This window comes from Patiria miniata, unplaced genomic scaffold, assembly GCF_015706575.1.
Source record: "Patiria miniata isolate m_02_andy unplaced genomic scaffold, ASM1570657v1 HiC_scaffold_3, whole genome shotgun sequence".
NCBI lineage: Eukaryota > Metazoa > Echinodermata > Asteroidea > Valvatida > Asterinidae > Patiria > Patiria miniata.
The window spans coordinates 7,696,974-7,769,062 of record NW_024037069.1 but is presented as its reverse complement, the minus strand read 5'-3'; the positions used below and the strand labels follow the sequence as shown (position 1 = coordinate 7,769,062).

The following is a 72,089-nucleotide window of genomic DNA, read 5'->3' as shown; positions in this document are numbered from 1 at the left end:
TGGAGTTCATTGAATATTAATAAAATAAATACTATTATTTATTACATCTTTTTTCTTTCACATTTAGATCACCCTGACTGTGCAGCAGTTACCTGACCTAGGAACAGGCCAGAGTTATGAATGTCATTTTGGGTCATTCGAATCTCCAGCTACGAAGAATGGTGAAGTACTAGAGTGTACGTCACCTCCTAGTGATGGGATACCCGCCATTCCACAAGGAGGCAAGTGCAATAAGACACATCCATAGGACGTTATTTATGGCAAAATATACAGAACAAGCATTCAAAAGTCGACTTGTAGTTTCCTTCTTATCCATTCTAGAATGAAAATGATGCTTGTAAATCAATCGCATTATAACAACAGAGGAACGTGATCAGAGGCAGTAAAATATGGTACACTGACGTACTTACTGTTAGCATTAAAATGATGTCTACATTTGGTACCCACAAAAATCGATTTGAACTCGTAGTAATTTAAAAATACACGCTCATTTTCGAATTGTCTATTGCAACTCATAAACGAGGTGGTTTTGTTCTTATCTGTTGCTAAGATGATGCAGTACACGTAGATTTGAGTGTTGAGTCATCTGAAACTTCAGTTCAATTCATAGACACCGACTTCTACTTCTATGAGTGTTCAACGCACACCTCGTGAGTATTAATCAGTTGTATTTGAAATTCAATTTGTGTTCCTTTAGGTTGCTTAAATGCATATTTTTTCCCAGTACGTTTGCCTGATGATTTTGTTTAATCTCTAAATAATTCAGTTCTCTTTGGTTGTTTACGTAGCTGTGTATCCTGCGTTGGTAGTCGTTGGGCCTGCGATTGGTGCGTGTTTGACAACAGATGTACTCATGAAAACTCCACATGCACACGTGCTAATGAAATCATCATTACTGGAGATAACGTGAGAACAAAATACAAGAGCTAAGCCGATATTTTTTTTAAGAAAAAAAATATTATTTTGCTTAAATCTCTTGATTGTATAATCCTATATGTCGACTATTCGGTAAATATGTATTTTGTGCATTACTAGTTATTGAAAACGAAACTATATAATTGTCATGTACTCCTATATTTTTATTTTAGAATTTAGCTAATCTTCATCAGATGTCTGTTGATCATGAGTTAAAAATTGAAGCCGATGTATATTTTGGGGAGGCAATGACATATACTTTGTTGTTTGTTGGCGTTTACCTACAGAATCCGACTGCTTCTGCAGTCACAGGACCTGAGTTTTGCCCTCAGCTGCTGAACCAGACTGCTGAAGTTCTGCTTCCTAATGACATTATGAGGAGCATAACTGTCATGACTACAAACCTGCCAGACGAAGCTGAGGTTTGTTTATTAACACAACTAACACAAACAACGACAATCCGTAACTGATGTCAACGTTAACCCCCGTCTATATTCCCCTATCAGTGCCTGATAGTGACATTTTCAAGATTTCGCTGAGTCCAGTTAACACCTTGCTTAATTCATCCCCTGGTAGGAGAAAATACAATTTTTAATACTCTTTCCCTTTCTTTCTGCATGTGCAGATTTCTAGCTATCAGTGCAGCTTAGATGTTGAGGGATCATCTCAGGCTGTTAATGCAGATCGCAATGGAGATAGGATCACATGCCAAGATAAGGCTGTAAGTTACCCTGAAACTTGTATTTTAGCCTTGGATTGCTAATTTCTTTAATAAAAATGAAAGCTATCACTTATTTTGCATACTGGCCTTACAAAATGTTGATTTTGTAGCTTCAGGTATTAAAAGGTAACGTTGCTTGCTTGCTTCAACAGTACACCTACCTATCTAATGTTGAACCAGAGATGGAAGTGGCACTGTCTGTTTCATGGACTGACACAAGCGGTGCTGCACACATCCTAGATGACATACATGGATTTGATGGTAAGGAATAAAGACTGATTAATAATAAGTTGAGGAGATTACTCTTTCGTCAGTCTAACATTTTTATATAAAAGAGATTATTTCCAAAACGTGATAAACGTCAATTTGTTACCTATAAGAGTCATACCCACTCCTGACTGCCCAAAGTCAGTATCGAATTTAAGAATACAACAAAACGAAAATGATGTTTGTTCAATATTCTTTAAAGTTCAGAACCGTGCAAATTACTTTTTTTTAAATGGGTATATCGCGTTTTTAAAATAAACTCTTCATATGCTTTCTTCGTTTGTTATCAACAGTTTTGCATTGGAAGTTGGTCTTTAAAATATTGAGTTGAAAGACATGAGATTATCTAGTATTCTGCTCATATCAAACAGTAACGTTGTACAAGTGTGAGGTCCATAAGCCAGACTGCAGCCGTTGTGTTACAGCCCGCCCAGCGCTCGAATGTGTTTGGTGTGGTGCCATGCCAAGCGAGTCTGGTGTTTGCAAACTGAATGAAGTTTGCAGTGAGAATGAGGGGACTTTGGATAATGGATTGAACTGCCCTGATCCAGTTCTGAGTGAGGTAAGCTATAAACTCTCCAGCTGAATATTATTCGCTTGAATATTCTTTATTAATATTCCAGGCGAGGCTACTTGTCAACGTGTTTGTAATTATCCATATTTATCACGAAGTATGGAAGACTACTGCCTCCAAATGAAGCACACCTTGTATCCATTTGACTTGCCTTTGTGACAAGGTAAAAAAGGGAAATTTAGTCATGTGCGAGATGAAAAACCCCAATTCGTATGACTGCATAAGCAAAGGTGTATGGTCTATAAAGTAGGCTTATATTATGGATGACTGCATATGAGCCACCAAGCTGAACAAGTTGTCTTTCAAGAGCATTTACCAATGCATCTTTACTAATAATGTGTTGTATTGAAATGCTTGTTTCATGTTACATGCACTTGTTTTTTGTGTTATGTTATTATGTTTCCAAAATCACGCATTAGGTATTTCCCTTGACTGGGCCGATTGAAGGCAACACAGTTATAGATGTGATGGGAACTGATATCGGTAGGAGATTTGAGGATGTCGTGTCAGTGATGGTTGGCAATCAGCCCTGTGATCTGGCTGGATTAAGCTCAGCCTACCAAATTGGAGCAAGGTAGGGTCAAATCATACTTTATGCAAGGACATTACCTTGTACTTTTGTTGCCATGTTGTGGAACATTGTAAAAAAGTGTACAGAGTGGATAAGGTTTTGCTCAACCTCTTTGTCTTAATGTCACATTATCACTTTATATTTCAGTGTCAGCTGCAGAACGAGACCAGAAAGTGAAGAAGCTGAGTTGGTTACTTTAACAGTCACGGGTGCAGATGGCACTACACTGCAGCACAGCTCAGGAACAGTCAACTTCAAATTCAAAGTAAGTCACGTCCTACACGCACTCGTTTACACTTACTCAGCCACTGAGGTCCAGCTTGGAAAATGAACAAGCGTCCAAGAAAATGTTTTTACACTGAAATAGCAATCACGGAATGAATGATCAAGAATGAGGTCCAGATCTGTTCACGAATGTTCATTTCCTAGCAGTTCGGCACCACATTATGTCAGCTGGAGCAATGATAAGATATATTTTAGCAGCAGTAGTTGATAATCTCATACCAAAACATTTATGTTTGAGTTGAGGATATTTGGGAAAATCCCAGGCAATTGAGTGAATTTCCTAAAACGTAGGTCAGATTTACGTTTGAAACGTCAAAATATTTAAAATCAACAATACTCCAGGATTCTATGCACGATTAACTAGCAAATACCTATTCCAACAATAATATGATATAACAATAATATAATTGTTGTGGAAATTGTGTGAGAGACTAACAAAGTTCTAGAAATGTTTTCATAAGATGTATTTTGTTACCAGGACCCAGCGATTACCCATTTCCAACCCCGCCTCGGCCCAGCAGCCGGTGGGACGGCAGTTAGTGTGAATGGTACAGCTCTCCACACAGGACGCGATATTGAAGCGTTCATCGGCGACAATCCTTGCATCATAACAAGGTATTGTGTCTCTGTCGTAATACACATCATTATTCAAATTGTTGCGCATACGACAAAAATCGAAGCATTTTCTATTTTTCCCCTCTGGAATGACATTTATTGAAGCATTCATTGGAAACAAATAACAGTGTTTTTTACGATAATTATTATTAATAATATTAATTCAGGGAAAAGAGGGATCTCCCCAACATTGGTACAACCTCTAGTTTCAAAAAATCATTCTATCAAGCTTCAGTTACAAGGATTTCCCTTTGGCGATCGTGAAGTGAAGGGCCCCTGTTTTGTTTTGATCAAATTAGAGTCAAAAATATTTTTTATTGCTCAAAATTCACCTTTACAATCAAACACCCGTTTAGCAATTTTGAACAGATTCTTGGGGTAGAAATCACGATTTTCCTGCGCGGTTTGTGCCTTGCGATTCGGCGCGCCGTGCGTGCTCACGGTACATCGCGCGGTGATCGCCATCTTTATTTTCGGGTCGCGTGTTGTCGCTGCACTGTCATCGTCATTTTACCCCCAAATTTCCCTCAAAAAATCAAAACCCTGCCCTCTGTCTACGACATACCTGTTTATTGAGAATGTCGTAAACTAGTTTGGTAGGTCCAATAGTTTTAAAGAGGATTTTGTTCCCTATAAAGGAACCAGGCCCTTCACTTATAAGGGATTTTGTTAGTTATAAATTCTTTTATAAAAATCTACTTTATCTTATTCTGTAGAATTGCTCTAAATTTGTCCAATTTCGAATTACCTTGAGACATTGCTATACATCCATTCAGTATTAAGGAGCATCATACACAAAGATGAATTCAAGTTTACGCCAGGCGCGGTTCTAGAGCCTATATTTGTTGGGGGCTAGCATGTGTGGATTCTGAAATTTTTGCCTTGAGGCGTGCTGAAATTTAGACCGGTTTTTATCAGGCCTCCGAGGGGGGGGGGGGGGGAGTGGGCCTCGTACCATATTTTCTATGAGGAGCGCTGATAAAGTCTTACAATCGTGCCCACTGTATTACCGGTGGACAAATGCCCCCTTCAATTTTATTTTTTTTAGGGGGGGGGGGAGACAAGTCGCATGTGACGTCAAATTCCTAAATTGGCTACTGGCATTTTTTTCAATAGAATTTTTTTTGGGAGGTGGAGGGGGGGGGGGCATGTGACGTCAAATTCCTAAATTGGCTACTGGCATTTTTTTCAATAGAATTTTTTTTGGGAGGTGGAGGGGGGGGGGCCTAGACAACATTTGGGGGCCTAAAGACATCCCAGCCTCCTGTAGAACCGCGCCTGGTAAAAATCTCTGCAGAAAACTTAACTGTGATTTTTATTTCTTTCCAAAATTATCCAGCCAACCAGTTGAATCCATGCTAGAATGCACAACCACTGTTGGCCAAGTTGGATATCAAGGTGTTGTGAAAGTCTCCTTTGATGGGGCCATGAGAACCTCATCAGATATGTACACGTACACTGAGAATCCCACCATTACTAAGGTGTCTCCTCTGAAAAGCATCAATTCGTGAGTCTACATGATTTTTTGTCTTCATCTGTTTTACCATGGGGTATATACTTCAATTGGCATCATCCACATTATTAGTAAATCATTACAGACTGTATTGTCCAAAGAGAATTTCGGTGTTTTAAAACTTTTTAAATGTAAACAAAAAATGGAGTAAAAATAAATGTTTGTCTATGTATTAATTTTGTGAAATGTTATGTTTCTAATGTAAGGCACGCTTTCAAGACAGCAAGCTTACAGCCAAATTTATGCTTGATTGTTTTAAGAAGCAGGTTACTACAAATCATCTTATCACCGAAGATACTGATACCTGAGTGAACAGTGAAATATTATGCTTTATTCTAAACTTCAAAATGTCATTATTATTATATCAAAAGTGAACATGTGCGTATACATTTTTAAATTATTTAAATTGATTCTATACATCAACCAGAATCTTTCAGTGTAGAACTTATTTTCAGTATTTGCTATCGATGTTTCTGATTGTCAGGGGTGGTCGAATTTTGAACGTTACTGGCACTTTTCTAAACACAAGTGGAAACCGTCAAATCGTTGTCACTAATGGAAACGGTGATCGTAAAGTGGAGGTGAGAAATGTGTTTTGATCTCTGAATAAATGATTTTATATCTGCCCTATCCTTGCTCAACCTACCCTTAACCACCGATCTCTATCTACTTGCTCCACTATTGCAACATATATAATTAGGAAGCTTTTTAAATCCTTTATATTTAAAATTTTGTTCAGTTACCGCGAACGACCACTTTGAATGTGAAAATGGCAATACGTGTGCTATGTAAAGTGTGACAGCCATTACATCATGAAACACATTTCTGTTTTGAAGTAGAAACAAAGAGAGGTGCCATATTGTCAACCAGAGCTAATGCTGACCAGAATTGTCAACTGATGACGTCTTTATTTTGCAGGAATGTGAAGTTAAATCTGCAACAAAGATGTTATGCTTGTCTCCTAACATAACAGACCTTGTCAGAGATCAATGAAACATTTGGCTTCATCATGGATGGGGTCACTCAACTGTTGGCATGGTCTGAGGATAACGATGTCCACCTGGAGTTCTTTGAGGATCCAGTGATCCTAAAAAGGAAATATTTTAAAACTTCTATATTGCTGAGTTACCGCGGACGACCACTTTAAATGTGAAAATGGCAAAAAGGGTACTATGTTAAGTGTGGCAGCCATTAAATCATCAAAAACCATTTCTGTTTTAAAGTAGAAACAAAGAGAGGTGCCATTGTCAACCGGAGTTAATGCTGACCAGAATTGTCAACTGACTGATGTGGGTCTTTATTTTGCAGGAATGTCAAGTTAAATCTGCAACAGAGATGCGGTGCCCGTCTCCTAACGTAACAGACCTCGACATGAGCAATGCAAACTTGACCTTTGGCTTCATCATGGATGGGGTCACTCAACTGTTGACATGGTCTCAGGATAACGATGTCGACTTGAAGTACTTTGATGATCCAGTGTATTATGAATTTAGAGGTGGTACGAAGAACAAAGAAGGAGAAACCCTGACAATCATGGTTGGTATACGTGTTTTATTCTATGTGTTTATCCTTTTCATTGTTGTGTTTTTTTCTATGAGTAGATATGGGGTCTGTCGGTCAAAGTGCACGAAGCACACTTACACAGTGCTTTGTGAAGTGACATCACCTCTCATATGTGATTAGGGATAAATTCAAGTTTGATATCTCTTCCTCCTGAATTAAGTGGATCTTCCCAAAAAACAGTAGGCCTAACTTGGTAACTCTTGCTGAGTTACAAAACTTCATTAGCTCAGATCAGTTATTGCAAAGCAAATCTAGATGTGATGTGAAATAACAATTAAGGTTCTTTCTTTTTTACCTCAGTCCTCACACGGTGTGTATAGGAATAAATACATGAAAAACGACAGAAAGTCTTACGTGTGATACGGCTATATGACCTTTTTATTTAGAAATAAAACAAGTGTTGCACATTTTGTCACAACCGAAAAGACTAAATTCTTCCGAAATATACCAATGCAGATACCAATAAATTTCCTTTAAAACTATTTAACTTAAATTACTTGTGGATGCTTTAACAGGGCAAGCGGATTAAAAGCGCCATCACAGCTGTAGAAATCAAGGTGACGATCGGCGAAGAGAGCTGTGACGTCAACTTGATCAGTGAGAAATCACTGGTATGTGAATTGCCCGATGAGGCACCAGCAGCCGGGGACTTCATGGGAAAAGATACCGGGAAAGGTCTGCCTGTGGTATGGGTAAGTTAGAGCCGGATCCATGTTTGAATCAGAGGGTGGGGGTTGGGGAGGTTAGGTGTCAAGTGTTCTTTTTGTTGTTAGATTTTTTCCTTCTTTTGCGGCCCCAAGGGGGAAGTTTATCCTTTTCTTTTTCGGTTGAACATCTGTTATACTCAATCCGAAAGGTTCAAAAACGCCCAAAATTCGGCCAGTTCTCCCCAAAACGTAATTACACTACTTTTTCATTGTTGATTAACGAATTGGTTAAGTCTAATCAGTTGTTGAATTGTTTATCATTTCATTTGTTTTATTACATAGGTGCGCCACAATAACTTACAATTTAGGTCGGGCTACTTGGTCTATCCCAGTACGGTGCCACATGTCGCTATACTTGTACCGAGTTTGGTCATTCCACTCTCCATGGCGATACTGCTCGCTGCTACCTTCGTGTATTGCAAACAATTGCAAAGGAAGCGCACCCACGACCGAAGACTATTGGGCAGGATAGTGGCGATTCATCTCGGTAAGTGCTGGTTGCAAGAGATGACCTCAGTTTACTCGAATATTTAATTCCTGAGTGCTAGAAACAGGTGCACAAAACTGCGGTGAAGAGAGAGTATCATCTCAGTCTATATGAGTATGCTCTTGTAAGTTAAAATCACTTGACCGCAAGACGGCGAAATGGTAAACAACACGAAACCCTTTCAAATTTCAAAGCCAATTATCCTTCATCACTTGTATTTACCGGCTACTTATCAATTCCTAATTTTCAAGCATAATTATAATAGTTTAGAAAAAAATTAAACAGTACGTAGCTGCACGTCTCCGTATTAAATTATGTTCTACTTCTAAAAGAACTCTCAAGATGGCTGCTAATGGGCAGCCGGTTTTGATGGTAAAATACATGGCAAAAGAATTCAAATGGCGTGCTCCTCATTTGACTGTAAGTTGTCAAGTTGTAGACAGGATGAAACAAATTTTTCTACAAAAACAAAAATAAATATCGAACTCTTTTGTCAAGATTGTGTTTACCATTTTAGACAACTTGTGAATCTTGTGTAGCATGCAAAGGTTGTTTTGTCTGTTGATTTGTAAGCCTGAACGTGCTCGTAAACCTACCACTATATTACGTTATTTACTGTTAATGCGACATTGTATCACTTTTCTTCAGAAATTGACTCCCACGTCAAAAGACGCAGGTGGTATAGATCCCAGAAACAGTCGGAATCTGCTCAGCCAAAACAAAAGCGCATTGTCCTGAACAACAAGGTCAGCTTCGTTCCCGACGACATTCATATCGACTTCAGCCAACTGGAATTGGGAGAGACTCTCGGACAAGGTAGAGACTTTGTACGAGGAAACACTGAACATTTCATGAGTTCAAAGTGTAAGCTTTTATTTTACGTGAGAAGGAGAGGCCTACATAAAGGGGCTGTGTGTGCAAACCGTAATTGACGTGATTGAAACACATTTTCACGTTTCGACCTTTAGGAAATTATTTAGACTCGGCCAGTCGCCGGGTCTGTTAGTAAGTCGGTAGGTCGGTTGGTCTGCCAGCTGGCTAGTCTTCGGGACCAGCAAAAGATTATCAGTACAGATGAGTATAATACATTTGACCAAATTTTACAGGTGCATTTGGGCGTGTACTGAAAGCTGTTCTACACGATACGTCCGGAGAAGATCAAATTGTGGCTGTGAAGACAGTGCAAGGTTGGTGACGAGTATGTCAGCCATTTGAGAGAGATGTTTGCTATGACAGTATAGATTCGAAACAAAGCATTGAAATGTTGTTCCTCGGTTGAAAAAGGCCCATTTCAAAATGCTATGAATTTTGGTCTCGAGTATATGGATGACCTTATACCGAGAAAGAGGAACTAAACAACATTAATCGTTGTGCGTCTTGAATGAAAGAGCTGAAAGAGTCTTTTTTTTCATTCAGAATTGCGAATTGTTGGTTGTAAAATGTTCTTGAACTGAATTGAATGTTCTCCGGTGTCACTGGGTTATTGCATTTCTGTGGTGATGAAAATAAGTTGAAATACAAGTTCCTGTTTTTGTGTTGTATCTTGGCCAAATGTGAGCAGGGCGTGCCAGTTATCACATATAAATGCATTACTTTTGCATGTATAGACACCTCGGACCCGAAAAATGTGGTGAAGTTCCTGGAGGAAGGCCTGATCATGAAAACCTTCGACCATGTCAACGTGCTGGGGCTTCTGGGGTTGACCTTTGACGCGGACAAAAACCCCTTGGTGGTGATTCCCTTCATGGCAAACGGTGACCTCAAGACATATCTGGTCAAGAAGAAACAGGTATTATTCAGGAGCGATCAATGTCGATAATAAGTAGATGAAGGTTTGATAAAAGAATTGTTGATGAGTGGCATGAGTTTGGAACTGACTTAATGGTGATTTTGGTAGATGTTGTTACGTTTGATAATTAATATTAAGATTTATTAAACAAAATGCAGTCCCATTTCGTAAACAGTATGTCATGTGTTTTGTTCTGAGTGTGGTATTTATTTATTCATTGGAGGTTTTTACTTTTAATTTAGACCTTGGCGACATCTCTGCTGATGAGGTTTGCCTCACATGATGCACTCGGTATGAGCTACTTGGCTCAGCACAAGTTTGTACACAGAGATCTTGCGGCCAGAAATTGCATGTAAGTGTATCCTCTCTTCTATATCATCTGGGGCTTTTACAAATTTTCTTATATGTGTGTTTGAGTAAAAGCAAAATTAGACCTCGGATGTTTCCGAGAGAAATCGGTCAGCTGTTTCATCGAAAATAATTTTAATGCACCAGAGATACCGGGGACATGCATTCATTGAATTAACTCAAGACTTCGAACTAATGGCATTGCAATTCTTAAATGATTTGATCCCAAAGTAAAATCAACGTTTAACAACCTCTTTAGGGTGAACAGTGATCTTGTGGTGAAGATAGCTGATTTTGGACTGTCCCGTGACATGCACGAATCGGATTACTACACAAGCGGCGATGTCCAGGCCAAGCTGCCTATCAAATGGATGGCTCCCGAGTCTATGGAACGTCGAGTGTACAACGCCAGGACTGACGTGGTATGCAATTAAATCCATCTTTGATTGGAATGTTAGGTGATGTTTAGATAAAGATCTGAAGGGAAAGAAAGTTGCGCACATCTCTTTGCGTTCTGTGGACTATCCATCAAAGAGAAACTACATGAACTTCGATGTCCAGTCACAAAAAGTCGATTTATTGATAATTTTCATCGGATATGTTTTCAAGGCGCCTGACCCTCGTCTGGAGTATTTCGTCTTAAGACTCCCACCTCTATAACTAATTTCTAAGTTAACTTACTAAGGCCAAAAAAGTCTCCGGTTGCTGGTATAGAGCTTGCCCAAAAAGTGGTGCGGCGACGCGGCTTTTATTTTTCCTGGTTTTTTTTGTTTTGCTTCAAATGTCGGCTGATGACTGCAAATGGTTCCTGACTAAACTTAGTGCAAATATATTGGAGTCCAGAGAGGCCATATGAAGCTTACTCTCGATCATAACCCCATCCAAAAACACGTTAAAATTGTGCAGCAGCAGGATTCCAGTCAAACCAGTGAGTTTGGCGGTTTTGAGACATCATCTTTTATTGAAACAAAAATAATTTAATTTTGCCGACGCGCATGGCTACGGCGACGCGCGCGCATACCAGAAACTGGAGACATTTTTTGGCCTAATGAACGTTGTTTTTTTCCCATTTGACACAAGATCTCATTAAACAGTTCAATAAAGCCTCAAATACAATATGTGATTTGATCAATCTTCGTTAATCTTGGCTACCCTTTCCAGCTTGCGCATGTCAACTGTTCGGTAGCTCAATTGAATAGGCATCATTAGAATGGTATCTTACATTGAAAAATATTTATCTTCTTTGGTTTTCTACAGTGGTCATACGGTGTGCTCCTGTGGGAGATTTTCGGTAAGGGTTCCAAACCGTATCCAGGAATACCCAACCAAGATGTGTATGATTTCTTGAAGAGTGGTCAACGCATGGCTGCTCCCAAGAACTGCCCGCCAGAAATGTATGTTCAAACAGCGGTCACCATTACCTTTAACAATACATGAAACACATTTAATGTCGTTTTAACTGCTGTAAAAGTATGCATGGTTCTTAGATATTTTACTCAATTCTTTCTATAGGTGAAGGGATCTTAATCCATCTATTTTACTCTCAGGGGTTTAACACAATTGAAAGTAGGTATAACACTCTCTAGTTGGTTGTGAGAAACAGTGAAGAGTGTTTTGTTTGGGGTTTCAAATAAAAAAAGGGAAACTCAATTCTCGAACATTTCTCTCAAGAATGTAGGGTTAATGTGCTCGAGTAATCAGTAATAATGGAAAGTGTATTGTCGGGGGTTTCAAATAAAAAGTGCAAACACAATTTGATATACGATCAAGCATGCAGCATCTAATGATTCTTGTTACATTTGCTGACTGATTCAGCTACGGCATAATGGTACGTTGCTGGCAGGACAACCCCAAGTCACGTTGCACCTTCGTCCAAGTTGCCAACGAGCTGGAAGAACTGTTGGAGGAAGACCGCGACTACGTAGCAACTCCTAGTGCGGGTGTGGTTGGTATGCGACCCATCGAACATCGCGAAGAACCTGGTGTCAAAGACGACAGCTATCTGGTCCCGATGCAGCAGGAGACCGCCTTTGGTGCTGACGGCCCGTGTAGTGACGGAGAAACCAGCGGGAGCCATGCGACTGCCGCCCATGATCCCTCGGATTATGTCAATAAAATTGTCATTAGATAAGTGACGTGCAAATTCCCAGATAAGAAATATCCGAAAAGAAAATGGTTTGAAGAAAAAAGTCTGTTTCAAGTGGCCAATATATTAAAATCATTATTGATCAAGATGGATCTATAGGACACACTCCTTGCTCACTTTCATTCCTTAGAAAAAGGATTTGACCTTTCTAGTTTTTTCTCTCCGTGTATTGGAATGAAATTGTTTACAATATATAGAAGGTGGCAGGCTAAACTAATAGCTAAAGCATGGCTTTTTAAGCGTCTTAAACCAGTGCCAAATGCCTTTTTTTTCTGCGATTGACATTTTTGTTTATTGACAGTGGTATATTAATCTTAGGTATTACTGTTGTTCACCATCATTGAATGAAACGCTCACAGATAAATATTTTGTTGAACTTCATAATATTCGGATTTCCCACAAATGAGTGCATGATTGTTTTTAAAGATACAAATTTTTCACATTTTATAATAATACTTGAACCGTTTATTCTAAAATACACAGTGATTTTCCAGTATTGTATTACATAACTATTAGCTTCGTACAGTACATTCCTGTACAAACAGTGAAACAATAATAAGCCATACAATGTTTATTTGCAATTGATAACTTGCCGACTGGGAAATTTCCTTACAGATTCCTGCAAGTTGCACAAAACATTTATATAAAAATGGGTGAAGTTATCAATAAATTATCGACTGTCGGTATCGCTATAAAACTAAAAATTGGAGCAAACACTAATAGCAATGTTATTTTATTTAACGTATTGTACACAGTTGTTTTCAGCATTTAATTATTAAGTTAAATAGTGTATTACATAATTGACATAATTTGTATATTTGGAACACCAGTAAAGACCTATATACTTAGACAGATGACACGTGCATATGCATGCTTCTGCGAAGTAAATATGAAATGTAGCTCATTTCATTGAGATGATATTTTGTTTACCTTTAAAAGTGTTTTAAAAAATGGTGAAAGGAGAGTGTTCTGTCGAAGGTGCAAAAAATAGCAATTTTGAAAAGAAGTTCTTAAAGCAAGGTGACGGAAGCTGCTCAATGGTTGCCAGTTAATGTAGAAAAACAACCTGACTTAACAGGTTAACAAAATACCAGAATAAGTTGGTTGATACCTTCGAAAGATTTATTTTAAAAAGTTGCAGAGTTGGAGATCTAACAATGATTGTAGTTAGCACCGAGTGCTGTATAAATGCTCATATATGTATTCGATTTTCATTTGATTTGATTTAATCTTGCTTTTGGATCATGATTCATTCGATACAGATACATATTTAATCACCTTTTTTATTCAGATTATTAGCATTGCAATGGTATATTGCTAACTTATAGCCAACATTGAATTTCTGTTTAAAATGTTAAGACAAATTTTAGTTCAGATATGCTGAATCACATACATTTCACAGACAGATCGATTTATCCGATGACTTTCTTCTTATTGTTATAGTTTTGGGGAGCAGGGTTGTTTGATTTGAATTATTTTATTTTAATCATTAATCTAAATCCTGGTTTAAATCAATACAAAAACGACTAAAATCGGCATTTTTAATTTGAATGCTCCATCTGCATATATTCTATTACATAATTGACATTACTTGTTATATTTTCAATACATGTACATGCAGGCCTGCTAGCTGACTAAATATCTGTTCTAACGCAATCGCGTGTGCACAGGTTTTCGCTTTAGTAGAGACTTTGATTGAGGGATATTCCATTGTCAACACAACTGTACAATTAGACTCTCATGAAAAAAAATGGAATCCCTTTGAATTGGTATTTAGTGGAGATTCATATATTCCTACAAACTAGTCTGTGAAGACAGACGCCACGTGCATATATGCATTATTTTGCCAAATTAATATGCATTCTACCTTATGTAAATTGCTGCATTTACATAAATTGCATCGTGTTTTTCATATGTGAAAGGAGAGGCATCTATTAAAGCTGTTTCAAAAAATAAACACACCTTTGTAAAAAAGTTCTTAATGTAAGGTAAGAAAAGCCGCTCACATATGTTGCCTCGATAATGCAGAAACACAACATGTTTGAATTGCAACTTTTATATGCGATATATTCGATATAATTCTATACGCTTAGTTGACTACGTTTATCTGAATATAATATCATATTGCGCAATTTAGCATATTCAAGCTTGTAAGTTGTATTCGTAGGCCCTACATGATTTTTGGTATTATGGTTACAGACATGAAAGTGATTTGAAAGCATGTCCTCACCATATTTGGGCAGGAGTGATACTATCCGGTTCGTAAGTGACTGCGTCATATACACGCGCGCGCACCACTGATCACTAGCGCCCATTGGCTAAGCACTCCAGATGCACTTACTTTCGGTTCCATTGGTTCCAATGCCACACCATGTGCAGAAGCATGGTTAAGTTGAAATGACGTCACACTTACACACCGGATAAAGAGAAATGAAATACACTGCAGTGTTTTGACTCAGTATTACAGAACTGTGAGTAAAGCATAGAATACAACTCACATCTTTGGAAAAGGCCAGCGCCAGTTTGATTTTTCATGCAGTGTTAATTGGTTTGTACGACTAAGTTCATCCCACCGTTAACACCTGAAAATGCATCAAGTAATAGCAAACTACCCTATTATTGACTTTTGTATAATGAGATCGGGGAAAATCCGGGAGACTCAAATAAAATAGGTTGTAGTCACAACATTGATACTAAAGACAGCAAATGCAGGTGAAAACGAATCTAAACAATGCAACAACCAGATAAAACCGTCCAGGGGATATTGACCTGTAAACACCGCCGGTTGGCTCAGGATTATACACGAATACTTCCCAATGTATTTCAAGTATTACATTAGAAGTGTCGCTTGTATGATACTTCTAACGATGCAGGGGAACTGTAGCTAAGGTACTTTAAGGTTTGCAAGATGTACCTCATGCTCGCCTTCCTTCTCATCAGTGTTGAGACTGCATGGCAATGAAAGCGTTCCTCCTAGCAGCGGTGGATTGGAGTTTTTAACAAAGTGGGCGGGGCACTCAGAAAAGACGCCTCAGATTCCCTGTGGGATAAATTTGAAAACGGAGGATGACAAATATATTCGTTTGTATGCACGTTGACGTCTAGAATTGTTCATCAGTTTAAAAAATTGATTTGATGAGGATCCAATGTTTCTCGTTCTCTCTCCTGTCGCATATACAATGTTCGTTCAAATTCGATTCGATTCATTATCGAACAATATTTCAGATAAATCGTCAGAGTTTGACGAACTGACGAATCTGTCCAGAACCGATTTTACAAACAATTTAGTATTGTTAAATATTCTAACATATTTATGATTGTTTCATGATAATCTGCCAAAAATTAAGACAAATAAATTCGCCGTTTGTTAAAGAGGTTGTGGAATGCTCGAAGACATTTCCGTCATTTTTCGTGTATATGTAGCCTAAAGTGTCATGAAATAAAAACGACTATTGTTTCTGTCATAAAATGAGTACAAAAGGTACTTTTGAGAGCTGTTTTTCAAGTCAACCTCTTTAACTACGCTATAGTTACACAAAATGGCGAGTATGTGGATACTCGTTTTTGTGTGCTTTTGATTAAGTGACGTATCCCGATTCCTTATCAGTTCTAGAACACAATATTTTAAAAAGACTTAACCAAAATCCAAAGTTATATCTGAAAAAGGAGGATGTCTTTCCAGCCTGCGCTTTCTGCTAGTCATGCGCACAATAATAACGCCATACACCGTGTCGCACCGTCTGCTAATTACAAGCTGGAGTATTTTGCAGTCAGACCTAACTAGACTAACTACACGTTTAAATAAGTGTGAGACGGAAATTTATCAGGACACAAAAGTGAGTAAAATCCATGAAAATGACATGTGAAACAAAACAATCTATCATTGCCAATTTGACCAGTATTACCTGTGTATTAGTGATCAATTTCTAACGTATGCACCAGGAAACTAAAGTCGGTTCCCATCGTGTAAAAGTACCTCTCAAGGAAGTAGTTCAACCAAACCTTTGTTAAACTTGACACCGTCTTTGTAGTGCTTCTATAATACAGTATATCAGTGATTACTTCATCGAAACCAATGTAGATTAGTATTTGTCCAGCACTCCAGCAGTTGAATACACGTATTGTTAATATCGCCAGTTTGCTCCCGGAAGCGATATTTATTTGCCCTGCAGTTGAATATGCGTAATGTTAATAGCGTGAGTTTACTTACGGAAACAACTTGCGGAAATTCGTAGCTGGAGTCGCTCCCATAATGATGACATACCTTAGCAATTATATTTGCTTCGAGCTTAACAACTGTGACTTCACCTGTACATAATAAGTCATGTTTTGTAGAATTGTACACTCCGAGAGACTTCTCTTTCTACTGCATGTGGAGTTGAACATTTTGGGTTTTGCGAGTGTAGGCTCAGCCGTTCATCACGGACACTCCTCTGTTGGTTGTCTCCAGTTATTCCTACACACCTATTGTCAGTCGGGTAGACAACTCGATCCTTAGCTTCGTGATTTATCCAGACATGCCGGGTTTATTGCCAGAAAACGTTTTTGCTATCTCGTAATACTGGCATTATAAAAACAACAGAACCGGAGCATAGCTGAAAACTAGACAGAGAGGTTATTGCGTGTCATGATGCAATACTGAATTTCTATGGTTCCATAATTGTTTTACGGAAATTTAACGGTGAAAAAGATTAGGACTACACTCTCTTTATAAAGGAATTGTATTCGGATATGAATGGAAAACAGTACAAGTTTACCTGACATTTAAATTTATCAAAGTAAAATAGAACATTCTTTGAAATAATAGTCAACAGTAAAAGGGAAAATTCACTGTGAATTGGATTTGTTTTTGTCACAACTAGATTTCTTGTCAGTCTCAAGAACTATAGAAACCAGTCAGTAATTTTAAAAAAAATATTTTGTTCATCACAGTAACAACTTACACTGAGTGTACCGTCAACTGAGCGAGTTCACCAACCGTTCAGGGAACTGTTAAAAATACCTTGAGTTTCAACACCCGGAAACGAAACCCCAAAATTTGAACCAGGCCTATGTAGAAACTCAGCTACGGCAACTTAACAAATGATGATCGTTGGCCCATGAAGAAACCTTTCTATTTTGTTTTCCTATCAATATGTATACAGTACTGCACTGCGTACCCTATCGACATTATATTTTTTGCCACTCTACGTGTGTTCATGTTGCTGTGGCTATGGGCTGAGTGGTAGAGTAATCATTTAACAAACATGAAGAACTTTCATTGGAGTACCGACCCCAGCATCAGTCACTCAACTTTTGCTCTTTAGACTAAGCAGAGGGATCGTGAGGAGGATCACCTCGCACTCCTGAGACAGCCTAAACTATATCTACAACTAACTGCTCTGCGTCTAGCCAATTAGCACGGTTACTTGTGGCGGTTAACGCAATGGGCACATCTTGCTCTTTTATAGATGTGACTGTTCTTGTACAATCCAATATTTCCAAGTGTCACAGACTATTTCCTGAGTGCTAGTGATTCAACCTACACTATCAGGTACGTTTGATATCTTGAATTAATAACTTTTCCCCACAGCTTCAAACAGTCGTCATACAGTCATTGGTTATTCCACAGTCTAGTATAATATAAATTATTCATGAGGAAGAACGAATGGGGAACTAAGGGCGAAGACTAATGTGGAATTCTACAAGTTCACGTTTTGCACTTAAGAGGGCCAGCGGTAAACACATGGACCGTACGAACCTGCTTTCAGTTAAAAGATATTAATAAGGGTTACATTTAAGATTTAATCTGTATAGAACATCAACGAAAAGAGGTCACGCTTAATTGACAAGAAAGACGACAACATTTCGGTTTAATATCCAGCTTTAAAGACATTCATCATTTCAATCCTTCAAGATATATTTCTTTAGACTGGAATTTCCAAATGCTTCCGAATAATTCTCTTCAATTTTCACGTCTAATAGTGGGCTTGCCAGCTTCGTCAACATTTTATTTTGATAGAGATATTCCTTGTTTTGTGTTTTCAAGGGCCATTTTTTTCTGAAAAAGAAACAAAAGCCCCATTCGAACAAAATCCAAGTCTTAAGGGTGCTTCTACCGTGTTAATGGTTCTCCACCATTAATAATGTTGCAGCTTGATAGCTTTTGGTAAGACCCATACAGTAGTAGATGCAGGTTGCTGAACAATCGGAGAACCGAGTATGACATTAACTATCCAGTACATGTACATCGGTGTTAACCAGAAGTCATTGTCAATTCCGAACCAATATTTCTTATAGACGAGCAAAAGCCAACTGCCTTTGGATATCACACCAATATATTTTCCATTTTCCTTTCCACGAAAGTTGGAAAAAGTTGTGTGTGTGTTTTTTTTAGAACGATACAAACAATGAAATCGACATCCAGTCCTATTTTTGGATTTTGTTTTGTCTCTTCAATCATAAAAGTATTTAATTTTCACCCCTTTGTATATAATCAGGTAAACGAACAAGAACCTTTTCCCTGAAATTTCTAGGCTTTGGCAAGGGTCCGAAAGATCAGATCTGGACATTCGTTTCTTAACCAGAAATTGACTTTGTGCAAAACCAACAGTTAAAACGTTTGTGAAAAAAATCATTTAGAAATAAGGAGAACCATCCTTTATCTGTAAATCTTTTCATTGTATGGATTCCCTTACGGTACTGTTAACCTTGGTAATTTTTATTTATCTATTTTTTTTTTTACAGACTGTGGCTATAGACTTTTCTCTATGACCCACTGCATTGTACAAAACGGTGCATTGCCATCTCAAACTTCCCCGTGAACTAAATATTATGGAGTCTTGTAGGAGACACTCCACCCTCCTGTGGGCAATTGCTCTGTCTTGGAGCGTCATCTGCATAAATGTTTTTATCACATCAGCTGAGTGGCACGGAGACCTGTCAGACTATGAGTTGGCCAGCTTTGACAATCCTGATATTTTGGGTGAAAACGAAAGACGGGCATCAAAGTTCAACCATTTTGCCTTGAGTGACCATGGCGATGTGTATGTTGGGGCTGTCAATTGGTTGTACAGGTTGGACGGTAGTTTGGACGAGATACTGAATGTTACAACCTGTGATGACCGCAGGCCAGATAGTGTGATGCCCTGCCACCTTACAAATAACTACAACAAGATACTGGTAGTTGACAGTACTCAGCCGAACAGTTTGATAACCTGTGGTGGTGTGTATGATGGTATTTGTCAGTTACGACAGTTACAAGATATAAGTAACGTGCTAATGGAATCGGTTCCCAACGTTGCAGGGTTTGAGGATGCATCTACTGTTAGTCTGATGGCTCCAGGAAGAGGTGGGCGAGACATGCTTTATGCGGCTGTTACTTATACTGGGGAAAACGTTGATATTCGAGGACGTTTTCCACCAATTACGGGCAGAAGCCTGGAAAGCAATTCCTTTTTATCAGTATCACAGGAAGCGGATTCGGTTTTTTTTAATAACTGGGCCATAACGAACTCTTTTACCATAAAGTATGTTGTAGCATTTGAAGATGAAGGTTTCACATATTTTGTTGCCTCACAGAGAGAGGATTTGAGTTCTATGCAGTTTGTTTCAAAGATAAACAGAGTCTGTCAAGGCGGTCCAAACCTAGACGCTTACACAGAAATTACCCTACAGTGCAGTGGATCGGATGACCGTGTGTACAGCTTGGTGCAAGCAGCTCACTTTGGACCAGCAGGACCTGATCTAGCGGCATCATTGGGTCTCCATGCCGACGAGCAGGTGCTGTATGCTGTGTTTGCCAAGAACCAAGGAGCTCCGGGTACCAGTGATGTAACCATCGATCACTCAGCATTGTGTGTGTACAGGATGACGGATATCTCGGCTGGCTTCAGAGAAGCAGTGCGGGGATGTATTCAGGATGGAAATACGTACTCTGTTGACTATTTGGAGAGTTCTTTTTGCAGTAGCTACGACGTGAGTACAGAAGCATATGTTGGCATTGCTCTAATTGCTGCATTCCTTGTGCTGTTTTCGAGTTTCACCTCAAATAGATTGTGTTTTTTTTTGTTGCAATTATGTTTTCCTAGCAATATATAATGTATTCACTTTTAAATGAGACATTTATATGTAACTCAAAAATCCACCAACGTTTAGTTATTGAATTATTTCTTCACAAATTTTGAATTATTGGCTGCCAGGCAATAAATCGGCTCTCGCAGAGGGGGTTATTTGTGGACAAAATGAAACCCGTTAAAAAATATAAAACCTAAACAAAATCCACTTTAATAGAGCGGTTTGCATCACGTCTACAAATCAAAATGCGGATTACCTGTACTTTTGTGGCGTAAATACAACCCAACGCAACTCAACCCAACCCAAATGCACAGGATGCCTAATCTAAGTAACAAAAATAAAATCGCCCAGAGTCATCTTAGTCATTGTAAAATAAGCACAACAACGAGCGGGAATATAGAATAGCGGAGAGGGGAAACTGCAAAAATTTAAAATGTAACATTTTGACAAATGCATCGTTTTAGCAGGCTGGGTATTAATTGTTAAAGCATTCGTTCTGTTGATTAACAATCAAATATTTAACGAAGCTTCGCAGCTAAAGACAACGAGGAAATCTGCGCACAACTCTGTAACATTTTTTTCAAGCCGCCACCCTTTTAAACATTGTATAAAGCAGAAATCATTAGCCATAGATAAAGATATCTTCCAACACCTTTAACTGGCCGTACAGACAAGTAGTAAACCCAGCCCAATGCAACCAATCTGAAACACGCCCTTAGATGCTCCGTTTTGTTCTGACATGATTCTGTTTTTTAGTTCACATCCTCACTTATTGTACACGTTAAGGGAACAACTTGAGAGAAAACACGATGTGCTGCTAACTCAGGATTAAATAAGGAAATGTAAAGTCGTTCAAATCATTGGTGTCATTGTAAAAGAACTAAAACCATTAAAAATGAAGGAACGTAAGTTATATATATGCCCCTGTTCAATAAGTTAAATAAGAAGCAACTGTTGAACAAAAAGCAATTATATAAAACTGGTTAGTCATCCTAGCACGATACCCAAAACCCCTTTGTAAGTTTAAACGTACTACAAAGTATGGAACAATTATCACACGGAGGAAAATAATTGGTCCAACCAGCGGTTCTAACGACTGACAGAAACACGGAGAAGCATTATGAGTAGTGTGTTGTGAAACTAAAACAAATAGGCTTACGCCATCGCAGTTACTTAGTTTCATAGTAATCAAACTGATTTACTTTTCAACTGAAAATCAAAAATAATTCAACAGATCAATTTCTTCACTTTTATTGGGGAAACGGGAGTTATGTCGGCTCCATAATACAGGGGCAAGCAAAAAGAAGGAAACCCACTTTTGACAGGAATGTTAACTTTCGTACTTGAACTTTTTTTATTTTTTAGATATATGTAGTGTTAAGTATAGCTCTTCAACCATACATGGTGAAAAAAATCTTACACAAATCGCAAGAATAGTATTATTATTCTAATTTGAATACAAGTCACCCGCCGTTGTCACGTGTAGGTCTAGTGTAGTTTTTTTGTTGTCTTTAATCAAGTTTCAGAGCTCAGTCGAGCGGATGCATTGGAATAAAGCCATCCGTGGACAAACAGGTTTGGCACATGAAATTGTTAAACTACCATATCATAGAGTAAAAAATGCGTTTGCAATCAATGTTTTCGTCACTTATGTTTAAAGATCAATATACTAAATTAAATTTTTGAAATATGCTCAACAAGTAGGTGTAAATTGCTGTCAAAAGTGGGCTTCCTTCTTTTTGCACCACCTAGCACGTATAGCCTCGCTATAGTGTGTATCAAAAATGCGAACAAAATATAACGGAATGTCAGACGTAGAATGTGTAACCAACATAGATAATATAGGTATGGTTTGAAAGATACACCTTTCCACTTTAAATTGAGGCATCAAACGTCCAAATCTGACATTTTTTTGACAGAGTTATGAGTAATTATCCAAGAGAGGTCAAATTGACCATGGGACCAAGTTTTCAATATTAGGCATAGGGCAAAGTAGCCTAATTGCATCTGTGTGGATATTTGCCTGCCCTACACAAATGTGTTTAGCGAGTAAACACAATTCTAAACACTTTCCTGCTATCACCTCATGCTAAAAATGTTTAGCACGTAAACATGTTTATAAACTGATAGCAAGTGTGTGTTTAGAATTGTGTTTATTTGTATTTGTTTGTAGGCCAGGCAATTATCCACACAGAGGCAATCAGGCTACCCTCATCCCAATGCCTAAAGTTGAAAACTTGGTCCCATGGTCAATTTGACCTCTCTTGGAAAAATACTCAAAACCCTGTCAAAAGTTATCAGATTTGGACGTTTGATGTCTCATTTTCAAGTTGAATTGAGTCAGTCGTAAGACGTGACCAATTTTTTTTTCGGGTTTGTGCTAAGTATATATCTTTTTTTTTGTAGAGTAAATAATGGCGTTTGATTGTAGTATAATACTTTTGGCACATGACAATGTGTATGTTGAATAATCCGCGTCACACAGATAAATGACATAACTCAAACCAGAACGAATAGTTGATATGACAGGTTTGGCACAAACAGGTTTGGCAAATGAAATTGTTAAACTACCATATCTCATAGACAAAACATGCATTGGCAATCATTTTTTCGTCACTTATGTTTAAAGATAAATATTTTAACACGATTAAATTGAATTTTGAAATATGCCTAACAATTAGTTAAAAATTGCTGTCAAAAGCGCGTTTCCTTCTTTTTGCACCACCCTGTAGTACTGAGCCTCGCTATTATACAGTATATGCACACACATATACGGGGTACCTTCTGACTGGGATACCTTACTGAATAGGAAGCCCAACAAAAATAGCAGTAAATCCTATCGTCGAACACTATAGCTCCAAGATACAGGCGAATCTCCGGAGTATTACTAGGAGTATACAGCAAGGAATTAGACGTGACCAAGCCCGGGTTTGTGCTAAGTGTGTATCTTTTTTTTGTAAAGTAAATAATGACGTTTGATTGTAGTATAATACTTTTGGCGCATGGAAATGTGCATGTTTATTCATCCGTTATTCAGATAAATGACATAACTCAAACCAGAACGAATAGTTGATATGAATTTGTTGTGTGTTTCCATTAATATAGATATCTTCCTATAGCATTCTGTTTTTTTTTGCCAGCAGTCGTTAACTTTAAGTAAGCAAACTACCTAATGCACACGTTGCATTAGTACAACGATCGTTGAAACTTATCTTGCTAAAGCTTAAGTTGTTGCTGTTGGTGTTTAATTAGTGCACTGTGACTGGTACCAAAATAGCACATAATATAGGTGAAAGGTTAATTTTGTGTTTAAGGCGAAAACTGTTTTTTTTTTTGTGGTAAAAAGAGACACAATAGAAAGGGGAATTAGAGTGTTTCGTTAAGAATCGGATCAGGTCTTGATTTTGATACTGAAGTAGAATTTTGTTGACTGGAACCATCCCCTTATTGAGCACAATAGCCATAAAACTCATACTTATTGCTCTGGGGTCTGGTAAGGCTAACGTCTACTTTCAAGACATGCGAAGTATACGGTAACCTCCACGGGAACTCGAATTTACAGATGTAGATAAAATCTTCAGAAAGTGTGGATGAGTGGTATCTTGGCTGCAACAGAGAAGCAGTATATAGGCCTCAGGATGTATCCAAGGTGGAAATGCACCGGGTGGGGGAGGTCTGTAGCCGGTATCGGGTAGGCCTTTGAATTATATTATTTTAACTTTCACTCAAACGCAATGAAAACAAGATATGCGTGCGCCAAATTGAAAAAAATATTTTTCGCTACTAAATTGCTGTCATGTAAACAATCTGCTTACAACTCTCAAATTATCAAATATGTTGCTCATCAAATAACTGGTTGTAACAAAATTTAGAATAAGGAAGTGGGCAAAACCTAATATAGATTGGGCCTATATAGTTAATATTTTTACGATGAAAATTTATGTCCAGATTTGAAAGGGGGAAAAAAATGATATAATAGCATGGGTGACGCCAGGATTTTTTCTGGGGGGGGGGGGAGGGGGCAAAGCACATTTTGTTTTGGGCGGGGGACATTTGCCCACCCAACAACCATTGACACCCCTGTAGACGCCCATTTTGTCTTTCTTTTTTTCTCCTTTTTTTGCGTTTCCGGGGCGGGGGGGGGGCAAGCAAAGATTTTATTGTCAAGTCAATCCCTTCGTCCCGCTACTCCACTTCATTCCAAGGCTGAACCTTTCAAATTGTTTCTTTTTGCAATAGGGCCTGTGTGCAATTACAATTTAAATAGGTTCAAAGTTGTGTGTTTCTTTGCCGCCTGGTGGCTGATGCATCGATCAACGTGGTAGTATAAACACACCAAGGCACTCATTCTCGTTTTATCAACGACTCTCCTTGAACTTCCTGTATATTGGTGCTTCTTCATAATTACCACTGCCGAACCACGATATTGCTTTAACTGTTCAATAATTTTGAATTTACAGTTTATACTTTCGTTTCAGATTCCCTTTCTGGATCGCTATTTATGCACACCAGAAGTTAATATGCAATTATTCCAGTACGCCAAGGGCATAGCCCCCGTTCCATCCACGGCAATTCTAGAGCTGCCTGGTAATCTCATGTCATCAATAATAACCACAGTAGAAGTAAACCACACCATCGCTTTAATCGGAACATCGAGTGGGGTTCTACTCAAGGTAAATTATCCCTAATCGGTTAAAATGTATGACGGAAGTCGTCATGTATGACTGTGTAGCAAAAAGTTTATTTAAAATCATTTCGTTCACACCCCTTGCACTCGAGACTTTGGTTACTATCACGACGCATTGATTTTTTTTAAAATGAGAAACAATTAGTTAGTTTTGGTTTTTCTTAATAAATTGGCTTGCATGAACAAACACTCAAGGCAAGCAGTGCATGCCGGGTTGACCATGTCCATGTCAAAACTTCTTAACTCTCTATGTACAATGTCGGTGTAAACAAATTGTTTATATGTGTCATAATTATGCATCTTGTCATTAGGTTCATATGGAAAGTAACACTGCCAGCCGACTTTATGAACGCATTAGCGTTGATACCAGTCCAGTTCTGCCAGATGTCAAGGTTAATGACACAACACGTATACTATTTCTCTTGACGGAACAAAAGGTAAGCGCATACCTAACCTGCCGAGGAGGAATGCTTTTAACTGAATAATAACTTTCTCTGCTCGATTTAGCGTCCCCCGTGGGCTTCGCATTAGCAAAAAAGTTGACAGATTTGTCAACAGAAAAGTCAAAAGCTAAGCGGACAAGCAAATGTGTTTTTTTTTTTAGCAGCAACTAGATTTCCAGTCATTTATGAAAAACCACAGAAACCATTCGGTGCTTTGAGTATTATTTATAACAACGAAAAGCATAGCAAATTTGGCCAAATGCACACAATAAACATTGTTCCTTTGCTTCGTAAACTAAAAAACCAGATTAAAGATTTTAAGAAAAAAAAAAGTTTCCTGATGATGAAATCAATACTTTTTTCTCAACATTAAGATTGTAAAAAAAAAGTTACAATATGTTTTACACTTTAGTTGGTGAAGCTTCGTGTGGAAAACTGTGGTCAATACACTACATGCGAAACGTGTATTGGGACTGATGCAGGGAATGATGGAGACCCATATTGTGGATGGTGCACTCTGGAACGAAGGTATGTCACACGGGATATGTCTCCAAAGTGTGTGAGTAAGTTGAGGGGTGTAAGAACGGTGGACACCACTCAGACGGGGTGCAACGTGTATGGAAATGTATCATTCATGGTGTATCATTGTAATGGTCCTCCTTGAAGAATCCCCCTGATGCTGAATCCAAGCCTCCACTACTAAAACAACTACACCAGTAAGAGCCCGGCAGTCTCCTGAAGACGAACAGAGCACACTGTTCGAAACGTCGCCGGAGTCAAAACCACACAACCCAAAAGACATGGTGTTACCACAAACTTTCCATTCTATATTAATGATGTACCCCAAAAAATGCAACCCTAAAACATTTGCATTAAAAACAAAAAGGATCAGTGGATGCTTTTGCTTTGGGTATCAGATTAAAGCTGAGAGTGTTTTCTTTCAAATACTGAAAAAACCCATGAAAATAGCACTTTGGGTTGCTGACAAAATGCCAATTATGTAAAAGAAGTCATTTTCATAATACTTCAAACAGTGAAACATGTAAGCCTACTGTGCAATTATCCCTCATTTGTCTTTAATATTTGGACATAATTAGTTATGATGCTGAAAAGGATTAAAATAGGACTGAGATACTAAAAAGGATGAGATACCTGTTCAGGTGAAAAGTAAAAGGTATTTCCATCAAATTAATTTTTACTCTTGCCATATTATGTGCCGTGTTATTTGTGAGGATTTAGACATGCACAAATAGGTACAGTGAAAATCCCTTACTGTGGTAATTGTGTGTGTACAGGATGAAAAATAACCACTTTTACATAATTACTGTTTACTCAGCAACCCAAAGTGTTATTTTCATGATTGTTTCGGTATTTAAAAGAAATAGCTCTCAGCTTTAATCTGATACCCCAAACATAAAAAAACCACCGACCTTTTCTTTTTATAGGCAATGATTTTTTGTCACCCTGTATAGGTAAAAAAATAAGCTTTTGTGCACTCTGGAAGGGAAGTCATTTATTGGGCGAGCTCCTATAGTTGGTCAGTTTAGTTGTTGATCGTGTCCCTAAAATAACTTCCATTTTATTTACATGACGAATACAGAGTTCGATGAGCTGTGGTTGTCCGAAGTTGCAATTATTTGTATGTGAAACAAATTTTGTACGATCCATCTAATTCAGTGATGACCTACTGATTCTCAATGAAATCTGGAAAGTATGACATTTCATTTTTTTCAATTTTGGTTTTTGGTTTTTGGTCACTGTCGGCTACCAAGCTATGTGATAACGTTGAATTCTGTCTTAGATGTACGAGATATGCAGACTGTCCATCTCCTGATGTATCTACTCGATGGTTGGCCTACAATGCTGCTCAGTGCATTAATATTACCGATGTAGCGCCCTATGATAACCTACCAATTACAGTCAATGAGCAACAGGTGAGAGACAGATGCATTGAAATTACATCTTTATTGCATCCGTTATAGGAACAAAAATGAAACCTGCTTTAGAAATTAACCACTTAGGCCGACTTCAAAGTGCAAATTTGTAATGGACTTATCCAGATAGGCGGATAGGTATGTGGAAACATTTTACGTCAATGCGACGCCTATGGTAAAAACGACGTACATGTATAGGGCCTAATAATTTTAGTTTTGCTTCCCAGGGATCTCCAGAATTTAAATAGGTTTTCATCTGTATATAATTTCACATATTGTTCATGCGCTTTGCCTTCTTAATGGTGATGAGTAAAAATCGTGCGCAATTTATTTGCTGTACTTTGAACGAGTTTAGGCTTCGTGCAGTGAACGGTATATTTCATGTCACACCATCTTTATTATGTTCTGAAATTTGTGACTCTCTAAGAAAATATTTTTTTCGCACGTCGGAATGATACAGAATGTCGTGCTTCATGTACTATACCTGTCGCTCATTCTCAGTCATTTGAGCTCACCAAATGTTATTTCCACTCTGTCTTTAGTACCCCTGACCAATGGAGCTAACTCTTGGAGTTAATTGAATATTAATAAAATAAATATTAGTATTTAAATATATATTTTTTACTTTCACTTTTAGATCACCCTGACTGTGCAGCAGTTACCTGATCTAGGGACCAGCCAGAGTTATGAATGTCATTTCGGGTCATTCGAATCTCCAGCTACGAAGAATGGTGAAGTACTAGAGTGTACGTCACCTCCTAGTGATGGGATACCTGCCATTCCACAAGGAGGTAAGTGCAATAAGAGACACCCATACGAATTTATTCAGGGCAAAAATACACAGAGCAAACATTCAAAAAGTCGGGGTCCAAACTAGAATGAAATGATGCTTGTGAACCAGCATGTTGTTTTTCATTCAATCGCATTATTGGGCTAATCGTAAGGATATCAACTTAGAGAATGTGTTCATAGGCAATACAATATGGTACACCGACTTGCTTACTGTCAGCATGAAAATGATTTCTGCATTTGGTACCCATAAAACTCAATTTTAAATACACGCTTATTTTTGTAATTGTCTGTTTCAACTAATAAATGCAGAGATTTGTTCTTATTTATTGCTTAGATGATGCGGTAAGAGTAGATTTGAGTGTTGAGTCATCTGAAACTTCAGTTCAATTCATAGACACGGACTTTTACTTTTATGAGTGTTCAACGCACACTTCGTGAGTATTTGTGTTTATACACCTTATTAATCAGTTGTATTTGAAATTCAAGTTGTTTTCTTTTAGGTTGTTTGTAGTATACATTCGCCAATGATTTTTTAATCTTTGAGTATATGCAATTTCTCTTTATTTTGTTTTTTAATCTTTGTATATATGCAATTCTCTTTGGTTGTTTTCGTAGCTGTGTATCCTGTGTTGGTAGTCGCTGGGCCTGCGATTGGTGCGTGTTTGAGAACAGATGTACTCATGAAAGCTCTACATGCACACGTGCTAATGAAATCATCGTTACTGGAGATAACGTGAGAACAAAAATAAAAGAGCTAAGCCGATACAAATTTTGAAAAGAAAAAAAAATAATATTTTGCTTAAATCTCTTGATTGTAGAATCCTATATGTCGACTATTCGGTAAATACGTATTTTGTGCATTAGTTATTGAAAACGACACTAATTGTCATGTACTCCTCCCATTAAGCACACTTGAAAGTATCTGAAATTATATTTTTATTTCAGAATTTAGCTAATGTCTATCAGGTGTCTGTTGATCATTTCAAATCGAAGCAGATGTATATTTTGGGGTTCAGGCAATGACATAGTTTGTTGTTTGTTGGCGTTTACTTACAGAATCCAACCGCCTCTGCAGTCAAAGGACCTGAGTTTTGCCCTCAATTGCTGAACCAGACTGCTGAAGTTCTGCTTCCTAATGACATTATGAGGAGCATCACTGTCATGACCTCAAACCTGCCAGACAAAGCTGAGGTTAGTTCTGCAAAGTTAAGTGAGTATGGAAAGAGTAAAACTAACATTTACTCGGCAGTATTACCCCCATCATATCTGCGTTTCATAGACTCCAGTGAAGGTCTTATAAAGTAAACAGCGTTCTTTAAAAGCTCAATACTTGTCAATGCGACGCCAACATTTTTAATGCAGTTATTCAGCAAATCCAATAAGGTTAAACGATGTAATGTAGACATGCATTTGCCTGCCACTAAAGGGCAATTCAACATCAGCTTATCATCCAAAATTTAACCTCTCTATCTAAGCACATGCAATGTTTACGATGATAACAGTATATATGATTATATAAGATGCATGAAGCGTTCGCAAACTTCACCGGGCCCACCTCCAGTGCATACGGTCCAAAAGGTCTTCTTATCAAACAATTAATGATAACTTCGCAAATCACTTTGCATTGAATGGCATAAAGAAGGTCAGATATGTAGAATAATAGCATTTAGCAAACTATTTCATCAAGTATTCCAAGGGGAAATAGTATTTTTTTCTTCGAGAAAGAATTAAGCAAAGCGGTAACTGGACTCAGAGAGATTTTGAAAAATGTCACTATCAGGCATTGACGGGGGAATTTTCTGATAGACGGGGCTTAACGTGGACATCACTTACAGACTGACATTGTTTTTTCCCCAGCCATTAATAAACAATATTGGTCGTTACCCCCTTTGTTTGTTTTCCATGTGCAGATTTCTAGCTATAAGTGCAGCTTGGATGTAGAGGGATCACTTCAGGCTGTTAATGCAGATCGCAATGGAGATAGGATCACATGCCAAGATAAGGCTGTAAGTTAAATTCCAACTTATTTTGTGACTTGGATTGCTAATGTGGTTTTTTATAAGAAAGAAAGTTATCACTTATTACGCATACTGGCCACACACAATGTTGATGTTTTGAGCTTCATGTATTAACAGGTGATTGTTTGCTTGCCTTCAACAGTACACCTACCAATCTAATGATGAACCAGAGATGGAAGTGGGACTGTCTGTTTCATGGACTGACACAAGCGGTGCTTTGCACATCCTAGATGACATACATGGATTTGATGGTAAGGAATAAGGACCGATTGATAATAATTTGAGGAGATTTACGATTTCGTCAGTCTAAAATGTTTATACATAATAATATTTTTATCCAATGAAATCGTCTTCTATCACAATTCACAGTGCTCGATACATTTCTGTAGAGCTATAATTATGCAATAAATTCAGAATATGAGCTAATCAAACTTTGGCATATCTCTCTTCTGGACAGACTGTTTCGTACCATAAGGCACTCATCAGCAGATGAGTGCCTAATGGTACGAAACAGTTTGTCCAGAAGAGAGATATGCCAAAGTTTGATTAGCTCATATTCTGAATTTATTGCATAATTATATTATCATATATAATATGAGATTATTTCCAAACGTGATACCTTTTAGAATCACACCCACTCCTGGCTGCCCAAAGTCAGTATCGAATACAATAAAGCGAAAATGATGTTTGTTTAATATTCTTTAAAGTTCAGAACCGTGCAAATTACTTTTTTTGAAATGGGTATATCGCGTTATTAAAAAAATTCTTCATACGCTTTTCATCGTTTGTTATCCACAGTTTTGAATTGGAAGTTGTTCTTTAAAATGTCGAGTTGAAGGACATGAAATTATCTTGTATTCTGCTCATATCAAACAGTTACATTGTACAAGTGTGAAGTCCAGAAGCCAGACTGCAGCCGTTGTGTTATAGCCCGCCCAGCGCTCGAATGTGTTTGGTGTGGTGCCATGCCAAGCGGGTCTGGTGTTTGCAAACTGAATGAAGTTTGCGGTGAAAATATGGTGACTTTGGATAACGGATTGAACTGCCCTGATCCAGTTCTGAGTGAGGTAAGCTATAAACTCTCCAACTGAATATTATTCGCTTGAATATTCTTTATTAATATTCCAGGCGAGGTTACTTGTCAACGTGTTTGTAATTATCCATAGTTCTCACAAGGTATCAAAGACTACTGCCACTAAATGAAGCACACCTTGTATCCATTTGACCTGCCTTTGTGACAAGGTAAAAAAGGGAAATTTTGTCATGTTCAAGATGAAAGCAAAACCAAATTTGTATGACTGCATAAGCAAAGGTGTATGGTCTATAAAGTAGGATTATATGGATGACTGCATATGAGCCACCAAGCTGAACAAATTGTCTTTCAAGAGCATTTACCAATGCATCTTTACTAAAAATGTGTTGTATTTAAATGCATTGTTTCATGTTACATGTACTTGCTTTGGTGTGTTATGTTATTATTGCTTCTAAAATCACGCATTAGGTATTTCCCTCGACTGGGCCAATTGAAGGCAACACAGTCATAGATGTGATGGGAACTGATATCGGTCGGAGAGTGAGTGATGTTGTGTCAGTGATGGTTGGCAATCAGCCCTGTGATCTAGCTGGATTAAACTCAGACTACCAAATTGGAGCAAGGTAGGGTCAAATCATACTTCATGCAAGGACATTACCTTTTTATTCAAGCTTTGACTAATGGTCACCTATTTAGTTTTTCGAATTTTTGTAATTATTTTTTTTTTATCTTTCTGACTGAAGTATTTTGTCCTCTGTGAGTTATAATACGTTTTTTTCCCCAGCATTCATAGGCATAAAAATTGTTTGGATTTCTAATCATTTGTTTCTACAGAATTCTCAATTCACAATCATTGTGTGCCATGTTGTGGAACATTGTAAAATCTAAAATGAGACATTTTCTGCTTAACAAGTAAATGTAATTATTTAGTAAATAGGCCTACATTATGTACATATACATGTTTTAGTTATCAGAGTTGATGACGTTGACGAGTTTTGCTCAAATTTCATGTATTTTAAATGTCACATATCACCTTGTGTTTCAGTGTCAGCTGCAGAACGAGAGCAGAAAGTGAAGGAGCCGAGCTGGTTACGTTGACAGTCACGGGTGCAGATGGTACAATGCAACACAGCTCAGGAACAGTCAACTTCAACTTCAAAGTAAGTCACGTCCTGCACGCACTCGTTTACACTGACTCAGCCACTTAGGAACCTGATTGGAAATGGAACAAGCGTCCAAGGAAATGTTTTTACACTGTTGTGGAAATAGTAAGCACGGAATGTGTGATCACGAATGAGGTTTGTTCACGAATGTTCTTTTCTTAGCAGTTCGGCACCACATTATGTCAGCTGGAGCAATGATAAGATAGATTTTAGCTGCAGTAGTTGATAATCTCATACCAAAACATTTATGTTTGAGTTGAGGATATTTGGGAAAATCCCAGGCATTTGAGTGAATTTCCTAAAACGTAGGTCAGATTTACGTTTGAAACGTCAAAATATTTAAAATCAACAATACTCCAGGATTCTATGCACGATTAACTAGCAAATACTTATTCCAACAATAATGTAATATAACAATAATATAATTGTTGTGGAAATTGTGTGAGAGACTAACAAAGTTCTAGAAATGTTTTCATAAGATGTATTTTGCTACCAGGACCCAGCGATTACCCATTTCCAACCCCGCCTCGGCCCAGAAGCCGGTGGGACGGCAGTTAGTGTGAATGGTGCGGCCCTCAACACAGGACGCAATATTGAAGCGTTCATCGGCGACAATCCTTGCATCATAACAAGGTATTGTGTCTCTGTCGTAATACACATCATTATTCAAATTGTTGCGCATACGGCAAAAATCGAAGCATTGTCTATTTTTCCCCTCTGGAATGACATTTATTGAAGCATTCATTAGAAACAAATAAAAGTGTTTTTTACGATAATTATTATTAATAATATTAATTCAGGGAAAAGAGGGATCTCCCCAACATTGGTACAACCTCTAGTTTCAAAAAATCATTCTATCAAGCTTCAGTTACAAGGATTTCCCTTTGGCGATCGTGAAGTGAAGGGCCCCTGTTTTGTTTTGATCAAATTAGAGTCAACAATATTTTTTATTGCTCAAAATTCACCTTTACAATCAAACACCCGTTTAGCAGTTTTGAACAGATTCTTAGGGTAGAAATCACGATTTTCCTGCGCGGTTTGTGCCTTGCGATTCGGCGCGCCGTGCGTGCTCACGGTACATCGCGCGAAGATCGCCATCTTTATTTTCGGGTCGCGTGTTGTCTCCGCGCTGTCACCGTCATTTTACCCCCAAATTTCCCTCAAAAAATCAAAACCCTGCCCTCTGTCTACGACATACCTGTTTATTGAGAATGTTGCAAACTAGTTTGGTAGGTCCAATAATTTTAAAGTGGATTTCGTTCCCTATATAGGAACCAGGCCCTTCACTTCACGATCGCCTTCCCTTTCCCACCTTTAAGGGATTTCGTTAGTTATAAATTCTTTCATAAAAATCTACTTTATCTTTTTCTGTAGAATTGCTCTAAATTCGTCCAATTTCGAATTACCTTGAGACATTGCTATACATGCATTCAGTATTAAGGAGCATCATACACAAAGATGAATTCAAGTTTACGCCAGGCGCGGTCTAGAGCCTATATTTGTTGGGGGCTAGCATGTGTGGATCCTGAAATTTTTGCCTGGAGGCGTGCTGAAATTTAGACCGGTTTTTATCAGGCCTCCGAGGGGGGGGGGGGGAGGGCCTCGTACCATATTTTCTATGAGGAGCGCTGATTAAGTCTTACAATCGTGCACACTGTATTACCGAACGGTGGACAAATGCCCCCTTCAATTTTATTTTTTTTAGGGGGGGGGGGGGGAGACAAGTCGCATGTGACGTCAAATTCCTAAATTGGCCACTGGCATTTTTTTCAATAGAATTTTTTTTTGGAGGGGGGGGGGGCTAGACAACATTTGGGGGCCCAAAGACACCCCTCCCCCCCCCCCAGCCTCCTGTAGAACCGCGCCTGGTAAAAATCTCTGCAGAAAACTTAACTGTGATTTTTTTTCTTTCCAAAATTATCCAGCCAACCAGTTGAATTCATGCTAGAATGCACAACCCCTGCTGGCCAAGTTGGATATCAAGGTGTTGTGAAAGTCTCCTTTGATGGGGCCATGAGAACCTCATCAGATATGTACACGTACAGTGAGAATCCCACCATTACTGAGGTGTCTCCTCTGAAAAGCATCAATTCGTGAGTCTACATGATTTTTTGTCTTCATCTGTTTTACCATGGGCTATATACTTCAATTGGCATCATCCACATTATTAGTAAATCATTACAGACTGTATTGTCCAAAGAGAATTTCGGTGTTATAAAACTTTTTAAATGCAAACAAAAAATGGAGTAAAAAGAAATGTTTGTCTATGTATTAATTTTGTGAAATGTTATGTTTCTATTGTAAGGCACGCTTTCAAGATAGCAAGCTTACAGCCAAGTTTATGCTTGATTGTTTTAAGAAGCAGGTTACTACAAATCATCTTATCACCGAAGATACTGATAACTGAGTGAACAGTGAAATATTATGCTTTATTCTAAACTTCAAAATGTCATTATTATTATATCAAAAGTGAACATGTGTGTATACATTTCTAAATTATTTAAATTGATTCTATACATCAACCAGTATCTTTCAGTGTAGACCTTATTTTCAGTATTTGCTATCGGTGTTTCTGATTGTCAGGGGTGGTCGAATTTTGAACGTTACTGGCACTTTTCTAAACACAAGTGGAAACCGTCAAATCGTTGTCACTAATGGAAACGGTGATCGTAAAGTGGAGGTGAGAAATGTGTTTTGATCTCTGAATAAATGATTTTATATCTGCCCTATCCTTGCTCAACCTCCCCTTAACCACTGATCTCTATCTACTTGCTCCACTATTGCAACATATATAATTAGGAAGCTTTTTAAATCCTTTACTTTTTCAAATTTTGTTCAGTTACCGCGAACGACCACTTTTAATGTGAAAATGGCAATAAGTGTACTATGTAAAGTGTGGCAGCCATTACATCATGAAACACATTTCTGTTTTGAAGTAGAAACAAAGAGAGGTGCCATATTGTCAACAAGAGCTAATGCTGACCAGAATTGTCAACTGATGACGTCTTTATTTTGCAGGAATGTGAAGTTAAATCTGCAACAAAGATGTTATGCTTGTCTCCTAACATAACAGACCTTGTCAGAGATCAATGAAACATTTGGCTTCATCATGGATGGGGTCACTCAACTGTTGGCATGGTCTGAGGATAACGATGTCCACCTGGAGTTCTTTGAGGATCCAGTGATCCTATAAAGGAAATATTTTAAAACTTCTATATTGCTGAGTTACCGCGGACGACCACTTTAAATGTGAAAATGGCAAAAAGGGTACTATGTTAAGTGTGGCAGCCATTACATCATCAAAAACCATTTCTGTTTTAAAGTAGAAACAAAGAGAGGTGCCATTGTCAACCGGAGCTAATGCTGACCAGAATTGTCAACTGACTGATGTGGGTCTTTATTTTGCAGGAATGTCAAGTTAAATCTGCAACAGAGATGCGGTGCCCGTCTCCTAACGTAACAGACCTCGACATGAGCAATGCAAACTTGACCTTTGGCTTCATCATGGATGGGGTCACTCAACTGTTGACATGGTCTCAGGATAACGATGTCGACTTGAAGTACTTTGATGATCCAGTGTATTATGAATTTGAAGGTGGTACGAAGAACAAAGAAGGAGAAACCCTGACAATCATGGTTGGTATACGTGTTTTATTCTATGTGTTTATCCTTTTCATTGTTGTGTTTTTTTCTATGAGTAGATATGGGGTCTGTCGGTCAAAGTGCACGAAGCACACTTACACAGTGCTTTGTGAAGTGACATCACCTCTCATATGTGACTAGGGATAAATTCAAGTTTGATATCTCTTCCTCCTGAATTAAGTGGATCTTCCCCAAAAACAGTAGGCCTAACTTGGTAACTCTTGCTGAGTTACAAAACTTCATTAGCTCAGATCAGTTATTGCAAAGGAAATCTAGATGTGATGTGAAATAACAATTAAGGTTCTTTCTTTTTACCTCAGTCCTCACACGGTGTGTATAGGAATAAATACATGAAAAACGACAGAAAGTCTTACGTGTGATACGGCTATATGACCTTTTTATTTAGAAATAAAACAAGTGTTGCACATTTTGTCACAACCGAAAAGACTAAATTCTTCCGAAATATACCAATGCAGATACCAATAAATTTCCTTTAAAACTATTTAACTTAAATTACTTGTGGATGCTTTAACAGGGCAAGCGGATTAAAAGCGCCATCACAGCTGTAGAAATCAAGGTGACGATCGGCGAAGAGAGCTGTGACGTCAACTTGATCAGTGAGAAATCACTGGTATGTGAATTGCCCGATGAGGCACCAGCAGCCGGGGACTTCATGGGAAAAGATACCGGGAAAGGTCTGCCTGTGGTATGGGTAAGTTAGAGGCGGATCCATGTTTGAATCAGAGGGTGGGGGTTGGGGAGGTTAGGTGTCAAGTGTTCTTTTTGTTGTTAGATTTTTTCCTTCTTTTGCGGCCCCAAGGGGGAAGTTTATCCTTTTCTTTTTCGGTTGAACATCTGTTATACTCAATCCGAAAGGTTCAAAAACGCCCAAAATTCGGCCAGTTTTCCCCAAAACGTAATTACACTACTTTTTCATTGTTGATTGTTTCTTCAAAAGTAATTATTATAACGTCGACATTAACGAATTGGTTAAGTCTAATCAGTTGTTGAATTGTTTATCATTTCATTTGTATTATTACATAGGTGCGCCACAATAACTTACAATTTAGGTTGGGCTACTTGGTCTATCCCAGTACGGTGCCACTTGTCGCTATACTTGTACCGAGTTTGGTCATTCCACTCTCCATGGCGATACTGCTCGCTGCTACCTTCGTGTATTGCAAACAATTGCAAAGGAAGCGCACCCACGACCGAAGACTATTGGGCAGGATAGTGGCGATTCATCTCGGTAAGTGCTGGTGGCAAGAGATGACTTCAGTTTACTCGAATATTTCATTCCTGAGTGCTAGAAACAGGTGCACAAAACTGCGGTGAAGAGAGAGTATCATCTCAGTCTATATGAGTATGCTCTTGTAAGTTAAAATCACTTGACCGCAAGACGGCGAAATGGTAAACAACACGAAACCCTTTCAAATTTCAAAGCCAATTATCCTTCATCACTTGTGTTTACCGGCTACTTATCAATTCCTAATTTTCAAGCATAATTGTGATAGTTTAGAAAAAATTAAACAGTACGTAGCTGCACGTCTCCGTATTAAATTATGTTCTACTTCTAAAAAAACTCTCAAGATGGCTGCTAATGGGCAGCCGGTTTTGATGGTAAAATACATGGCAAAAGAATTCAAATGGCGTGCTCCTCATTTGACTGTAAATTGTCAAGTTGTAGACAGGATGAAACAAATTTTTCTACAAAAACAAAAATAAATATCGAACTCTTTTGTCAAGATTGTGTTTACCATTTTAGACAACTTGTGAATCTTGTGTAGCATGCAAAGGTTGTTTTGTCTGTTGATTTGTAAGCCTGAACGTGCTCGTAAACCTACCACTATATTACGTTATTTACTGTTAATGCGACATTGTATCACTTTTCTTCAGAAATTGACTCCCACGTCAAAAGACGCAGGTGGTATAGATCCCAGAAACAGTCGGAATCTGCTCAGCCAAAACAAAAGCGCATTGTCCTGAACAACAAGGTCAGCTTCGTTCCCGACGACATTCATATCGACTTCAGCCAACTGGAATTGGGAGAGACTCTCGGACAAGGTAGAGACTTTGTACGAGGAAACACTGAACATTTCATGAGTTCAAAGTGTAAGCTTTTATTTTACGTGAGAAGGGGAGGCCTACATAAAGGGGCTGTGTGTGCAAACTGTTATTGGCGTGATTGAAACACATTTTCACGTTTCGACCTTTAGGAAATTAATTAGACTTGGCCAGTCGCTGGGTCTGTTAGTAAGTCGGTAGGTCGGTTGGTCTGCCAGCTGGCTAGTCTTCGGGACCAGCAAAAGATTATCAGTACAGATGAGTATAATACATTTGACCAAATTTTACAGGTGCATTTGGGCGTGTACTGAAAGCTGTTCTACACGATACGTCCGGAGAAGATCAAATTGTGGCTGTGAAGACAGTGCAAGGTTGGTGACGAGTATGTCAGCCATTTGAGAGAGATGTTTGCTATGACAGTATAGATTCGAAACAAAGCATTGAAATGTTGTTCCTCGGTTGAAAAAGGCCCATTTCAAAATGCTATGAATTTTGGTCTCGAGTATATGGATGACCTTATACCGAGAAAGAGGAACTAAACAACATTAATCGTTGTGCGTCTTGAATGAAAGAGCTGAAAGAGTCTTTTCATTCAGAATTGCGAATTGTTGGTTGTAAAATGTTCTTGAACTGAATTGAATGTTCTCCGGTGTCACTGGGTTATTGGATTTCTGTGGTGATGAAAATAAGTTCAAATACAAGTTCCTGTTTTTGTGTTGTATCTTGGCCAAATGTAAGTAGGGCGTGCCAGTTATCACATATAAATGCCTTACTTTTGCATGTATAGACACCTCGGACCCGAAAAATGTGGTGAAGTTCCTGGAGGAAGGCCTGATCATGAAAACCTTCGACCATGTCAACGTGCTGGGGCTTCTGGGGTTGACCTTTGACGCGGACAAAAACCCCTTGGTGGTGATACCCTTCATGGCAAACGGTGACCTCAAGACATATCTGGTCAAGAAGAAACAGGTATTATTCAGGAGCGATCAATGTCGATAATAAGTAGATGAAGGTTCGATAAAAGAATTGTTGATGAGTGGCATGAGTTTGGAACTGACTTAATGGTAATTTTGGTAGATGTTGTTACGTTTGATAATTAATATTAAGATTTATTAAACAAAATGCAGTCCCATTTCGTAAACAGTATGTCATGTGTTTTGTTCTGAGTGTGGTATTTATTTATTCATTGGAGGTTTTTACTTTTAATTTAGACCTTGGCGACATCTCTGCTGATGAGGTTTGCCTCACATGCTGCACTCGGTATGAGCTACTTGGCTCAGCACAAGTTTGTACACAGAGATCTTGCGGCCAGAAATTGCATGTAAGTGTATCCTCTCTTCTATATCATCTGGGGCTTTTACAAATTTCTTTATATGTGTGTTTGAGTAAAAGCAAAATTAGACCTCGGATGTTTCCGAGAGAAATCGGTCAGCTGTTTCACCGAAAATAATTTTAATGCACCAGAGAAACCAGGGGACATGCATTCATTGAATTAACTCAAGACTTCGAACTAATGGCATTGCAATTCTTAAATGATTTGATCCCAAAGTAAAATCAACGTTTAACAACCTCTTTAGGGTGAACAGTGATCTTGTGGTGAAGATAGCTGATTTTGGACTGTCCCGTGACATGCACGAATCGGATTACTACACAAGCGGCGATGCCCAGGCTAAGCTGCCTATCAAATGGATGGCTCCCGAGTCCATGGAACGTCGAGTGTACAACGCCAGGACTGACGTGGTATGCAATTAAATCCATCTTTGATTGGAATGTTAGGTGATGTTTAGATAAAGATCTGAAGGGAAAGAAAGTTGCGCACATCTCTTTGCGTTCTGTGGACTATCCATCAAAGAGAAACTACATGAACTTCGATGTCCAGTCACAAAAAGTCGATTTATTGATAATTTTCATCGGATATGTTTTCAAGGCGCCTGACCCTCGTCTGGAGTATTTCGTCTTAAGACTCCCACCTCTATAACTAATTTCTAAGTTAACTTACTAAGGCCAAAAAAGTCTCCGCTTTCTGGTATAGAGCTTGCCCAAAAAGTGGTGCGGCGACGCGGCTTTTATTTTTCCTGGTTTTTTTTGTTTTGCTTCAAATGTCGGCTGATGACTGCAAATGGTGCCTGACTAAACTTAGTGCAAATATATTGGAGTCCAGAGAGGCCACATAAAGCTTACTCTCGATCGTAACCCCATCCAAAAACACGTTAAAATTGTGCAGCAGCAGGATTCCAGTCAAACCAGTGAGTTTGGCGGTTTTGAGACATCATCTTTTATTGAAACAAAAATAATTTAATTTTGCCGACGCGCATGGCTACGGCGACGCGCGCGCATACCAGAAACTGGAGACATTTTTTGGCCTAATGAACGTTGTTTTTTTCCCATTTGACACAAGATCTCATTAAACAGTTCAATAAAGACTCAAATACAATATGTGATTTGATCAATCTTCGTTAATCTTGGCTTCCCTTTCCAGCTTGCTCATGTCAACTGTTCGGTAGCTCAATTGAATAGGCATCATTAGAATGGTATCTTACATTGAAAAATATTTATCTTCTTTGGTTTTCTACAGTGGTCATACGGTGTGCTCCTGTGGGAGATTTTCGGTAAGGGTTCCAAACCGTATCGAGGAATACCCAACCAAGATGTGTATGATTTCTTGAAGAGTGGTCAACGCATGGCTGCTCCCAAGAACTGCCCGCCAGAAATGTATGTTCAAACAGCGGTCACCATTACCTTTAACAATACATGAAACAAATCTAATGTCGTTTTAACTGCTGTAAAAGTATGCATGATTCTTAGATATTTTACTCAATTCTTTCTATAGGTGAAGGGATCTTAATGCATCTATTTTACTCTCAGGGGTTTTACACAATTGAAAGTAGGTATAACACTCTCTAGTTGGTTGTGAGAAACAGTGAAGAGTGTTTTGTTTGGGGTTTCAAATAAAAAAAGGGAAACTCAATTCTCGAACATTTCTCTCAAAAATGTAGGGTTAATGTGCTCGAGTAATCAGTAATAATGGAAAGTGTATTGTCGGGGGTTTCACGTACAAATGCAAACACAATTTGATATACGATCAAGCATGCAGCATCTAATGATTCTTGTTACATTTGCTGACTGATACAGCTACGGCATAATGGTACGTTGCTGGCAGGACAACCCCAAGTCACGTTGCACCTTCGTCCAAGTTGCCAACGAGCTGGAAGAACTGTTGGAGGGAGACCGCGACTACGTAGCAACTGCTAGTGCGGGTATGGTTGGTATGCGACCCATCGAACATCGCTAAGAACCTGGTGTCAAAGACGACAGCTATCTGGTCCCGATGCAGCAGGAGATCGCCTTTGGTGCTGACGGCCCGTGTAGTGACGGAGAAACCAGCGGGAGCCATGCGACTGCCGCCCATGATCCCTTGGATTATGTCAATAAAATTGTAATTAGATAAGTGACGTGCAAATTCCCAGATATATATATATAGAAATATCCGAAAAGAAAATGGTTTGAAGAAAAAAGTCTGTTTCAAGTGGCCAATATATTAAAATCATTATTGATCAAGATGGATCTATAGGACACACTCCTTGCTCACTTTCATTCCTTAGAAAAAGGATTTGACCTTTCTAGCTGTTTCTCTCCGTGTATTGGAATGAAATCGTTTACAATATATAGAAGGTGGCAGGCTAAACTAATAGCTAAAACATGGCTTTTTAAGCGTCTTAAACCAGTGCCAAATGCCATTTTTTTTCTGCGATTGACATTTTTGTTTATTGACAGTGGTATATTAATCTTAGGTATTACTGTTGTTCACCATCATTGAATGAAACGTTCACAGATAAATATTTTGTTGAACTTCATAATATTCGGATTTCCCACAAATGAGTGCATGATTGTTTTTAAAGATAAAAATTTTCACATTTTATAATAATACTTGAACCGTTTATTCTAAAATACACAGTGATTTTCCAGTAGTGTATTATATAACTATTAGCTTCGTAAAGTACATTTCTGTACAAACAGTGAAACAATAATAAGCCATACAATGTTTATTTGCAATTGATAACTTGCCGACTGGGAAATTTCTTCACAGATTCCTGCAAGTTGCACAAAACATTTATATAAAAATGGGTGAAGTTATCAATAAATTATCGACTGTCGGTATCGCTATAAAACTAAAATTTGGAGCAAACACTAATAGCAATGTTATTTTATTTAACGTATTGTACACAGTTGTTTTTCAGCATTTAATTATTAAGATAAATATTGTATTACATAATTGACATAATTTGTATATTTGGAACACCAGTAAAGGCCTATATACTTAGAGACAGATGACACGTGCATATGCATACTTCTGCGAAATAAATATGAAATGTAGCTCATTTCATTGAGATGATATTTTGTTTACCTTTAAAAGTGTTTTAAAAAATGGTGAAAGGAGAGTGTTCTGTCGAAGGTGCAAAAAAATAGCAATTTTGAAAAGAAGTTCTTTAAGCAAGGTAACGAAAGCTGCTCAATGGTTGCCAGTTAATGTAGAAAAACAAACTGACTTAACAGGTTAACAAAATACCAGAATAAGTTGGTTAATACCTTCGAAAGATTTATTTTAAAAAGTTGCAGAGTTGGAGATCTAACAATGATTGTAGTTAGCACCGAGTGCTGTATAAATGCTCATACATGTATTCGATTTTCATTTGATTTGATTTAATCTTGCTTTTGGATCATGATTCATTCGATACAGATACATATTTAAGCACCTTTTTTATTCAGATTATTAGCATTGCAATGGTATATTGCTAACTTATAGCCAACATTGAATTTCTGTTTAAAATGTTAAGACAAATTTGAGTTCAGATATGTTGAATCACATACATTTCACAGACAGATCGAATTATCCGATGACTTTCTTCTTATTGTTATAGTTTTGGGGAGCAGGGATGTTTGATTTGAATTATTTTATTTTAATCATTAATCTAAATCCTGGTTTAAATCAATACAAAAACGACTAAAATCGGCATTTTTAATTTGAATGCTCCATCTGCTTATATTCTATTACATAATTGACATCACTTGTTATATTTTCAATACATGTACATGCAGGCCTGCTAGCTGACTAAATATCTGTTCTAACGCAATCGCGTGTGCACAGGTTTTCGCTTTAGTAGAGACATTGATTGAGGGATATTCCATTGTCAACACAACTGTACCATTAGACTCTCATGAAAAAAAAAAGGAATCCCTTTGAATTGGTATTTAGTGGAGATTCATATATTCCTACAAACTAGTCTGTGAAGACAGACGCCACGTGCATATATGCATTATTTTGCCAAATTAATATGCGTTCTTCCTTATGTAAAATTGCTGCATTTACATAAATTGCATCGTGTTTTTCATGTGTGAAAGGAGATGCAATCTATTAAAGCTGTTTCAAAAAATAAACACACCTTTGTAAAAAAGGTCTTAATGTAAGGTAAGAAAAGCCGCTCACATATCTTGCCTCGATAATGAAGAAACACAACATGACTTAATTGCAACTTTTATATGCGATATATTCGATATATAATAATTCTATACGCTTAGTTGACTACGTTTATCTGAATATAATATCATACTGCGCAATTTAGCATATTCAAGCTTGTAAGTTGTATTTGTAGGCCCTACATGATTTTTGGTATTATGGGTACAGACATGAAAGTTATGTGAAAGCATGTCCTCGCCATATTTGGGCAGGAGTGATACTATCCGGTTCGTAAGTGACTGCGTCATATACACGCGCGCGCCACACTGATCACTAGCGCCCATTGGCTAAGCACTCCAGATGCACTTACTTCCGGTTCCATTGGTTCCAATGCCACACCATGTGCAGAAGCATGATTAAGTTGAAATGACGTCACACTTACACACCGGATAAAGAGAAATGAAATACACTGCAGTGTTTTGACTCAGTATTCTAAAACTGTGAGTAAAGCATAGAATACAACTCACATCTTTGGAAAAGGCCAGCGCCAGTCTGATTTTCATGCAGTGTTAATCGGTTTGTACGACTAAGTTCATCAAGCATCAAGTAATAGCAAACTACCCTATTATTGACTTTCGTATAATGAGATTGGGGAAAATCTGGGAGACTCAAATAAAATAGGTTGTAGTCACAACATTGATACCAAAGACAGCAAATGCAGGTGAAAACGAATCTAAACAATGCAACAACCAGATAAAACCGTCTGGGGGATATTGACCTGTAAACACCGCCGGTTGGCTCAGGATTATACACGAATACTTCCCAATGTATTTCAAGTATTACATTAGAAGTGTCGCTTGTATGATACTTCTAACGATGCAGGGGAACTGTAGCTAAGGTACTTTAAGGTTTGCAAGATGTACCTCGTGCTCGCCTTCCTTCTCATCAGTGTTGAGACTGCATGGCAATGAAAGCGTTCCTCCTAGCAGCGGTGGATTGGAGTTTTTAACAAAGTGGGCGGGGCACTCAGAAAAGACGCCTCAGATTCCCTGTGGGATAAATTTGAAAACGGAGGATGACAAATATATTCGTTTGTATGCACGTTGACGTCTAGAATTGTTCATCAGTTTAAAAAATTGATTTGATGAGGATCCAATGTTTCTCGTCCTCTCTCCTGTCGCATATACAATGTTCGTTCAAATTCGATTCGATTCATTATCGAACAATATTTCAGATAAATCGTCAGAGTTTGACGAACTGACGAATCTGTCCAGAACCGATCTTACAAACAATTTAGTATTGTTAAATATTCTAACATATTTATGATTGTTTTCATGATGATCTGCTAAAAATTAAGACAAATACATTCGCCGTTTGTTAAAGAGGTTGTGGAATGCTCGAAGACATTTCCGTCATTTTTCGTGTATATGTAGCCTAAAGTGTGATAAAATAAAAGCGACTATTGTTTCTGTGATAAAATGAGTACAAAGGGTACTTTTGAGAGCTGTTTTTCAAGTCCTGTCATGCCTGTTTCGACCCGAACGTGCAATTTGTGTAAAAGTCGTCGTTGCGGGCAGCAAACAAAACACAGTAAATCGTGACGTAATAAACAGGACTCCCGATGCAGAGTAGCATAAACGAGTCCTGTTTATTAGGTCACAATTTACTGTGTTTTGTTTGCTGCCCGCAACGACGGCTTTTACACAAATTGCACGTTTGGGTCAACACAGGACCTGAAAAATAGCTCTCAAAAGTACCATTTGTACTCATTTCATGACAGAAACAATAGTCGTTTTTATTTCATCACACCTTAGGCTACATATACCAAAAAAATTACGGAAATGTCTTCGAGCATTCCACAACCTCTTTAACTACGCTATAGTTACTCAAAATGGCGAGTTTGTGGATACTCGTTTTTGTGTGCTTTTGATTAAGTGACGTATCCCGGTTCCTTATCAGTTCTAGAACACAATATTTTAAAAAGACTTGACCAAAATCCAAAGCTATATCTGAAAAATGAGGATGCCTTTCCAACCTGCGCTCTCTGCTAGTCACGCGCACAATAATAACGCCATACACCGTGTCGCACCGTCTGCTAATTACAAGCTGGAGTATTTTGCAGTCGGACCTAACTAGACTAACTACACGTTTGAATAAGTGTGAGACGGAAATTTATCAGGACACAAAAGTGAGTAAAATCCATGAAAATGACATGTGAAACAAAACAATCTATCATTGCCAATTTGACCAGTATATCCTGTGGATGGGATAAACCCTAACGTATGCACCAGGAAACTAAAGTCGGTTCCCATCGTGTAAAAGTACCTCTCAAGGAAGTAGTTCAACCAAACCTTTGTTGAACTTGACACCGTCTTTGTAGTGCTTCTATAATACAGTCAGTGATTACTTCATCGAAACCAATGTTGATTAGTATTTGTCCAGCACTCCAGCAGTTGAATACACGTATTGTTAATATCGCCAGTTTGCTCCCGGAAGCGATATTTATTTGCCCTGCAGTTGAATATGCGTAATGTTAATAGCGTGAGTTTACTCACGGAAACAACTTGTGGTAATTCGTAGCTGGAGTCGCTCCCATAATGATGACATACCTTAGCAATTATATTTGCTTCGAGCTTAACAACTGTGACTTCACCTGTACATAATAAGTCATGTTTTGTAGAATTGTACACTCCGATAGACTTCTCTTTGTACGGCATGTGGAGTTGAACATTTTGGGTTTTGCGAGTGTAGGCTCAGCCGTTCATCAACACTTCTCTGTTGGTTGTCTCCAGTTATTCCTACACACCTCTTGTCAGTCGGGTAGACAACTCGATCCTTAGCTTCGTGATTTATCCGGACATGCTGGGTTTATTGCCAGAAAACGTTTTTGCTATCTCGTAATACTGGCATTATAAAAACAACAGAACCGGAGCATAGCTGAAAACTAGACAGAGAGGTTATTGCGTGTCATGACGTGTCATGATGCAATACTGAATTTTTATGGTTCCATAATTGTTTTACGGAAATTTAACGGTGAAAAAGATTAGGACTACACTCTCTTTATAAAGGAATTGTATTCGGATATAAATGGAAAACAGTAAAAGTTTACCTGACATTTAAATTTATCAAAGTAAAATAGAACATTCTTTGAAATAATAGTCAACAGTAAAAGGGAAAATTCACTGTGAATTGGATTTGTTTTTGTCACAACTAGATTTCTTGTCAGTCTCAAGAACTATAGAAACCAGTCAGTAATTTAAAAAAAATATTTTGTTCTTCACAGTAACAACTTACACTGAGTGTACCGTCAACTGAGCGAGTTCACCAACCGTTCAGGGAACTGTTAAAAAGACCTTGAGTTTCAACACCCGGAAACGAAACCCCAAAATTTAAACCAGGCCTATGTAGAAAATCAGCTACGGCAACTTAACAAATGATGATCGTTGGCCCATGAAGAAACCTTTCTATTTTGTTTTCCTATCAATATGTATACAATACTGCACTGCGTACCCCATCGACATTATATTTTTGCCACTCTACGTGTGTTCATGTTGCTGTGGCTATGGGCTGAGTGGTAATCATTTAACAAACATGAAGAACTTTCATTGGAGTATTGACCCCAGCATCAGTCACTCAACTTTTGCTCTTTAGACTAAGCAGAGGGATCGTGAGGAGAATCACCTCGCACTCCTGAGACAGCCTAAACTATATCTACAACTAACTGCTCTGCGTCTAGCCCATTAGCACGGTTACTTGTGGCGGTTAACGCAATGGGCACATCTTGCTCTTTTATAGATGTGACTGTTCTTGTACAATCCAATATTTCCAAGTGTCACAGACTATTTCCTGAGTGCTAGTGATTCAACCTACACTATCAGGTACGTTTGATATCTTGAATTAATAACTTTTCCCCACAGCTTCAAACAGTCGTCATACAGTCATTGGTTATTCCACAGTCTAGTATAATATAAATTATTTATGAGGAAGAACGAATGGGGAACTAAGGGCGAAGACTAATGTGGGATTCTACAACGTTTTGCACTTAAGAGGGCCAGCGGTAAACAGATGGACTGTGCGAACCTGCTTTCAGTCAAAAGATATCAATAAGGGTTACATTTAAGATTTAATCTGTATAGAACATCAACGAAAAGAGGTCACGCTTAATTGACAAGAAAGACGACAACATTTCGCTTTAATATCCAGCTTTAAAGACATTCATCATTTGAATCCTTCAAGATATATATTTTTTAGACTGGAATTTCCAAATGCTTCCGAATAATTCTCCTCAATTTTCACGTCTAATAGTGTGCTTGCCAGCTTCGTCAAAATTTTATTTTGATAGAGATATTCCTTGTTTTGTGTTTTCAAGGGCCAATTTTTTCTTAAAAATAAACAAAAGCCCCATTCGAACAAAATCCAAGTCTTAAAGGTGCTTCTACCGTGTTAATGGTTCTCCACCATTAATATTGTTGCAGCTTGATAGCTTTTGGTAAGACCCATACAGTAGTAGATCCGGGTTGCTGAACAATCGGAGAACCGAGTATGACATTAACTATCCAGTACATGTACATCGGTGTTAACCAGAAGTCATTGTCAATTCCGAACCAATATTTCTTATAGACGAGCAAAAGCCAACTGCATTTGGATATCACACCGTAAATTTTCCATTTTCCTTTCCACGAAAGTGGAAAAAGTTGTGTGTGTGTGTTTTTTTAGAACGATACAAACAATGAAATCGACATCCAGTCCTATTTTGGATTTTGTTTTGTCTCTTCAATCATAAAAGTATTTAATTTTCACCCCTTTGTATATAATCAGGTAAACGAAGGAGAACCTTTTCCCTGAAATTTCTAGGCTTTGGACAAGAGTCCGAAAGATCAGATCTGGACATTCGTTTCATAACCAGAAATTGACTTTGTGCAAAACTAACAGTTAGAACGTTTGTGAAAAAAAATCATTTAGAAATAAGGAGAACCATCCTTTATTTGTAAATCTTTTCATTGTATGGATTCCCTTACTGTACTGTAAACCTTGGTAATTTTTATTTATCTATTTTTTTTTTTTTTACAGTCTGTGGCTATAGACTTTTCTCTACGACCCACTGCATTGAACAAAACGGTGCATTGCCATCTCAAACATCCCCGTGAACTAAATATTATGGAGTCTTGTAGGAGACACTCCACCCTCCCGTGGGCAATTGTTCTGTCTTGGAGCATCATCTGTGTAAATGTTTTTACCACATCAGCTGAGTGGCTCGGAGACCTGTCAGACTATGAGTTGGCCAGCTTTGATAATCCTGATATTTTGGAAGAACCCCCAAGACGTGTATCAAAGTTCAATCATTTTACCTTGAGTGACCATGGTGATGTGTATGTTGGAGCTGTCAATTGGTTGTACAGGTTGGACAGTAGTTTGGAAGAGATACAGAATGTTTCAACCTGTGGTGACAGCAGGTCAGATAGTGTGATGCCCTGTCACCTTACAAATAACTACAACAAGATACTGGTAGTTGACAGTACCCGGCCAAACAGCCTGATAACATGTGGTGGTGTGTATGATGGCATTTGTCAGTTACGACAGTTACGGGACATTAATAACGTAATAATGGAGTCAGTTCCTAACGTTGCTGCTGGGTTTGAGGATGTATCTACTGTTTGGATGCTTACTCAAGGGCGAGGTGGAAAAGCAAAGCTTTACGTTGCAGTTACATACAGTCCTGAAAATGTTGACTCTCGAGGACACTTTCGACCAATTACAAGAAGATCCCTCGAAACTGCTAGTTTTTTAGCAGCGACAGACGATGATAACTCCATCTTCAGCGGTTTCCCTATATCAGTGGTACATCTTAAGTACGCTGCAGCATTTGACCTCGGGGGTTTCACCTACTTCGTTGTCTCCCAAAAAGAGGACTTCGATAGTTTGGTCTCAAAGATAAGCAGAGTTTGTCAAGGCGGTCCAAACCTAGACGCTTACACAGAAATTACCCTACAGTGCAGTGGATCAGATGGCAGTGTGTACAGCTTGGTGCAAGCAGCTCACTTTGGACCAGCAGGACCTGATCTAGCGGCATCATTGGGTCTCCATGCAGACGAGCAGGTGCTGTATGCTGTGTTTGCCAAGAACCAAGGAGCTCCGGGTACCAGTGATGTACCCCTGGATCACTCAGCATTGTGTGTGTACAGGATGACGGATATCTTGGCTGCCTTCAGAGAAGCAGTGCGGGGATGTATTCAGGATGGGGTGAATGCGCCAAACAAGATTAACTATTTGGAGGGTTCTTTTTGCAAAAGTTTCGGGGTGAGTACAGCAGCGTATTTAGAATGATGTTGCCATTTCTCTGAGATTCAAAGATGCATTCCCCGTGCTGTTTTTGAGTTTCACCTCGGAAAGTAGACTGTTTTTCCCCAATTTTTTTTTTTTTTTAAATTTTCCCAGCAATATAAATTATATTCGCTTATAAATGACACATTTAACTTAAATCCACCAACATTTAGTTAGTGAATTATTTCTTCACAAATTTCGAATTATTGGTAGCCAGGCATTAATTTTGGCTCTCACAGAGCGGATTATTTGTGCCCAAAATGAAATCCGTTAAAAAAAAAAATACAAACTAAACAAAATCCACTTTTTGGAGAGAATAAGGTATGCATATATACGTTGCACGTACTACAAAATCAAAAGGCGGATTACTTGTACTTTTGTGGCGTAAATCCAACCAAACTCAATTCAACCCAACGCAAGTGCACAGGTTGCCTAACCTAAGATAAAATCGTCTAGAATCGTCTTAGTCATTGTAAAACATTTAAGAACTATCAGGGTGAGTAAAAAAAAAGAACCCCAAATGTCGGGACAACTGTTTAAGTGAAGTTCTGCATGTAACACCTTTAAAATCTAGGATATTGTGGCGGGAACCCCCCGGACCAACCTAAGTCTGTTAGGATAAGTCTAACTCCTAGTGGGGTGAAGACAATCTTCCCAAACCAAGGCTCTTCCCTAGACGAGAGATCACTCAGAGCGATCTTCAAGGCTAAGGGTGCAGGTCCGTTTTGGTGGAAATCTACCGCCCGATTATGAATGAGTGTTGATTATTTATCTCCGTTAATTAATTGCACAATAATCCTGTAAACATAAACACTGGAAGCAGAATTGTCAGTAATCTCAAACAACAATGATCGTAATTTATTCAACAATAATCAAGTACAACAATTAGGATGTGATTCGGTTGGTTGTTTTATTAACAGGGTCCTTAGTTACTGAAGATAGCCCGCTGCTAGCCTATGCAACAATGCACACAGCATTAAGCACTAGACAACAATGGCAGCAATGAGCAACTATGCACAGCGCTAGTAATAAATCGCTAAGTTAGCAATATCACAGCATCACAGGTGCACAACAGCCGCTTAGCAATGTATACAGTCCTATAGCAGGGTACCCGCTACGCCGTGCGTGTAAGCCAGAATTCAGCTACACATACCAGCGCAACCCCAGTACAGCTACACCGACTTTGTACACAAATCGCCTAAGCAATTACACACGCAGAGTACAAGTAATTTACCGACTTCTCTGCCCGCTGTCGCAGCTACACCAGGTGTAGCGTGAATATCCGACTCCATGAAATGTGGACTCATTGGTAGTACTGCGCACGCGTGAGTACGATACTGTGCTATTTTTAGGATCGTTTCGGGAGAGTGACCTGTCACGTGCGAGGGATCAACCAATAATAGGGAAATAGGGGTCCGATTTTCATAGGAGTCGGATTTTCATGTGACAGGCGGCACTCAACACCGAAAACAGCTGAGCCCCAAAACTATACACTCAACCAGCTATAGTTTCTCACCTAACAACGATCTCCACAACTGTATCAATCAGTCCCAACAACTAAACCGCTAGAACCCAAACCTGGTCTGAAAGCAGAATTAAAACCGAGCGCGCTCCCCAGGCACGCATTTATATACATGTACCAGACGCTACGTCATGTCTACAAACCACGTGCATGCACTAACCCTATGGTGCGCTAAACTTATGGGAGTTATTGGCCAATCACGTACGCGTAGCAGCCCACGGAGCTCGTAAGCTCCGCCCGGTCACTGCACACAAGTGATTAAGCGTTAGAGCTATGGAATGACGTCACAACTAAACACTTTCCGCCACAAGGCCCCGAGCATGGCAGAGGATGTCCCCATACTCTAAAGCCATAATACAAAAATAAAAGGAAAGTGTGACTACATCTTTACTTCTTCAAAATAATTCAATACAAAACTTAAAGCTTAACTTCATCTATAAAATTCAAAAGAAAACATAAGACAATAGAAACATAAAGTTTAACTTCATCTTTTAAATTTAAAAGAGAACATAAGAGAGGAAGTTTTTTGATTTCAAAATTCATTAAATATTCACAAAATATATCATGTACCTTCCTCACATGTCACTTACATGTACAAGTGTTTCACATGTGCAAGAACACCAAAATTCAGCTCATTAAATATGCACAAGATTCTAAGTGCACAGTACAACGTGTCGAAAATCCATGTACATGTACAACTTCACCAACATTTGCTAATTAAATATTCACAAGATTTCACAGGGAATTATCGTATAGCATCTGAATCACATTTTTGCTCATTAAATATTCACAAGAAATTTAATGAAAATTATACTTTTCTGGCTCAAATTTTAGTTCATTAAATATTCACAAGAAATTAAGGGGAACATTTGCACTGATTTTAAGGGCAGAAATTTAAGGATAATCTTAGACTGATGAAATGTACACTAAATTTGATGGCAAGATTTTCGCTAATCGAATTTTACATGATTTAACTAGGATAAATTTTACAGAGTTTAAACAACGAATTTTTCCATTAAATTATATACATTGTTTTTCTTTACCGACAATAAACTTTTATAAAAACATTTATGAAACTTTCAACAAAACTATTAAGAAAACATTTAAGAACTGTTTAAAACCTTAGAAAACTTTAGAAACCTTAGATAAAAACAAAAAAATACATTAAACTTGAACACGTCGTTCACTTGAGTCGACGGGACGCCCGTTCTCATCAGTGGACACTTGCTTGCAGAGATGATGACTGGAACCGCACAGTTGCCGTCCTTATCTTCAACAGGGGGGATGTCTCTCTGGAATGGGACACTTCGGGGCGTGGCTGGGATTGTCTCGCCAACTCTTCGAGTAGGGGAGTGGAGGATGCAGGGGATGAAACAGGGGAGACTGGACTCGCATCCCTTAGACGACCTTAACAACAAATCTGGACTCTAACGATACCACAGGGGCAATTTGTGGGCCCGTCTTGGGTACCGTCTTGGCGCTGACTCATCCTGCCGTTCTGACTGATCGGCTGGACTACTTGGACTCAAATCTTCTGTGATGGAATGCTCCACAGGAACCTCATTTTCGGCCACCTCAGCCAACTCCTCAGACGACTCTTTGTCATCATAAACCTCGGGGATTGCATCCATGGGGAGGGTTTCTGTCACCTCATCCCTGGACTGACAATCCACGGTTCGATTGCCTCACCGACATACGGTTTTAGTCGGTCTACAAAGACTACCTTTGGCTTGCCATTACGCTTAAGCTGGATACGAACCGTTACATCAGACAGCTTCTTGACAACAAGCCATGGTCCTTCCCACCTAAGTTGTAATTTGGGGGACATGTGCTTTTTCTTTGCAGGGTTGTGTAGCCACACAAATTGGCCCTCCTTCAACCCATGCTGAGATGCTCTCCTGTCAAAATTCTTCTTTTGCCTCCGGGCACTTTTCCCGAGACAATTCCTCGCCCTATTATGGGCCTCCTGCATATTACTTCGCAATGTTTCAGCAAAGTCTGCAGTGGCTTCCGCCTCAACCTCAGGACACCCTGTCACCAGATCCACTGGGACACTCACCTCTCTTCCCAACATCATCATGTTGGGCGATTCCCCAATCGTGTCTTGCGGCGTGCACCTATAAGCGAAGGTCGCAGAGGGGAGGAACTCATCCCAGTCCTTCTGCCTACGCCTAGGGTCAATCAGCATCGCTACGATGTTGACCAAGGTTTTGTTAAACCTCTCAACCATGCCGTCCGATTTCGGATTATAGGCGGTTGTCCGGGTTTTTGATATGCCGAGAATTCGGCACATTTCCCTGAACACTTCTGACTCAAAGTTTGTGCCCTGATCAGAGTGAAGTTCTTGGGGCACCCCGAATCGACAAACAAACTCAGTCACCAAAATGTGCGCGACTGTAACCGCAGTAGCGTCAGGAAGTGGAAATGCTTCCATCCACTTAGTACAGTAGTCGCCAACCACCAACACCCAACGATTATCATTGTCCGTGACGGGCAATGTCCCGAGCAAGTCTATTGCTACTCGCTCCATCGGAACACCAACTCGATACTGCTGTAGGGGCGCAACCCTCTTCTTAGCAGCCAACTTTCTCCTGGCACAGACATTGCAACCTCGGAGAAAAGACCGCACGTCCGCAGACATGCCTGGCCAGAAGTACCTGGCTTTGACTTTGGCCAGAGTTTTGCTGACCCCCAAATGACCACTAAGTTGCCCACCGTGCAACTCTGACAGAATTTCTTTCCGAAACTTCATTGGCAAAACCAACAGCCACCGGATGAACTTTCCGTCGTCGGAGTCCCACCTCCTATGCAGAACTCCTTCCCGGACCTGTAACTCGTCCCACTGTGACCAATAGGTCTTACAGGCTGCCGACAAGTGCGAGACCGTCTTCCACTCAGGACGACTATCACCATCCTCCTTCAACTTCATGAGCCAACTCATGGTGTCATCCTGTGACTGTGCTTCCTTTAAAGCACTGCGAGACAGGGTTGGTTGGGCAGCTACGCCCCTAACCAAAAACTCACTCCCCTGAGGCTGAACCTCGGGTATCGCACCGGTTGCCTCATCCTCCTTGACCACCTCCTCACGGCCGCACTGTTTGCATTGCCGTCTCGACAACCCATCAGCATTACCATGCTTCTTGCCACTCATGTGCTCAATGACCAAGTCATATTGAGACAGGACCTCAATCCACCTCGCCAGCTGACCCTCGGGGTTCTTAAAATTAAGTACCCACCGGAATGCGGCATGGTCATTTCTGACCGTCAACCTGCGGCCGTACAAGTATTGTTTGAAATACTTCAAGTACACAACCACAGCCAACAACTCTTTACGAGTGACGCAGTAATTTCGCTGACGCAGTAAGTTTGCTGAGCTTCCGGCTCGCATAAGCAAGCACTTTCTCGTCACCAGCCTGAACCTGCGACAACACCGCCCCAATACCTTCACCGCTGGCATCTGTGACCAGCATGAAGTCACCCTCGGGCATTGAGTATGACAAAACTTGGGCGGCTTGAAGCCTGCCCTTCAGCTCGTCAAATGCCTCTTGACAACTCTCACTCCACACAAACTCTCTTGATTTTTCGGTCAACGCATGAAGTGGACTCGCCACTTCTGCAAACCCTTTTATGAACTTCCGGTAGTACGATGCGAGTCCTAAAAAGCTTCGCACATCTCGTACACGCCTTGGAACCGGCCAATTTGCCACTGCCTCAATCTTATTAGGATCCGTGGCTACCCCTTCTGAGGACACAATGTGTCCTAGGTAAGCCACTGACTTCTGAAACAAATGGCACTTGCTGGGCTTGAGTTTAAGCCCAGCGTTTCTTAGCCTGTCCAACACAACTCGGAGACGTTCTAGGGTCTCCATCACCGACTGACCAAACACGATGATGTCATCCAAATAAATCAGTAGGATTTCCCACAGCAACCCGGCCATGACCTTTTCCATGAGCTGCTCAAATGTCGCCGGGGCATATCACAGCCCAAAAGCCATGCATTTCCACCGGTACAACCCGCTCCTCACAACAAATGTTGACTTTTGGCTGGCGTCCTCATCCAGAGCGACTTGCCAGTACCCCGACGCCATGTCGAGTGTACAAAACCACTTCGCCCCACCCAACGCATCGAATGTTTCATCAATGCGCGGCACCGGATAGGCATCCTTGATGGTCACCGAATTCAACTTTCTGTAATCAATACAGAAGCGTTTCGTACCATCCTTTTTGTCAACCAAAACAACATTTGCCGCCCATGGACTGTCGGAAGGTTCAATCACCCCCCTCTTTTCCAAATCACCGACTTGCCTCTGGATTTCCAGATACAGATGACGCCTCATCCGTTCTTTCACCGGCTTAGCATCACCAGAATTTATGTGATGCTGCACCACGTCCGTGCGACCAATGTCATGGTCACCCTTGGATAACACGTCCTGAAAGTCTACGAGACATTTCCGGACATCCACATGGTACATAGCCTCCACATTGGCTGTACCCCTCTCAAACAAATCTTGCAAGTGCTGGGGTAACTCTTCACCAGCATTTGTCACCCTATCCAAATCACCATGAATTGAACCAACTTCCACCTGGGAGATCAGTCCCGCTGTTGTACCCTCACGTGCAACTCTTTTCTCCCTTCCGGGATTGAAGACCCGCAACGCAACAACATCGGCTTCAGTCTCAACCAGAGATCAGGCCAACACCAAGCCCCTCTTGGCTAGGTCACCGCCACCTTCCATCGGTTCTACCATGGCAGGCCCGACCAAGTCAACCCCCTTCCGAGCAATTATACCCGGGACCACGGCCTCATGACCTGACGGAATCACCGTAGTTTTAGAAACTACAACACGACCAACAAAATGCTCGCCAGCACCATTTGTGCATTTGATTCGCTCACCATTGAGCCTCCACTCTTTCGACTGGAAATCTAAATTTCCACCTGTGGGTACCAGGAAATCCATGCCCAGGATACCACAGTATTTCATGTCAACAAACACTGCCCTGACTTGGTGCGTGGTTCGACCCACTTGTACCTCTACCCAAGCTATACCGAACACGGCTAGCTGACTACCGTCAACTTGCTTTACCTGAACGTCTTCCGTCTGTAAGACGGGTCTCTTTTCCTTAGGAAATTGGTAGTACACCGTACTATTTATCAAAGTGTCGGTGGACCCCGTGTCGATCAAAAATCGACACTTTGTCGTCCTTACCATCCCATCAACAAGCAAACCATAACGAGCTCCACTACTAGGATTAGGCAGAGTTTTGACTCGTTGCCCATCCCCAGGCTTTGACCTTTTCTCTCCACCACCACCCTCGCTGTCACTGTGTTGTCTCTTGAACCCTTTTAACCTCTCAGCCCTCCCACGGGTTCTACGGGGGGCTGACTGACGTTTCCCTGCTTTGGAATTTTCTTGCACTCCCGGGCAAAGTGCCCTTTGTCACCACATCTGAAACACCGCAAGGCCCCAGGTTCAGGCCTACCGGGCTTGTGAGTCTGGGGAGACAACACGCCCTTACCCTGACCTTGACCTTTAATCTGACTTGACAAAGACTTCACCAATTCAGCCACAGAGTCCAAAGTTTTGGCCTGCTTATTGAGATTTTCTTCGAGAGTGTCCAGCCTCTGTTCAGTTACTGAACCCAAAGCTCTCGCCAATTTGGCGGGCTTCCGGTCCAGCAATCTGTGCTGTTCCACCTTCTCGAAATTCTCAGTCTCCAGGGCAGCCTGGATTGCTTCATCCAAAGTTTTTGGACGAGCCCTATTGATGCCCTTCCTAACTGAATGACTGTCAACAGCATCTATGAAGTGGTTCTTAGCCAACCTCTCACGAGCATCTTCCTGCAACTCAGGGTATGCTCTCGCTGTCAATTCGTGAATCGCTTGCCCTAGTTCAAGCAGAGTCTCCTTCGGCTTTTGGCGCCGATGTCTCAGTTCGACGAGATAATTTTCACTCTGTCGAGCTGACCCAAACCTGCGCTCCAGCAACTTTACAAGCGCACTATACGTGTACTTGTGGCCAGAGTCACCGAATAACCGTAGAGCGTCTCCCTGCAAGCTTGCGGCTAACCACCTCGCAGCCTGCTCCTCGCTCCACATATTCACTATACGACACGACTCAAAATGGCGGAAGTACTCCTTCCAGAGCACCTTTCCGCTGTACCGATCAGGGGTTATGTTTGGCCTGCGATTTGGTCGCTCCAAACTACCCATCTGACCCACATCACCATGGACCCGTGCCTCTCTTTTCAGTGGCCATGGACCTACCGACGAGATGTCAACTTGAGCTGAACTGTTGTTCTTCGTCTCGACTGGTCGAGTCGCAAAACTTAACAATTCGCTCTTTACCTGTTTAGGGGTTACCATCCCCATGTCACCAACGAACGGGTCAGTACTTGCCAAACCCCGTTCCGCGCCACCTTCAGGGATGAACAACATCTGATCACCATTTGTATCATCTGTCTTCCTGGCAACAGGCGTCGACTGCGCTCGGGGGAATATCCCTGAGCTCCGTCCTTTCTGAGGTGTACTTTCCATGAAAGTCACCTCCCTCCCCACTTTAGGGGCTAACTCAGGCACCATATTTGCGCCTTAAACTCTCCCAGTTGCTCCAGAGACATACCCGGAAGTCTCTTCGGGCAACCTGAGCTCAACATCGGAATCAACCCGATGGAGCACACGCCGGCTTCCACCTGGCATGTCCATGTTTCCTTCCTTTGGGGAAACACCCGACTGCAACTCCATGGCAGCCTTCAACTTCTTTGCAATGAGGTCATTTTCCCATTGCAGAAATTGGGCTTCCAAACGAAGTCTTTGCACCTCGGCCTCAGCACTTGAGGTGCCCACTCGACCCTGCGAGCCTTCGCCCATAGTTCAAACAACCACTGAAATCACCACAGAAATAACAACAACAATTCAACAATTCTGCAATTCAATTATTCAACAGAGAAATCAACTTAATCATTCACAATCATCCCACTTCTGACACCATTTGTGGTGGGAACCCCCGGGCCAACCGAAGTCTGTTAGGATAAGTCTAACTCCTAGTGGGGTGAAGACAATCTTCCCAAACCAAGGCTCTTCCCTAGACGAGAGATCACTCAGAGCGATCTTCAAGGCTAAGGGTGAAGGTCCGTTTTGGTGGAAATCTACCGCCCGATTATGAATGAGTGTTGATTATTTATCTCCGTTAATTAATTGCACAATAATCCTGTAAACATAAACACTGAAAGCAGAATTGTCGGTAATCTCAAACAACAATGATCGTAATTTATTCAACAATAATAAAGTACAACAATTAGGATGTGATTCGGTGGGTTGTTTTATTAACAGGGTCCTTAGTTACTGGAGATAGCCCGCTGCTAGCCTATGCAACAATGCACACAGCATTAAGCTCTAGACAACAATGGCAGCAATGAGCAACTATGCACAGCTCTAGTAATAAATCGCTAAGTTAGCAATATCACAGCATCACAAGTGCACAACAGCCGCTTAGCAATGTATACAGTCCTATAGCAGGGTACCCGCTACGCCGTGCGTGTAAGCCAGAATTCAGCTACAAATAGCAGCGCAACCCCAGTACAGCTACACCGACTTTGTACACAAATCGCCTAAGCAATTACACACGCAGAGTACAAGTAATTTACCTACTTCTCTGCCCGCTGTTGCAGCTACACCCGGCACTCAACACCGAAGACAGCTGAGCCCCAAAACTATACACTCAACCAGCTATAGTTTCTCACCTAACAACGATCACCACAACTGCATCAATCAGTCCCAACAACTAAACCGCTAGAACCCAAACCTGGTCTGAAAGCAGAACTAAAACCACGCGCGCTCCCCAGGCACGCATTTATATACATGTACCAGACGCTACGTCATGTCTACAAACCTCGTGCATGCACTAACCCTATGGTGCGCTTAACCTATGGGAGTTATTGGCCAATCACGTACGCGTAGCAGCCCACGGAGCTCGTAAGCTCCGCCCGGTCACTGCACACAAGTGATTAAGCGTTAGTGTTATGGTATGACGTCACAACTAAACACTTTCTGATTATGAAAGTCCAATTCATAAGCTTTTGTTTAATACAAGAATCATTCAAATCACTTAAGTACTTTTCAATCTACGGAATTTTAAACACAACCACCGTTTTAAAGTTCTGTCCACGGATCACAAAAAAAGTGTGCACTCTTTCAGCAAAACGAAAACAACTCACACACATTCTTACGTGATTCGTTTTCGTTTTGCTGAAACAACACTTACCTTTTTGTGATCCGTGGACAGAACTTTAAAACGCTGGTTGTGTTTAAAATTCCATCACTTAAAAAATACATAGGTGATTTGAATGATTCTAGTACTAAAAGAAAGCTTATGAATTGGGTTTGCATATAAAACAATGGTCCCAACATTTGGGTTTCGGTTTTTATTAACTCACCCTATATACGTGCAAAATATGCTGCTATTTCACAACAACGAGTGAATATAGAATAGCGAAGAGGAAAAACTGCAAAATAGTATAAAATGTAACAGTTTGGCAATGTATCGACGCCTCTATCTTTCCATATGGGGACCAGGTCCACTGCAATGTGCGCTTCTTTGCCAATGCTATTCTGCTCTTGATGTCTGTTACTCTGTAGCAAACCAGTCGTGTAAAGTCAAGCCCTCTGTCCCGCTTCTCCACTTTATTTCATCTGAACGGTTCAAACTGTTTCTTTCTGCAATAATTGTGCAAACTATAGGTAATTGAACCATATGATGGTAAAAATAAGGCAACTTTCTTTGTAGTCCCCTGGCTGATGTATCAGTGTGGTTGTATAAACACGCTATAGCATTCATTCTTTTTTTTTTCTGATATAGGATTGTTAATGCGTGAATTTGGGCATGATAATTTGTTATAATAACATAGAAATCAAAATTTCTCTTTTAAATTGAGCTTAGACTATTTTATTAACAACCGTCATTTCATCAGCACGAATGTTGCTTTATTGTTAACTTAGAAGATAAAAATATATATTCTTTATGTGTGTCCTTATATTGCTATTCTATTTGACATCTTATTCATTTTATTCCTAATTGATAGCTATTAATTTGTTATGACGATTCATTTTTTTGTATGAAGTATTTCAAATGTTTTGTTATATTTGTACTTTATTGTAAATCACTCACAATTCAGCCTTTGGGATGCGACGAATCGATAATAAAACCCTTAAATTAAATTGAATTGAATTCTCGTTTCATCAACGACTTTCCTTCAACTTCCTGGATTCATGTGTCTTGATAATTGCCACTGCTGAACCACGATATTGCTTTAACTGTTTTAATCATTATAAGATGGAATTTTGCGTCGGGGTGATATAAATCAAATTAGGTTTTGCCCTTCACCGACATTTTTTAACACTGTATACTCAGTGTGTTACCTCCCGAGTGAAAGTTAGAAAAAAAGTTAGAAAAAAATCACTCGGGTGGGACTCGAACCCACGACCTCCTGCTTTCTAGTGCAGATGTCTTACCACTCGACCACCAAGCTAACGGGATCGGTTGGCCGGTTCGAATCTGATGTACATAGCAGCGGGCACCGCATAAACTATTATAAGATGGAATTTTGCGTCGGGGTGATAAAAATCAAATTAGGTTTTGCCCTTCACCGACATTTTTTAACACTGTATACTCAGTGTGTTACCTCCCGAGTGAAAGTTAGAAAAAAATCACTCGGGTGGGACTCGAACCCACGGCCTCCTGCTTTCTAGCGCAGATGTCTTACCACTCGACCACCAAGCTAACGGGATCGGTTGGCCGGTTCGATTCTGATGTACATAGCAGCGGGTACCGCATAAACTATTATAAGATGGAATTTTGCGTCGGGGTGATATAAATCAAATTAGGTTTTGCCCTTCACCGACATTTTTTAACACTGTATACTCAGTGTGTTACCTCCCGAGTGATGTTTTAATCATGTTTCTTCTTTCTACTTTCGTTATAGATTGACATTCTGGATCGCTATCTCTGCATACCCACGACCAGTGATAATAATACGCCACTATTCAAGTACGCCAAGGGCATAGCCCCCGTTCCATCCACGGCAATTCTAGAGCTGCCTGGTACTCTCATGTCATCCATAATAACCACAGTAGAAGTCAACCACACTATCGCTTTAATCGGGACATCGAGGGGGCATCTACTCAAGGTAAATTATCCCAAATCGATTCAAATGTGTGGCTGAAGTCGTCGTAGAGCCTAAATTGGAATGTGTAGCAAAAGTTTTATTTCAAACCATTTCGTTCACACCCCTTGCACTCGAGACTTTGGTAACTATCACGACGCATTGATTTTTTTTTTTAAATGAGAAACAATTAGCTAGTTTTGGTTTCTCTTAATAAATTGGCTTGCATGAACAAACACTCAAGGCAAGCAATGCATGCCGGGTTGACCATGTCCATGTCAAAACTTAACTCTCTATGTACAATGTCGGTGTTAACAGATTGTTTAAGTAATATATATGTGTCATAATTATGCATCTTGTCTTTAGGTTCATGTGGAAAGTAACACTACCAGCCGACTTTATGAACGCATTAGCGTTGACACCAGTCCTGTTCTGCCAGATGTCAAGGTTAATGAATCAACAGGTGTAATATTTCTCTTGACAGAACAAAAGGTAAGCGCATACCTAACCTGCCGAGGAGGAATGCTTTTAACTGAATAATAACTTTCTCTGCTTGATTTAGCGTCCCTCATGGGCTTCGCATTAGCAGAAAGTTGACAGATTTGTCAACAGAAAAGTCAAAAGCTAAGCTGACAAGCAAATGTGTTTTTTTAACAGCAACCAGATTTCCAGTCATTTATGAAAAGCCACAGAAACCATTCGGTGCTTTGAGTATTATTTATAACAACGAAAAGCATAGCAAATTTGGCCAAATGCACACAATAAACATTGTTCCTTTGCTTCGTAAACTAAAAACCAGATTCAAGATTTTAAGAAAAAAACTTTCCTGATGATGAAATTAATACTTTTTAAGATTGTAAAAAGAAGTTACAATATGTTTTACACTTTAGTTGGTGAAGCTTCGCGTTGAGAATTGTGGCCAATACACTACATGCGAAACGTGTATTGGGACTGATGCAGGGAATGATGGAGACCCATATTGTGGATGGTGCACTCTGGAACGAAGGTAAGTCACACGGGATGTCTCCAAAGTGTGTGAGTGGGTCGTTCGAGAAGTTGTAAGAACGGTAGTCTATTACACTCAGACGAGGTGCAACAATTAGGTTTCATGTATATAAGTTGTACACTCTGGAATGGAAGTAATTTATTTGGAGAGTTCCCACAGCTGGTCAGTCTAGTTGATTGTGTCAGTGAAAGAACTTCCTTTTTATTTACACTGTATATGATTAATAAAGTTCAAGGAGCCTATTCATTAATTACATGGTTGTCCGATGTTATGTGTACGTGAAAGAAACGATGTTTCTCAATGAAATCTTGAAAGTAAAGCATTGCATGTTTTTCCGTTTTGGTTTTTACTTTCCTTATCATAACATTGAATTATGTTTTAGATGTACGAGATATTACGACTGTCCATCACCAGATGTATCTACTCGATGGTTGGCCTACAATGCTGCTCAGTGCATTCATATTACCGATGTAGCGCCCTATGATAACCTACCAATAACAGTCACTGAGCAACAGGTGAGCTAGAGCCAGATGTATTGAGATTACATCTTACTCACATCTTCATAGGAACAAAATTGAAACATACTTTAAAAATAAACACTTTCTTCAAAGTGCAGATTTGTTATGGACATATCCAGATAGGCCTATAGGTATGCGGAAATATTTTTCGTCTATGCGACTCCTAAACATGTATACTTCAAGCGACGCCTATTGTTCAATCATATGAGGCTTAATTATTGTGCCTCCTTAATTGTGATGAGTAAATTTCGTATTGATTTTTCTGTATTCTTAATGAAATTTTGGCTTTGTACAGAGACCTGTTTATTTGATGTCAAATTTTTTTTTTATGTTTTGAAATTTGTGACTCTCTAAGAAAATTTGTCATACCTGTGTCTTTATACTGTATTTTCTTTGGCCCAGGACGATCACCTGACCGGGCGATAAATATGCATGGCACACTCCCGTTGTATATCACATTGTGATATCACATGCATGTAGACTAGTCCCCGCCCCACAGTCCAAACCATTATGCGCGGACCGCGTTTAAACCAGACTATACTTGTACTCACTGGTACCCCGCAGTACTTTCACGTTCTACAATATAATGTATAGCAGTGAGGGAGCAGTGCATTTGCAGACGATATTTACTTTAATTTGGCGGCCAGCGACGAGCGGCATTAAGATTATGTTTACGTTTTGACTGACTCTAGTAACGGTGCCTATAGGCCTTCAGAACTTCGGAAATGCAGAGCTGACACAGTTAGTTTTTTTCGTATACGATCCTCATCAGCCTCAACATGTCAGCTGAGCCCGGAGGCACAGATTCTCCGCCCCAAAAAGGTTTTTGAGCCGCTGCAAACAACAAATAAAAGATTTAGCTTTTGAACAAGACTCATCAAACACCAAACGTTGTACCGACTACGCAGTCCGCGTTGTACGAGAATTCTGCGAAGAAACGGGCAGGGACACTCGTTTCGAGACACTTCCTGTGAAAGAACTGGACAGAAGATTTTTTTTTATTAAACTTTTAAAACCTTTACCCCAAATTTCCCTGAACTTAAGCTTGTTTTAATGCCCCTACATCTATATATGTTGAAAGAAAATTTTTCAAAGATTCCTTCAGTTTGCCACCCTTAATTTCCCTTAAAAAAAGCAAAACACATCATCAAGACAGAGGTATGACAAAACAGTTGTTGACTGATGTGATGTGGGATATGAGGGACGCATAGCGCCCGAGGCGAAGCCGAGGGTGCTATGCGTCCCCGAGGGTGCTCAAAACGTCATATCCCACATCACATCAGTTAACAACTGTAAAATGTCACCATGTGTCGGAATGATTCAGAATGTTGTGCTTCATGTACTATACCTGTCACTCATTCTCAGGTATTTGGAGCTCACTAAATTTATTTTAACTTTGTTTACAGTATCCCTGACTAATGGAGATAACTATTGGAGTCATTGAATATTAATGAAATAAATATTAGTATTTAATATATATTTTTTACTTTCACTTTTAGATCACCCTGACTGTGCAGCAGTTACCTGATCTAGGGACAGGCCAGAGTTATGAATGTTATTTCGGGTCATTTGAATCTCCAGCTACGAAGAATGGTGAAGTACTAGAGTGTACGTCACCTCCTAGTGATGGGATACCTACCATTCCACAAGGAGGCAAGTGCAATAAGAGACACCCATATGAATTTATTCAGGGCAAAAATTTACAGAGCAAACATTCAAAAAGTCGACTTGTAATTTCCTTCTTGTCCAAACTAGAATGAAATGATGTTTGTGAACAAGCGTGTCGTTTTTCATTCAATCGCATTATTGGGCTAATCATTAGGATATCAACTTAGAGAATGTGTTCATAGGCAGTAAAATATGGTACACCGACTTGCTTCCTGTCAGCATGAAAATGATTTCTGCATTTGGTACCCACAATAAATATATATTTTAATTGTCTGTTTCAACTAATTAATGCAGAGATTTGTTCTCATTTATTGCTTAGATGATGCAGTAAGAGTAGTTTCGAGTGTTGAGTCATCTGAAACTTCAGTTCAATTCATAGACACCGACTTCTACTTCTACGAGTGTTCAACTCACACTTCGTGAGTATTCGAGCTCATATATCCTATTAATTAGTTGTATTTGAAATTCAATGTCTTTTCCTTTAGGTTGTTCAAATGCATGTTTTTTCCCCTAGAACGTCTGCCTGATGATATTTGTTTTATCTTAGAATATACGCAATTCCCTTTGGTTGTTTACGCAGATGTGTATCCTGCGTTGGTAGTCGCTGGGCCTGCGATTGGTGCGTGTTTGAGAACAGATGTACTCATGATAGCTCCACATGCACACGTGCTAATGAAATCATCATTACTGGAAATAACGTGAGAACAAGAATATACGAGCCAAACCAAGACATATTTTGAATTGTTTAAAAAGTATTATTGTACTGAAATATCTTGATTGTATAGAGTCCTATAGTTAGGTTGACTTTTCAGTAAAATACTTATTTTGCGCATTACTTAATGAAAATGGCACCGATTATTGTAATGGATATGGCCTCCCATTAAGCACCCATTGAAGTACTTTGGAAATTAGCCCATTTCTATCGGATGTCAGTTGATCATAAGTTTCAAATGTGCATTTTGGGGAGGCAATGACATATACTTTGTTGTTTGTTGGCGTTTATCCACAGAATCCAACTGCCTCTGCAGTCAAAGGACCTGCGATTTGCCCTCAGCTGCTGAACCAGACTGCTGAAGTTCTGCTTCCTAATACCATTATGAGGAACATCACTGTCATTACTACAAACCTGCCAGACGAAGCTGGGGTTTGTTTATTAATGTCTGGAAAAAAACCCACAACAAACACAATGACAATCTGTAATCTGATAACCCCCGTCTATCAGAAAGTCCATTGTCAATGCCTGAGAGTGACATTTTTCATACCAACCTTGCAACCTTGCTTAATTTATCCCCGAGAAGAAAATACAATTCCTCTTGGATTACTGTCCGATATAGTTTGCTAAATGCTATTGTTCTAGATATCTGACCTTCTTTATGACATTAAATTAAATGAATTAAATGCAAAGCGAATTGCAAAGTTATCATTAGCTGTATAATAACTATACTTTTAGGACCGCCTATGTAAACTTGAGGCCAGTGTAGTCGGTGCAGTTTCAAATGCTTTATGCACGCTATATAATATCATAAGCATTAACATTGCGTGTGCTTAGATAGAGGTTAATATTTGAATGATAAGCTGTTCTTGAATTACCATTTGATGGCATGCAATATAAACATTGCATCGCATTGTCAAGTGTTGAACTTTCAAATAAAGCTGTTTACTTCAAAAGACCTTTTACCGAGTCCATGAAAGGAAATACTGCAAAGTAAATCTTAGTTTGTAATTCTCTTTCCTGACTCACTTAACCTTGCAAAAAATACATTGGTCGTTACACCCTTTGTTTTCCATGTGCAGATTTCTAGCTATCAGTGCAGCTTAGATGTTGAGGGATCGCCACAGGTTGTTAATGCAGAACGCAATGGAATTAGGATCACATGCCAAGCTAAGGCTGTAAGTTAAAATCCAACTTTTTTTTGCCTTGGATTGCTAAAGTTTTTTTTTAATAAGAATGAAAGGCCTCACTTATTTTGTATATTGGCCGGACACAATGTTGTTGTTTTTAGCTTCAGGTATTAAAAGGTAACGTTGTTTGCATGCTTGCCTTTAACAGTACACATACCTCTCCAATGATGAACCAGAGCTGGAAGTGAGACTGTCTGTTTTATGGTCTGACACAAACGGTTTTGCGCACATCCTAGATGACATACATGGATTTGACGGTAAGGAATAAGGACTGATTAAGGAGTCAGTCAGTCTAAAATGGTTAGGTATGAAGACTTTATCCCCAAAACGTGATAAACGTCCTTTTGTTACCTTTTAGAATCACACCCACTCCTGGCTGCCCGAATTCAGTATCGAATTTAAGAATACAATCACACGAAAATGATGTTTGTTTAATATTCTTTAAAGTTCAGAACCGTGCAAACTTTTTACTTTTTTTTTTTTTTAAATGTGTATATCGCGTTTTAAAAATATACTCTTCATATGCTTTTCATCGTTTGTTATAACACTTTTCGGTTGGAGGTTGTTCTTTAAAATATTGAGCTGAAAGACATGAGATTATCTTGTATTCTGCTCATATCAAATAGTAACATTGTACAAGTGTGAAGTCCAGAAGCCAGACTGCAGCCGTTGTGTTACAGCCCGCCCAGCGCTCAAATGTGTTTGGTGTGGTGCCATGCCGAGCGAGTCTGGTGTTTGCAAACTGAATGAAATTTGCAGTGAAAATAGGGTGACTTTGGATAACAGATTGAACTGCCCTGATCCAGTTCTGAGTGAGGTACGTTATACAACTCTCCAGTTGAATATTATTCGCTTAAATATTCCAGGTGAGGCTACTTGTCAACATGTTTGTAATTATACATAGTTATCACAAAGTATCAAAGATTAATGCCTCCAAATGAGGAACACCTTGTATCCATTTGACCTGCCTGCCTTTGTGACAGAAAGACAAAGAGGAAAATTTTGTTATGTGCACGATGGAAAAATTGTTATGATTGCATAAGCAAAGGTGTTGGACCTATCATAATTATAAAGTATGCTTATATGGATGACTGCATATGAGCCACCAAGCTGAACAATTTGTCTCTCAAGAGCATCTACTAAAAATGTGTTGTATTGAAATACATTGTTTCATGATACATGTACTTGCGTTTGTGCGTTATGGTATTATTGTTTCCAAATCACGTATTAGGTATTTCCCTTGACTGGGCCCATTGAAGGCAACACAGTCATAGATGTGATGGGAACTGATATCGGTCGGAGATCGAGTGATGTTGTGAGGGTGATGGTTGGCGATCAACCATGTGATCTGGCTGGATTAAGCTCAGACTACCAACTCGGATCAAGGTAGGGTCAAATCATACTGCATGTAAGGACATTACCTTTTTATCCAAGCATTGACTAATGGCCATCTATTCAGTTTTTCGTCTTTTTGTTAACATATTAAAAAAAAAACTTTCTAACGGAAGTATTTTGTTCTCTGTCAGTTATAATACTTTTTTCCATCGTTTACAGGCGAAGCGGTACGCTGTGCATAAAAATTGTTTGGATTTCTAATCATTTTCCCTTTAGAATTCTCAATTCACAGTCATGTGTGCCGTGCTGTGGAACATTGTTAAATCTAAAAGGAGACATTTTGTGCTTAACAAATATGTTATTTACTTAATAGGCCATGTATTAGTTCCAGAGTGGATGAGGTTGAGGAGGTTTGCTCAACCTCCTTTTCTTAATGTCACATATTACATTACGTTTCAGTGTCAGCTGCAGAACGAGAGCAGAAAGTGAAGGAGCCGAGTTGGTTACTTTGACAGTCACGGGTGCAGATGGTACAATGCAACGGAGCTCAGGAACAGTCAACTTTAACTTCAAAGTAAGTCACGTCCTGCACGCACTCGTTTACACTGACTCAGCCACTGTATGAGGAACCTGCTTGGAAAATGAACAAGCGTCCAAGAATTTTTTTACACTGAAATAGTAATCACGGAATGTATGATCACGAAAGAGGTCTGTTCACGAATGTTCTTTTTTTTAGCAGTGCGGCACCGCATTATGTCAGCTGGAGCAATGATAAGATATACTTTAGCTGAATTAGTTGATAATTTTACACCAAAAATTTTATGTTTGAGTTGAGGATATTTGGAAAAATCCCAGGCATTTGAGTGAATTTCCTCAAACGGATCTCAGATTTACGTTTGAAACGTCAAAATACTTAAAATCAATAATACTTGAGTATTCTATGCACGATTATCTAGCAAATACTTACTTCAACAATAATATAATATAAAAACAATATACTTGTTGTGCAAATTGTGTGAGAGACAAACACAGTTCTAGAAATGTTTTCATCAGATGTATTTTGTTAACAGGACCCAGCTATTACACATGTCCAACCCCGCCTTGGCCCAGAAGACGGTGGGACGGTAGTAAGTGTGAATGGTACAGCCCTCAACACAGGACGCGATATTGAAGCGTTCATCGGCGACAATCCTTGCAACATAAAAGGGTATTTTGTCTCTCTCCTGATACACGTGATTATTCAAATTGTTGCCCATACGGCAAAAATCGGAGCATTGTCCTATTTTCCCCTCTGGAATGACATTTATTGAAGCATTCATTGGAAACAAATAACAGTGTTTTGTACGATCATTATTAATTCAGGAAAAAGAGGGATCTCCCCAACGTTGGTACAATTTCTAGTTTCAACAAAATCATTTAGACTTCTATCAAGCTTCAGTTGTTAAATTTTCCTTTCCCACCTGTGTGGAACGGCTTTTGTTAGTTATATATTTTATTATAAAACTCTACTTTATCCTGTTCTGTAGAATTGCTCTAAATTCGTCCAATTTCTAATTACCTTGCACAATAATTGCTATACATCCATTCAGTATTAAGGAGCATCATACACAGAGAGGAATTCACGTTTACGTCTCTGCAGAAAACTTTACATGGCCTCTGTCTCAAGTGATTTGTTTCTTTCCCAAATTGTAAAGCAAACCGGTTGAATCCATGCTAGAATGCACAACCACTGCTGACCAAGTTGGATATCAAGGTATAGTGAAAGTCTCCTTCGATGGGGCCATGAGAACCTCATCAGATATGTACACGTACACTGAGAATCCCACCATTACTGAGGTGTCTCCTCTGAAAAGCATCGTTTCGTGAGTCTCTAGATTTTTTGTCTGCATCTTTTTTACCATGATGGGCATTTTTGTATAGCTTTTTGGTATAGCTTTTTTGGTATATACTTCAATTTGTATCGACCACATTATTTCTACCTAATTGGTATTACAGTCTGTATTGTCCAATGAAAATGTCTGTGTTTTAAATATTTTTAAACACAAACAACAAAATGAGGGTAAAAAGGGACTTTTGGTCCTGGTATTAGTGAAAATAATGTTATGTTTCTATTGTGAGATACGTTGTCAAGTAGCAAGTTTGCAGCCAAGTTTAAGCATGGCTGTTTAAGAAGCAAACTAACACAACTCTTTTTATTTCTGAAGACTACTGTTAACTGAGTGAACAGTGAAATGTTATGGCTGATTAATAACTTCAAAATGTCATTTGCTGAAAATGTCTGAAAGTGAACATGAGCGTGCAATTCTACATTGTTTAAATTGATGTTACACCAGCCAATATCTTTCAGTGTATAAAATGTATTTTTAGTATTTGCCATCGTGTTTCTAATTGTCAGGGGTGGTCGAATTGTGACGGTTACTGGCACTTTTCTACACACAAGTAGAAACCGTCAAATCGTTGTCATCAATGCAAATGAGGTGAGAAATGTTTTTCATTTAATTTATTATTTCACACGAATAAAAAAAATACATATAAAAATATAAGGATGTACATGTGTAAACAAGTAACTACAATTATGGTAATGAGATGGACAATTAAGTGAGTAGAAAAATAGGTGCATCCCTGCAAGATCACTAATTTGGTATCTGTATAAAGGATTTTATATCTTTCCAATCCCTGCTCAACTTCCCCTTAACCAACAATCTCTATATATCTATTTGCTCCACTCTTCCAACATACATATAATATGGAAACTATTTAAAACTTCTATTTTTCTCTAACCACTAACGAAACTGGCAACTACGTGAAGTGTGACAGCCATTGCATCATTAAAAACGTGTCTGTTTTAAAATAGAAACAAAGAAGGGTGCCTTGTCAACCGGAGCTAATGCTGACCAGAATTGTCAACTTAAGAATGTGGGACTTTATTTTGCAGGAATGTCAAGGTGAATCTGTAACAGAGATGCGGTGCCCGTCTCCTAACATAACAGACCTCAACATAAGCAATGACAACCTGACCTTTGGCTTCATCATGGATGGGGTCACTCAACTGTTGACATGGTCTCAGGATAACGATGCCAGCTTGGAGTACTTTGAGGATCCAATGTATAACAAATTTGAAGGTGGTATGAAGGACAAAGAAGGAGAAACCTTGACAATCACGGTTGGTATACGCGTGTCTTATTCTATGCGCCTATCCTTTCATTGTTTTTTCTATCTGTATAAAGATATGGGGCCTGTCGGTAAACGTGCACGAAGCACACTTATACAGTGCTTTGTAAAGTGAAACACCTCTCATAAGTGACTCAAGATAAATTTAAGTTGATATCTCTTCCTCCTGAATCAAGTGGATCTTCCCAACATACAGTAGGCCTATCTTGGTAATTCTTGCTAAGTTACAAAACTTCATATCAAACTCATATCAGTCATTGCAAAAGCAAATGTAAATGTGATGTGAAATAAAAGTTAAGGTTTTTTTTTTACCTCAGTCCTCACACGGTGTGTAAGAGTACATGTACATGAAAAACGACAGTAGTTCTTACGTGTGATACAGCCATATGACCTTCGTATTTAGAAATAAATAAAAGTGTTGAGCATTAATTGTCACAACCGAAAAGACTAAACTCTTCCGAAATATACCAATGCAGATACCAATAAATTCCCTTTAAAACAATTGAACTGAAATTACCTGTGGATGCTTTGACAGGGCGAGCGGATTGACAGCGCCATCACAGAGGGAGAAATCATCGTGAAGATCGGCGTAGAGAGCTGTCCCGTTAGCCTGATCGCTGATTCAGCACTCGTATGTGAATTGCCCGAGGAGGCACCAGCAGCCGGTGACTACATGGGAGAAGATACCGGGAAAGGTCTGC

At 39.3% G+C, this 72,089-nt stretch overlaps 4 protein-coding genes and 1 pseudogene across 4 annotated transcripts in view; all 5 read left to right on the top strand.

Moving 5' to 3' along the window:
• LOC119736403 overlaps window positions 1-9,413 on the top strand; it is a 13,915-nt pseudogene extending 4,502 nt beyond the window's left edge.
• A 1,223-nt stretch (window positions 9,414-10,636) lies between these two features.
• On the top strand, window positions 10,637-12,486 carry LOC119738674 (fibroblast growth factor receptor 4-like). The gene is made up of 3 exons (XM_038213586.1): window positions 10,637-10,777; window positions 11,613-11,749; window positions 12,171-12,486. Exons 1-3 carry the CDS (start codon window positions 10,667-10,669, stop codon window positions 12,484-12,486), a joined length of 564 nt encoding a protein of 187 aa, XP_038069514.1. The 5' UTR covers window positions 10,637-10,666.
• Window positions 12,487-19,314: 6,828 nt separating this feature from the next.
• LOC119738665 (plexin-B-like) lies at window positions 19,315-41,624 on the top strand. The gene is made up of 27 exons (XM_038213579.1): window positions 19,315-20,457; window positions 25,035-25,229; window positions 25,555-25,680; window positions 26,099-26,214; window positions 27,488-27,620; window positions 28,258-28,411; window positions 28,747-28,846; window positions 29,028-29,145; window positions 29,469-29,603; window positions 30,323-30,418; window positions 30,573-30,681; window positions 31,307-31,497; window positions 31,932-32,086; window positions 32,509-32,623; window positions 33,123-33,259; window positions 34,552-34,719; window positions 35,210-35,315; window positions 36,035-36,262; window positions 36,804-36,980; window positions 37,313-37,517; window positions 38,165-38,332; window positions 38,623-38,703; window positions 39,120-39,301; window positions 39,544-39,653; window positions 39,910-40,072; window positions 40,908-41,044; window positions 41,465-41,624. The coding sequence occupies exons 1-27, from the start codon at window positions 19,315-19,317 to the stop codon at window positions 41,622-41,624; spliced, it is 4,908 nt and encodes a 1,635-aa protein (XP_038069507.1).
• A 7,767-nt stretch (window positions 41,625-49,391) lies between these two features.
• Window positions 49,392-50,111, top strand: LOC119738659 (plexin-B-like). The gene has a single exon (XM_038213573.1). The coding sequence runs from the start codon at window positions 49,392-49,394 to the stop codon at window positions 50,109-50,111; it is 720 nt and encodes a 239-aa protein (XP_038069501.1).
• Window positions 50,112-61,734: 11,623 nt separating this feature from the next.
• The window catches only part of LOC119738650 (plexin-B-like), a 15,142-nt gene continuing 4,787 nt past the window's right edge, over window positions 61,735-72,089 (top strand). The window contains exons 1-18 of the mRNA XM_038213562.1: window positions 61,735-61,812; window positions 62,155-62,280; window positions 62,679-62,794; window positions 63,177-63,309; window positions 64,812-64,965; window positions 65,300-65,399; window positions 65,561-65,678; window positions 65,990-66,124; window positions 66,775-66,870; window positions 67,031-67,139; window positions 67,509-67,699; window positions 68,114-68,268; window positions 68,677-68,791; window positions 69,288-69,424; window positions 69,912-70,079; window positions 70,613-70,694; window positions 71,153-71,380; window positions 71,924-72,089. The exon at window positions 71,924-72,089 is cut by the window's right edge and continues 11 nt beyond it. Of these exons, the coding sequence (XP_038069490.1) occupies window positions 61,735-61,812; window positions 62,155-62,280; window positions 62,679-62,794; window positions 63,177-63,309; window positions 64,812-64,965; window positions 65,300-65,399; window positions 65,561-65,678; window positions 65,990-66,124; window positions 66,775-66,870; window positions 67,031-67,139; window positions 67,509-67,699; window positions 68,114-68,268; window positions 68,677-68,791; window positions 69,288-69,424; window positions 69,912-70,079; window positions 70,613-70,694; window positions 71,153-71,380; window positions 71,924-72,089 (2,407 nt within the window). The remainder of the gene's footprint in view (window positions 61,813-62,154; window positions 62,281-62,678; window positions 62,795-63,176; window positions 63,310-64,811; window positions 64,966-65,299; window positions 65,400-65,560; window positions 65,679-65,989; window positions 66,125-66,774; window positions 66,871-67,030; window positions 67,140-67,508; window positions 67,700-68,113; window positions 68,269-68,676; window positions 68,792-69,287; window positions 69,425-69,911; window positions 70,080-70,612; window positions 70,695-71,152; window positions 71,381-71,923) is intronic.

Bases quoted from the DNA above. Each gene is read 5' to 3' on its own strand.
- LOC119738674 (XM_038213586.1), top strand. From the start codon at position 10,667: ATGCACGAATCGGATTACTACACAAGCGGCGATGTCCAGGCCAAGCTG. The intron at 10,778-11,612 runs GTATGCAATTAA...GGTTTTCTACAG, and splicing joins ACAACGCCAGGACTGACGTG to TGGTCATACGGTGTGCTCCT. The intron at 11,750-12,170 runs GTATGTTCAAAC...TGACTGATTCAG, and splicing joins AAGAACTGCCCGCCAGAAAT to CTACGGCATAATGGTACGTT.
- LOC119738665 (XM_038213579.1), top strand. From the start codon at position 19,315: ATGGAGTCTTGTAGGAGACACTCCACCCTCCTGTGGGCAATTGCTCTG. The intron at 29,146-29,468 runs GTGAGAACAAAA...GTTTACTTACAG, and splicing joins TCATCGTTACTGGAGATAAC to AATCCAACCGCCTCTGCAGT. The intron at 36,981-37,312 runs GTAAGTTAGAGG...ATTATTACATAG, and splicing joins AAGGTCTGCCTGTGGTATGG to GTGCGCCACAATAACTTACA.
- LOC119738659 (XM_038213573.1), top strand. From the start codon at position 49,392: ATGGAGTCAGTTCCTAACGTTGCTGCTGGGTTTGAGGATGTATCTACT.